At 45.9% G+C, this 72,089-nt stretch overlaps 1 protein-coding gene across 1 annotated transcript; it reads right to left on the reverse strand.

Annotated features, from left to right (window-relative positions):
- Positions 1-9,211: 9,211 nt before the first annotated feature.
- On the reverse strand, positions 9,212-39,974 carry LOC126534045 (protein obstructor-E-like). Its single transcript, XM_050181267.3, has 5 exons — positions 39,867-39,974; positions 25,110-25,325; positions 21,381-21,566; positions 17,950-18,151; positions 9,212-9,568 (listed from the first exon to the last, which is right to left on the reverse strand). Exons 1-5 carry the CDS (start codon positions 39,910-39,912, stop codon positions 9,541-9,543), a joined length of 678 nt encoding a protein of 225 aa, XP_050037224.1. The 5' UTR covers positions 39,913-39,974; the 3' UTR covers positions 9,212-9,540.
- Positions 39,975-72,089: the final 32,115 nt, after the last annotated feature.

Here is a 72,089-nt window from a genome sequence, read left to right on the forward strand (position 1 = left end):
TTGATCGACAAAATTCAGACCTATTATGGCTTGGCCATTAGAAGACATGTTGGCTGTTTGGATGACATGCGAAAGGCTGTGTGGGCCACATATTTCCACATGGCGTCCACTGATGCACATCCATCTCACGGTCTCTGTCCAAAGGGACCCGACACTTGGTGCCAGTTCAACAAGAACGAGATGAATGGCGAGCCCTACTTCCACAAGGAATACCTCCCACCAGCAGTCCTTGAGGCTGTGAAGCCAATCTTCCAGCAGCTTTCAAAACCTGAGCTTCTGAAAAAATGCCTACATGGGAAGGCTCAGAACGCCAATGAGTCTTTGAACAATGTCATCTAGGAGCGCGCCCCAAAGAATGTTTTCGTTGGCCTCGAGGTACTGAAAATAGCCACCATGGATGCTGTCCTAACGTTCAACGATGGTAACATTGCCAGAGCCGACATTTTTAGAGCGTTTGGTGTTTCCCCAGGATGCTTCACGGTACAATGGCTGCGGGACGCTGACCGGCAACGACTGTACTTTGCATACAGGGCTGCACAGCTGGTTACAAAAGAGGCTCGAAAAGCAAGACAGCAAACGGAGAAGAGAAAAATTGACTCTGGAGGTGACTACGAGGCTGGCGCTTATTGATCTGGTACTTCCTCATGCACTTATAGAGTGCAGGTTTGGAATAAAGTGGTTTTATTCACTTCAAAGCTACTTATCTCGAAATGTCAATTTTCGCAACGTTTGCCCCTTTTTCTCTGGAACCGCGACAGCTGGAAATATAATTTTTTGCCAACGTTATTGCAACGTAAGGGCAAATCTACTGAACTAGATTTATAAAAATTGGTTCAAGGGATTTTGTTTCACAAGCGATTCATTGGCCGTTTTGGCCTAAAAAATGAGTAGATTCACTAGAAACAACAACAATAAAAACCTCTCCTTATTACATAATACTTCTGGTTCAGTAAAGAGAAGTTGGAGAGCTAACTTCAACGATACCAATATGATTGTTCTAACCTTAACAGATCCTGAGGAAACGGGTCACAAACATAGGCTAAAATACATGGGAAGTATAGGGCCTACCCTGTTCCTTTAAGCGCAACAGATCATTCACGTCGTTCACACGGATTAAAGAGGCACCTTCCTCCTTCTTAGCAAAGACGTTTCCGTCCTTGGTCCAAACATACTTATATTTCTTTTCCTGCTCCTTTGTCCTGGCAAGCCAGAACAGTTCCCGGTTTGCTGCTCTAAGGTTCCCATTAAAATAACGTTTGTGGCCATTATCAGTTTTGCGTAATTCTCCAGTTCATGGCGACAAGCCATCCAAGTTTCCTTCACAGATACAGAAGCAAATTTAACCAGAATAACTGGAATTTTATCTTTCTTTGTGCTCGGTAAGCGATGGATCGCAAGAATGCCAGAGCTGTCGAAGTCTCTGATGGTAAATTTTTTGTGCAAGATTCGCCGCTACAGCGCGCAAGTCCTTGTTAGGTGCAGCAGGAAGGCCATGGAGTTCCAGGTAAAATAATAATAATAATAATAATAATAATAATAATAATAATAATAATAATAATAATAATAATAATAATAATAATATTATTATTATTATTATTATTATTATTATTATTATTATTATTATTATTATTATTATCAAAGCAGCACACGAATTCACTTGATAAGTTATTTCCAGCGATGTCCGTGCTCTTTTTCTAGGTTATGTGCTATACTTTGTAAAGTTAGGTTGTGTAATGCTATGGTATGTTACTTGATGTTGTCTATTTATGTCTTTTTATACAAAACTTAGTTTTTAGGAAATAGACATTTTTCACAGAAAACGTAATCGTAGCGAACGTGGCTTCATCGCAGATGAGTTCCTAAGCGAGGCAGCCATTGCCGCTGATAACGTGTGCTTGAGAAGAATAATTATCAAAAAATTATTAGTATTGTTTTCTTTTTAGTGCTTTAGAGGCAGTTGGTATGACGAATATAAAGGCACTCGCAATTTAATGCACGCCGATTCTTGAAAAAAATTATGTTGAAATAGCAAATAATTCGAGATATTTACCATCGAATTTGAACGTTCCAAACAGAGCACCGCGGAAGTGCAGAAAAGGAGGCTTCGTTACGGTATCAGACCAAAACTCCCCATGTGGTCGCTTCATGTGTTCGCACTTGTGTTCGCTTCAAGATGTGCGTCTGTCACCTGAGGCAGTCACTTACGTAGCATGAACCGCACAGCCACAAATTCCCGACGGTGAATATGTCCTTCGCCCCATCATCGACGTACTTTTGAACCGGAACGCTGCTCTCCTCATACGCTGGTAACGATTACTAATAACAATGTCGTCCTTCCGCTTCTCAATTTCAGCCTGTGCCCTCAAGTGCTTCCAACCGGCATGTTCTTTTCTAGCGTTTCTAGTGGTTCCGAATTTGACATTGAGAGTGTGAATGCCGAGAATGACTTATTAGCGCAAATTGCAGCTCAAAGCCCTGGTTCATTGACGGATCGCTTTGCAAAAATGATTGCGCGTGACCTCACCTCTGCACAGGCTGCGGACATACGTTACCTGCTTGAATCGTACAGTCACATCTTTGATTTTGGGGACCGGCCTTTAGGCCAAACATCTGTCGTTCACCAGCGTACAAACACTGGAGACACAAATCCTATTCATCGGCGTCCCTATCAGGTATCGCAAGCTGAACGTCGAGTCATGCAATCAGAAGTGGACAAAATGCCCCGGAAAGGGGTTATCGAGCCATCAGTCAGCCCTTGGGATTCACCTGTTGTCCTGTGAAAAAGAAAGATGGTACATGGCGTTTTTGCATCGATTATCGCCATTAAACAAGATCAAGCGAAAAGACATCTATCCACTACCACGCATCGATGACGCCTTGGACTGCTTGTACGGAGCTAAATACTTCTCGTCATCGATCTTCGATCCACCTACTGGCAGAATTCAGTTGATGAAATAAACCGCGAGAAGACGGCCTTCATCACGCCGGATGGCTTATATCAGTCCAAAGTCATGGCCTTTGGCCTATGCAATACTCCTGAGACATTTGAACGTATGATGGGCTCTCTTCTGCGATGCTACAAGCGGACCACCTGTCTTTGTTACCTTGACGACGTTATTGTTTTTTCTCCCACGTTCGGCAGCCACCTTGACCCACTCGCTGCAGTTAATGCGGTCTTCCGAAAAGCAGGCCTTCTACTTATCTCCAAGTAGTGTCAATTCCGGCGCCGTGTTGGGACACCTCGTTCACGCATCTGGTGTCCAACCAGATCCGGAAAAAGTTCGCGCCGTACGTAGTTTCCCTGTGCCACGTTCTGCCTCTGACGTGTGCTGCTTCATCGGCCTGTGTTCTCACTTTCACCGTTTCATGAAAACTTCGCCGACATTGCTCGGCCTTTGAAAGATCTCCTGCAGAAGAACATGTCATTTTTATTGAGCCCGGAGCAGGCTCACGCGTTCACCGCTCTCAACGAGTTTCTGACCACCCCTCTCATACTTGCACACTTTGGTTCATCTGCACCGACCGAAGTCCACATTGACGCAATCGGCTACGGTATAGGCGCTGTTCTTGCCCAACAACAGAATGGTACCGAGTGTGTGATAGCTTACGCCAGCCGCCTGCTCTCACCTGCCGCGAGAAATTACTCCATCACCGAGCGGGAGTGCTTGCCTTTAGTTTGGGCTGTGGCCAATTTCCGGCCATATTTGTACAGTCACGTTTTCGGTCGTCACAGACCATCACGCACTCTGTTGGCTGTCTTCCCTTGGGGATCCGACTGGACGGCTCTGTAGCTCGGCCTTGCGGCTACAAGAATTTTTATTTAGTGTCCATTGCAAGACTGGACGCCTCCACAAGAACGCTGACAGCCTGTCGCGTCACCCCGTGGATCGTCCCGATCCTGTTGCGCATGATCCGGTGATCTGCGTGGTGGCTTTGACTGACATGACCGACATGCGCGCTGCACAACAACGCGACGCATCCTTACAGTCCATCATCGTCTGAGTGAAATCTGGCAGCACTGACGCCACGCGTCGCATGTTCATGCTGCAAGACGGCATCCTCTACCGCCGCAATATCAACCCTGAAGGCCCTGAGTTGCTCCTTGTCCTTCCTCGTCATCTGCGATCCCTCCTTCTCGAACAACTTCGCGATGAGCTGACGGCGGGACACCTTGGAGTTTTGCGTACATGCGGCCGCGTACGAGGCCGGTTCTTCTGGCCGGGTCTCTGCCGCTCTGTGCGCCGTTATGTCAACTTGCGAATTGTGTCAGCGCCGGAAGAAACCTCCCCTGGCACCTGTCGGACGTCTCCGTCCAATTGAAGTTTCTTCTGAACCATTCTTTCGAGTAGGCCTTGACCTGCGGCCCTTTTCTGACGACTACTAGAGGAATAAGTGGATCGCCGTCGCTACTGATTGCGGGACACGCTACGCGATAACAAAGGCGTTGCCGAATAGTTGAACAACACACGCCGCCAATTTTCTCCTCCACGACGTCATTCTCCACCACGGTGTACCTCGACAGTTACTTAAGAACGCTTCCGCTCGTACTTATCTCGAGTTGTCGACGATCTCCTCCGCTCTTGCACCCCTGAGCACAAGCTGTCGACCGCCTACCACCCACAAACGAAGGGTCTTACGGAAGGTCTCACCCGAGTAATCACAGAGATGCTGTCTATGTACGTCTCCAACGATCACCACGACTGGGACGCCACGCTAGCTTGCGTCACGTCCGCGTATAACTCGTCCCGGCACGACACCGCAGGATATTCGCCCTTTTATCTCTTGTATGCTCGCGACCCCACATTGCCGTTTGACAGCATCCTTCCTTCTGTGGCACGTGTTGCAACTGAGTACGCTCGGGAAGTCATCGATTGTGCTATCATGGCACGTCAAGTCGCCCGATCTCGTTTATTAGCCTTGCAGCATATACAAAAAGAGCGTTACAACCACTGCAGTCACGATGTTGAGTTCGTGTCAGGTGCTTGCGTGCTCTTCTGGTCACCATGTCGGCGGGTTGGCCTCTCCCAGAAGCTTCTCTCTCGCTACACAGGGCCTCATGAAATCGTACGCCAAGTTAACGACGCAAATTACGATATTTCGCCGCTCCACTTTCATGCGTTCTCAAGTCAGACGCCTGTTGACGTCGTGCATGTTTCGCGGCTCAAGCCATACTTAGCTCACAATTCTTCGCCTACCATGCGCCGAGACACCGCTTCGCCACCAGCGGGTCCTGCTTCGGAAGGATGAAACAAGAGTGAGGACGAAGATCGGCGACGCTGGCTACTGCGTGTTGATGGTGGTCAGCCATCTTAACTACTGTGACTCATCCTCTTTACTTATTGTAAAAATAGTATTTCTATACTCGCAACATCCCCGTAACAATATTATGAATTATATATTGCCTAAACCCTAAGTGTAGAAAATGTGTGCGTTTAATTTCTGTTTGTTGAAACACGCACACACACACACACACACACACACCAATATATATATATATATATATATATATATATATATATATATATATTTTTTTTTTTTCTTTGTGCGATGGTACGCTCGAAATTCTTCACCTCCTCCAGTGCACAACATCTGCAGGCTAGAAGTGGCTCCTGTCACCGGCAAAAGATGGCGAGAGCGAGTGGGACTATACTGATCAAGCTACAACAAAATTAGGAAGGCCCACAAAGCTTCAACAAGACACTCTCTCACCAGAGCAGGAATTGCCCTCCCTGGTGCAGTATTCGACCACCCCATCCCCAAATGGCTCACTCAATTACCCAATGGCTCTCAGTCCCTAGCAGCTGCGGAGCATCTGACCAAGGCGGCGGTCGGACCTGTAACGCAGCTGATGGAGCTAAGAATCTCTGGGTCCGGACAGGTCGCCAATGGAAGCTGACCCTTCCAACGTTTAACACCCGAATCCTCTCGAGTGAGGCTAGCTTTGCAGGACTCTTTGGGAAACTGTCAGGAATTGTTTGGGATCTAATCACCCTTAGTTTACTAGAAGAACTGGTTAGGCTTATACATGCTGAATAACGGCCATGTCCTCTGCTATCGAGGTCTGCCACATATGAACCAATACGGAGTAGGATGCCAAATGCATAAGGATATAGCAGGCAATATCAGCATTAATGAGAGGGTAGCCGCAGTCGCAATCAAACTTAATAAGAGGTATAGATTAAATGTAGTACAAGCCTACGCTCCAACATCCAGTCACGATGATGAGAAAGTAGATCAGTTTTATAAATATGTTGACTTAGCGATGCGAAAAGTGCAAACTGAGTAACTGTAGTAATGGGCGACTTCAATGCAAAGGTGCGGAAAAGGAAGGTTAGTGAACAAGAAATTGGGAGCTACGCCGTCGATTTTAGGAACGCTGGAGGAGAGATGCTGGTAGAATTCGCAGAAAGGAATAAGCTTCTAATAATGAACACCTTTTTCAGAAAGCGGAGCCACAGAAAATGGAAATGGAAAAGACCTAATGGTGAAAGAAGAAATGAAATTGATTTCATACTTTCTGTTGATCCCAGCATAGTGGAGGATGTAGAAGTGGTAGGTAGGATAAAGTGCAGTGATCATAGGTTAGTGACGGTTAGTATTCACCTCAGTTTGAAGAGAGAAAGAGTAAAATTGGTCATGAAGCAACAGGACAACCTAGAGGCAGTACGGGTAAAAGCAGACAAACTCAGGCTGGTGCTGGTAAACGAATATGCCGCATTAGAACAGAGCGATGTTGATGACATAAAGCTAATGAATAAAACCGTAACTAGGATGGCTTCAGAGGCAGCACTTGCAGAGGGAGGCAAAGCACCAAGGCAACCAGTAGGCAAGCTCTCCCTAGTAACAAAAGTCCTAATAAAGAAACGACAAAAAATGAAAGTGTCCAACTCAAGAGATAAGACAGAATTCGCGGTATTGTCAAAACTGATCAACAAGGCGAAAATAAGCGATATTAGAAACAATAACGTAAATGACTGAAGAAGCCGTAAAAAATGGACGTAGCTTGAAATCAGTGAGAAAGAAACTTGGCATAGGACCAACCAAGACTTATGCACTGAAAGATAAGCAGGGTAATATCAGCAATCTCGGACATATAATAAAGACAGCGGAAAAATTTTATACTTACCTGTACAGTATCTCGAAGAGTCAGGATTCGGGAATTAGAAACAGTAATGAACAGCATACAGAAAGTACTCCTATAACTATCGATGAGGTTAGAACGGCCTTCCAAGACATGAAACGAGGAAGAGCGGCAGGTGAAAATGGAGGAACAGTCGATTTAATTAAATATGTAGGAGACCTAATGCTTGCAAAACTGGTGGCTCTTTATACGAAGTGTCTATCGACTGCAAAGGTCCCAGAAAACTGGAAGAATGAAAAGAATATACTAATCTACAAAAAAGAGACGTTAAATAATTCGAAAATTATACGCCCATTAGCTTACTCGCAGTAATATATAAAATATTTACCAAAATATTCTTCAATAGAATAATCAACGCTGGACTTTAATCAACCAAGGGAACAGGCTGGGTTCAGAAAGGAATACTCTACAATGGATGACATACATGTCATTAATCGGGTTATCGAGAAATCCGCAGAGTATTGAAAGCCTCTCTATATGGCTTTCGTAAATTACGAAAATGCATTTAATTCAGTAGAGATACCAACAGTCATAGGGGCATTATTTTATCAAGGAGTACAGAGCGCTTACGTAAATACCTTGGAAAATATCTACAGAGGTTCTACAGCTACCTTAATTCTACCTAAGGAAAGCACGAAGATACCTCTAAAGAAAGGGGTCAGGCAGGGAAACACAATATCTCCAGTACTATTTACTGCGTGCTTGGGAGAAGTATTCAAGCTATCAAACTGGGAAGGCTTAGGAGTAAAGATCGACGGCGAATATCTGAGCAACATTTGATTAGCCGATGACATTGTTCTATCAGCAGCAATGCAGGTGAGTTACAAAATATGACTGAGGACCTTGACAGAGAGAGTGTAAGCGTGGCGTTGAAGATTATTATGCAGAAGGCAACGATAATGATAAATAGACGCGCAAAGGAACAAGTTTACCATTATCATTGAAAAGGAAGGTGTAGAATAAGTGAATTTTTCTAGTACTGACATATGGGGCAGGGACTTGGAGGCTGACAAAGAAGATTGAGTGCAAGTTAATCGCTCTTTGCGGTTTGGACCGCAAAGAGCGATGGACTGAAGATTGCTAAGCATAACGTTGAGAGAGAGAAAGGGAGCGGTTTGGACCAGACAGCAAACGGTTATAGACGATAGTCTAATTAATATGAAGAGAAAAAAATGGAGCTGGGCAGGTAATGTAATGCGCCGGTTAGATTACCGTTAGATCATTTGGGATAAAGAATGGGTAACAAGATAAAGGAAACGCAATCGAGGACGACAGAAGACTAGACGGAGCGATGAAATTAGGAAATTCGCGTACGCTAGTTGGAATCGGTTGGCGCAGGGCAGGGGTAATTGCAGATCGCAAGGGACAGGCCTTCGTCCTGCAGTGGAGATACAACAGGCATATATATATATATATATATATATATATATATATATATATATATATATATATATATATATGGGTGTGTGTGCGTGTGTGTGTGCGTATGTGTGTATTTTTCTGTGGCTAGGCATGTTATACCCTTTCTCCCTTGTGCGAGTACCAAGACGACCAGGTTGTTTGTGGGCGCCTTAATAAAAGGGACTGATTCATTGACTGATCTTCTTGTGTGACTGATTGGTTGTCTTATTTATTTATTTATTTACTTATCTATTTATTTATTTGTTTATTTATTTATTTATTTATATATTTATTTATTTATCACTCGACGCACTGTAGCGGTTCTTTCTATGCAAGATGAATCAGATCGTCTGAACGGTCGCTCACTTGAGGCACTTCTTCCAGTTGAGTACAAATGCCGCCGTTGTTTTGTTTCTGTATAGGACGCGTAAGTGGCGAAGCGAGTGATGTACAAATTGGTGGGGCATCAAGGCTTTGGCTGAGTGCCTAATGCGCGTCAGGTAGCACTCAGGAAACAAAAAGGTCTCACTTCTATGAACTGCATGAACGCAGTAGCCGGAATCCCGCCTCAATATGAGGTGTGTAGACGAAGAGCATAAATATGCACGCAAAGAGGCACCGCACCATCTGTACGAAGTGCGGCGCACTTCTAGATCGATTTAGAGTGAATGTGGTCAACACAGTTCTTTTATTGGCAACTAGGCGCGGTAATATTTAAATAGGAAAGAATACTTCCTTACCAATTGTTCTAATCACAACATCAGATTAAGCTCGTTGTAATTAAACGGGGTAAAAAGGTGAAACAAACGAACTTTAGTGCGATCTATTGTTAACACCGCTGCCTATAGACTCTAATCCGGAAAGCAGTTTGTGCTTAAATCACGAACACTGCAGCATTTTGCACAGAAAGAAATAGACGATGTCATCCTTCTGCGGTAATTCTTTTAGCGAAGCACCCGTTGTATCCCGGTTGCAGTTGTTCCTTTGCAGGAGGGTTTTCACTTCTTCTGAAAGCGGACATGAGGGCTGTAAAAGAAGAAAAAAGAATGCCAGTTGTTAGCACCAAGTAGCCTAGTATTGAGTTCTCATATGATTCTTAGCTACTGATGTAAAAAAGTAATGAAATGCGTGTGCTCTCAATAACGCGGTGACTTTTGCGAAACTAGAATGCAAAGTTGGGGCGGCATTAAATTGGGCCAATACATGGCTTGTTCGACTCTATTCTGTCATCGCTCTTGCGAGCACGCGGGAACACTTGAGGCCATGTCTAAGAAAGCCAGTTTCTTACCCTATGCACGGTATTTGTGATAATCATTCTGTCCTTAAGGACTGTCTCTTCTCTGATGTGCTGCTGTGCGCATGACAATATTATAAGGCCATTACGGCTTCTTTTTATATTCCAAAGGAATATTGTGTGGGGATGTAGAGCTGAACCCTGGTTCTGCATGCAAATGTTGAACTGTTACGAAAACTATCTTATGTTCATCTACGGATTGTTTATTAACGTACGAAATCATGTAAACATAAATATGCCCATAATACAAGTGAAAAGCGCACAATATTTTAATCTTGCACCAACTAACACGAAACTTTGGACAAACAGTCTATAGTGTATTATTTAGGCAAATGTAACGTTTCGAATCATCCTTCAAAACGAGTTTTCACAAATTGCCGACAAGCCCTACGCCACATTAAGAATAACCCACGTCTCTTGCTTGACCAGGTGTTCATGGATCGGTCATTGTGGCCGATAATGTATCTTCACAGTCCCCAATCACCTCTCCATTTAAGGGTTCCTTTTCAATTTTTGTTAGTTGCGTGAACAATTCGCCTCCGCTAAATGCTGTGGTGATGACGCTGGTATGTTTAATCATCTTGGGACGGAGTTCTTTTTACTGCCTGACAGCGATCCCGCCAAAAACGCCTAAAATGTGAAACCACCTCACTTGTACGCTAAGGATAGATACAGCTATAAATAATTTAAAACGTATGGCTGAGCTTTTCATAAAGAGGAGATCGCCTTCTTTGAATTAAAGAAAATTCCAAATTCACTCTGTGATGTTGGAAAAACGGTCGATAACTTTTCCTTGAACGCTACTTTGCGCAGCTTTATCAAACAAGACGCCCGCACTAACTGGAACTATATCAAGGAGAGCATCGACTCGTTTAGTACAATTTGGCGCTTTTAAATATCCCAGATGATCTGAAGGTCACCGCTGGCCTCAATGTATAATTTCATATGGCGTTTTTTATTGCTGCTGACGATATGATCTGTAATTCAACTCGACATATTTTATATGTTAGGGGAATATCTTATAAATGAGCTTCGCACATCATCACCCTGTATATATATATTAGGTGAACTTGCGCCAAAAAAATCTAAGTGACCCTGAAGCCCATCAAGACTGGCAAGCATACTCTTTGGGCATCACTATCTGATCTCGGGGTCAGGCACGTCTTCTATTTGCGCATGACTCATCGTACAGTCTAGCTTAAGCGTTGCCGTGTGTACGTTCTACAATGTACGCCACTATTTGGGTCGCGCATGAAACCTGATCCCAAACGGTTTTCATTTTAATGCATGCAGGCGCGTCTTGCGCCCAACGATAACTTTATAACAGCTTTAGTCGGTTAAAAAGCGGTCACAAGGAAAATATCAACAACTATGCGTGGCAATGCCCCCCAAAAGCATGAAGAGAAAAGTACACGTAGGAAAAAAGAAAAATAACGAAACAATTTCAGTGTTTTTTCCTCATTGCCGCGGACACTGCAGAAAAATAAAACGTTTCAGTGGACGCGTTACGTCGCAGTATTCCAAAAACGACTGCATTAAAAAACTTCACTAGGCAGTTCTAGCGTTCATTTAGCGACATTTGAGAAAAAATTTGCTAGACAAAAGCTAAGTGTCAAAGGCTATGACACACGTACGTAATTATGTCTGGGGTATTAGCTGAATATAAAATGCACGGGTCGTGAGACTGCTGACAAAACCAGCATTCCAGCTGTAACGCCTAGATGACGGCAAGTCAACGTAGGAGGTCGACGCGCGTTCGAGGTATACCTGCAACGGCCGCATTCTGTGAAACTAGTAACGACAATCATGGCTTGACTCTGCTAATTGCAGATAAGAGTCAATTTCCGATTCAGATAACTTCATCGACTGCGGCTTTACGAATACGTCGTCACTGCAACATGTGTGACAGCGAAGTTGCAACATCAACAGCGGAGTCCGGCGTGGTATTTGTACTTCGTGGGCGGGATGCTGCAAACATTTGGACCATTCCGATGGGCCGATGATGACACGACATGTTTTGTTAGCGAGCGATCTTAGGAATACGCCAGGGTGTTTGAAACATATCTCCTCTACGTGGAGTGTCCCTCAGCCAGAATAATTCTCTTCCATGCAAATAAACCCACCGGTTCTGTTCTTCCTCGTACTTGCACTCAGAAAGAAGTTAGCAACTCTCACCACGAAATTTTGGATGACGACATGGGTCAGCTTATCTCGCGCGTAACGCCCGCCCCGGGGCCATACGCCAGCTGCCCCATTCAAGACGCACCCGCGGCATAGGCTTAAGAGCTACCCTCTGCGTTACACCGGACTCCGAGGCCGCTGTACCCAAGATATACTACGTGCGAACAATCCGCTTTGTCTTCATCAAGACATGGTGGATCATTGAGGAGAAAACGGTTGAAGCAAAATATACTTAAGGTGCAGTATAATCGGCCTAGGAAACGATAAAACCAGAAGAAACCTTCCACCAAGGGGCCAAATATTTTTTACGTAGTGGTTAATATTGCACCTAGAGAAGCACCTGCAAGGAAGCTGCAGTGTTGACGCTGCGGTTGCATCCCTAATTCCCACGCTGTGGTTCGGGGTTCGATTCTCCATCGCAGCCATTTCTCTTTTTCTTGGTGGTTCCCTTTTTTCTCTTTCTTGCGGCAGTTTCTGTGACGCGGTAATAACCATTTCCTCTCTTGTATCTGGCAATGGCAAATTACAGCAATCAGGGCGTCCTCAACCCGCTTGTAAGTCGCGTCTGTTGCACCTACGTGTCAGGCTATTAGTACAGTAACTGCACTGTTTCTGACCTACGTTTATGCCGCTATTTTTACTTGTGCTTTCATGCATATGCAGAAACTTACGTTTATTTCGTTGTATTTGCATGTGCTCTGCTGCGCATGTGGAAACATCGCAATTAAATGGGTTACAGACGTTACCCAATGATCCCATGTATATCGCTGTCCAGCACCAGTGAAGACGTATTGCTTGCTCTCCTCTTGCCTTGCCAGATGTAAGTGGTTAAAAGGTTTTCGGCATATCAGGCATACTGCCACAGCTCAAAAAGAAGCGAAAGAAAAAAAATTGTCCGAAGGGCGTGTCACTAACAACGGCAGTAAGCATGCGCTTGAATTTTTCGGCTGGTGTTTAACTACATACCTGCGTTCTCTTTATATTTACACACACAGATCCTAACTGACTTTCGGCTATGCCCTCTGGAACAACACAGTTTACAATAGCTTATAATTATATAGAATTCTCCAACTGGCACCAGTTGTGCCTTTGTTCCCTTTGTAAATCGATCAAGTCGCGTTCTAATTTTCCTTTCGTCTGCTGATCTCACCACCACGTTTGCGACAGCAGTCGTCCTTAGGGCTCCCAGGGGAGTGGGACTCAACTCCAGGATCTCTTGGTACTTCAGGATGTAGCTTACAATTTTAATTCTTCATCCTCCTACTACGACAGACGACGATGAATTACTTCAAGCCTTCACTCTCGCTAGGGACCTCGGCCGCTCCCGCATTTGCCACATTCTTCTGAGGGAAAGAGCGGACGAATTCTTCACTCACAGCGTGGACATTCTACATCCAAACTGACACCAAAGCGAACCTCGCCAAGATCTGTGTCAACGATGAGGACATTCCGTAAGACTCATGCTGCAACGTCTGACCACGGCTGCACATCTACGCAAAGAATTCTCAGCGCCCTTACCACAGAAGACCATGCGCCAGCCAGCCAAGAACAAGCCTAAGCGCAGTCCCTCACTGCTGAAGATACGATATCATACAAATCAGCAAAAGAGAATGTCTACCTTCAGGATACGAGCAGCATCCCTGATATAGTAGATGATGCCCCAGTTGTGAGCTTATATTTGCCCTCGCCTGCGGCTGTACAATCCGACCCGCCACACTCGCGCAACCCACTAGTGTTGACACTCCCGAGGCATTCACCGCGCAAGTGGGGCCCCAGCTAGCACCGTCGATGATGAAAAATACACAAGCAAGAGTGCTGCTATCAGCCCTATCTCAAATACCAAAGAGTGCTAGTACATCCACTTCAAAAGAAGACAGGTCGTCTCCAAATCCTACTCACGGAGACAGTCGCGGTTCGCCGGCTGCTGCAGATGACAGCACTTTATCCACAACCAGCGCTGTAAATATGCTACCACCGCAAGTTTTCAAAACTCGCGCCTAATACGCCCCCTCTCCGGCCGCCGGCGCACAAACCCCTCCGCTCTTCTCCTTCCCCCAGCAACTTTTGTGATGGAGGACAACTGTTCGCAGGCATCATAATAACACTCTAGTTGTAATGAACGCAATGTGTGGCGAAAAACTTCGTCTCATCGCCACCTCCTAAACTCATCAGGCGGCTCTTCGTGGAGCAAATAAATAAATAAAGGAGAAGATCTCACCGACGGCGTTGTCTCCTACTTACGGCACAGATCCACCCAAGAAACGCGGAAATGGAGGACGACGATGCGCGCGTGTGGCTCAACGCATGGCGCGCGGAGACTTCCTCTCCTCCTCGCTCCCGCACGGTGTGCAGCGGCTCACTGAGGAAAAAGTATGCTGCCAGCGAGGCGACGTCCGCTGCTGAAGAAGCGCTCGACTCCTCTTTACCGACGAGCCGCAAACGAGCATAAACAACTTCGTAAACAAAGCTGCGTCCTGTTGCGAAGTCAGGGTTCCGTGTGACCGACGAAGGTTCCATTAGTGGTACCATGCCAGGTGCCGCGAGAACAAGGGGTTCCGAGCGACGTCGAAGAGAATACAAAAAAAAGTACATGATCAAGTTTTTCAACATGGCCCCAACTACCATAGCATACTGTGGTAGGGTCTTTTGCATCTCAATGAATGTCCGAGTGTCTCCACCTTTTTATGCCCTTTTCTTACCTCCTTCCCTCGTTGAAAGAATTCACTCGCCAATCAGAACGCCGAATCGTTCACCACCTCCATCGCCCCTCACTGGTCGCCAGCGTGCTCCTCGGGTCCTGACCTCAACGTGCTGGTCGCGGTGATCATGTATTCCACTTGATGCTCGCGGTGCTCATGCCTTAAATGAGCAACTCGTGTACCTGGTGCACCTGTCTCCAATGCGTCACAATTAGAGGCCAGCACCTGTCGTCGATGCTTTTCCCCAGGATGGACATTTTCATCAATAATGGGCCCCTTCGTAATGGTCAGGAGGGCAACGTTACTTTCTTGAAGCGAAGTGAATGATGAGGCGTGAACATGAACCGTGACAACTGCATGTCGTGGCCTCTTCGGGACGGTCAAGAAGGTGTCGCCGCTGTCTTGAAGCGAAGTGAATGATGAGGCGTGAACATCAACCGGGACAAATACATGTCGTGGCCTCTTCGGTATGTTCAGGAGGGCGTCGTTGCTGTCTTGAAGTGAAATGAAGGATGAGGCGTGAAGGTCAACCGTGACAACTGCATGTCGTTGGCGGGGCAACCCCCACTCTGAAGGACCGCGAGTCACAACCGTCCTCTGGCCACTACAGCCCGTCATTGAATGTGCACTCCTGGAGTCTACGTATCAGTCTTTCACAGAGTTGGGCGTTTTATCGTTTCACATCAGTGACCAGCTACCCATGTTAAAGAAACTGAATCCACTGGCTTGCGCAAACACGACACCATTATCAGCGGTCGTCTAATGTGTGGCGCAGTATTTTTGATTGCGACATAATCGGACCCATCGTTTCGATAACACACTAACAACGCAATGCTACCTCGACGACATCCTCAAGGTCCCTGTGAACGACGTCTGTTGCAACGTTACACTTGCGCACCTTCGGAACATCTGGTTTGAGCACGATGGTAATCCTGCGCGTGGTAGTAGCTAGTCTCGAGCGTGGCTCGACAACCTTTTTCCTGGAAAGTGTATTGTCCGACACGGACCTGTATTTCGTTCGTCTCGTACTTACTACAGTACCAGTAACTGTGAACTCTCCTCGTGCACAGACCACCCGTAGGCCGATCATTCCCATCCACCTGGCTGGTCCCATGCATCGCCGTTTCGGTGCACAATTTTTTCCATGGTTGTGTATGTAAGTAACATTAAGTACACCGGAGCGGAGTGCGTTGTTGTCTCCATCTACAGCCTGCCTATTGATAAATATATGCGGAACTTCACGGTGCCGGTAAAAATTCATCTTGACTGATGAAATAATAATTATAGCAATAAAAAGATTTTGTAATTTGGTATCCAACCCAAGTACCTAAGACGCAGGAATTGGAGATTTTTCCGCAAGGCTATCAAAACGATGGTTTTTGTATTGGTTTCGGCTATAGTTTCGGTACTGTAATATTAACCAGTGAGTGAGAACAGTTCACGTTTCTGTAGCATATTCTTTGTTGCTTTCGGCGTTTCAAAATACCAATTATCTTGCGCTTTACGTAGGATCGGCTATAGCCTTTAATTTGTTTCACTAGAAAAGCGAGCCCTCAGTTTCGTCGGCACTGAAGGAAGTTAACAATAACATTAGCGGGAAACCAGCCGGTATACAATTCGCTAATTTAGGTAGACGAATCATCATCAAAGCATGAGTGTGTAATGAAAGGCCCGACCGAAAAGGCTCTTAAGCGTATGCAATATCGTGACGTAGTGTACGACGCCGTAACTCCCCCGGTCAATGTTTGAGTCTTTATTAGTGATTTGCACAGCCGCATGACTAAAGCAGCTTACCAAAAATAAATAGCTGCTTTGAGCGACAAAATAAACGGTACAAGTGTCACTCGCGCCAGTCAGTGAACAAAAGCTGAAAGTTACTTGACGAGTGGTCAGCGGAGTTCGCTGTTCGGAGAACAGTTGAGGTTTATATGCGACAGTGACTTCAAATAAAGTAGTGTAGAAATTTAGTCTTGCGCTGGCAGAATGCGTTCACTGCTTCAGTTAGATAACATCTCTGTTAATTTGTGGATTGCAGTTCAGACTTAGACGTAGTCGTGATCGCGAAATGCGGCTACACGGGTACATTTCCACCAATTACTTAGTAGCAAAGCGGGATTGCGGTGTTGCTATATTTGCGACAAGCACACGTTATCAGATCATTACGCTGAGGGGCACTCAATGGTACGCGTTTTCCTTCGTGAGAAGACGTGCGTCCAGGCTGTGGGAGCACAAGCGGTAGCTGTCGCTGCAGTGATGGCCACGCCGATGTGTGCCCACACAGACACGATGCACCGCTAAACGCACCGCGTTGACACGAGGGAAGCGTGTCGCAAACACTGCGATGTCGCCGTCGGGTGCGGCTTCGCGAAAAGTCATTGTTGAACCACCACCACACTGGCCGTCCGCGTGGCGCAGACTCCTTACTGAACTAAGGAGGGAGCTCCTCAAAGTATGTCAGAAAAATCGTACACTACAACCTAAACACAACCAACGGAAGTGATAGCATCGGAGTTTAATTTGAATATACCAGAAAAGATAATTATCTTATGCAAGAACTCAAACACCAACGCCCCTCCCAAGCGACGCGGCGGCTCGGTTCCTTGAAACAACACAATCGCGCAACCCCAGGAAAGCTGCAGTTGCTGGGAAGCGTAACAAGCAGCAAGAGATTTTTGAAATCTATCGCGCTGCACTCTTGATGGCGAAGCTTAAGAGTCCTCCAAGTTTTGAACGACTCGGCTTGCTTACGCTCTACGTACCTTAAACTGAAACACGCCACGACAATCGAGATATGTCAGACGTACTTCCATAACACAACTGCTAAATCCATATAACTTACCTGTAAAGGAAAGTTGAAGGAAGACTTCACACATACCTTTAGCCGAAGCAAAACTTTGGCAACTTCTAAGCCTGACTTTACATTTAAAAAAATTAGTGAGTTTTGCGTGCAAAATCACGATATGATCATGAGGCACGCCGTAGTGGGGCACTACGTAAATATGAACCCACTGGGGTTTTTGAACGTGCACCCAAATCTATGTACACGAGTGTTTTCGCATTTCGCCCCCTTCAAAGTACGGCCGCCGTGGCAGGGATTCGATTCCGTGACCTCGTGCTTACCAGCCCAACACCATAGCCGCTAATCCACCACGGCGAGTCAAGTCCCAGCTTAGTTCGAAAAGAAAAAAAAAAGTTGTACAGTGATTGCAGCACACACAAGACAAAGAACCTACCAGTCGGGTACGTTGGCGGCGTCTTCACAAGTGTAGCTGTATTGACTGAAGGCCTGGCCGTATCCGCAGCTGATGAGGCGTGGCTTGTCGTTGACACAGGTGATGAGTCGCGTGCAGTCAGCCGGATGAGGATAACGTGGATACGGGTAGAACTTCGCACCAGGGCCCGTCACTTTGTCCGGGCACCGGAATCCCACGATCGCTGCATCAATTCACTCTCGAAAATGAGAAGGCTCCCTCAACACGCTCTCCACTCGCGTGGCTGGAGAAACACAAAAACTGTAACTTTCATAATTGATCACGGCTTAGTACTCTTAGAACTCGCATTTTTCCTGGGTAAACTGTCCCTAATCGTTTTCCTACCAAATTTGGCCCCCTGGGTATCCATAGTTTAAATTGTAGCCCTGCTGCGACGACAAAAAAAAAGTTCGAAGCCCACCGGTTGACCAACTTGGGTAACTGGATACGTAACACTGTGTACGGGCCGCTGATCAATTCATGCTAACTTGGGTCCCTGCGAAAGTCTCACTCGGTGTTCCCCATTTCAATGAACCCCTTTGGTGCAAACTTGTTTAAATGGGTATGTGCCGCTCATAAATAAACTTTTTCGACACCGACTTATGTCATGCAGTACGTACGCTTGGGTATGTGACGCTATTCGGTGAAATAAAGATCCGTTAAAATTTGTGCCATTGTGTGGGACATGAGATTTGCACATGCAGTTCTAAGGGAAACGGAGTGCGAATGTTGGGAGAAGGCCAGGCAAGAAAAACCATTCTTGCAGATTAAATCAAAAGACAACTAATTGTAGTTTTTTTTTCTCCTGTGGCAACCAATTGTTTCAGCATGGGCAAGTTGACTTGAAAGTGATGTTGCTTGATACACATCTGGGGTGCACACTAATAGCACCGGGATTCGGGACTTGTGGCAACACATCAACCATGCATCGAAAAAATAATTATTAAGGTTACATATTATCACGACATGGAAACAAAGACTTAGTAGGAGGGAGCAGGAGACAGCATAGTGAGTGCTTTACTTCCGCCAGGAATTCGTCACAAGAATTCAACTCTTCCGTATGCATGCAGCAGTCACGCTAAACAACGTCACCGCATTGTGTAAAACATGTGGAACTTGTTTCTAATTATTTTGTTCTAGCATTGCCTTATTGAGTATGCAAAAACACCTTCATACTGACATCTAACGCTGTCATGCATGGGCTCCATGATAACTAAGCATAGCCGCTGTTGAGTTTGTCAAGTTATTTTGTGATGAAACGCCACCAGTGCTCTATAGATGGTACTCGAATGCACGCCCGAGCAACAGTCCCCTCTTGGTAACAAATACAAATAGGAAAGGCTATGCTTTTGCTGGCAGCATGCGGTGGAAGCGACTAGGTGAGCCGGAAACTCGTCAGGGATGTCCGGTTTCGGACACCCCCCATAGAACATCTATGTTGCCTTAGCTTAATTTTCCCTAGCTGATCCCTCCAGTTAGTATGGCACATCTTTCCTCCTTATTCAAGAACCAAATCAGTGACAAATACTTCACATCAGCGTATTGTCATTCCTTATATCCTTATGAAGTGGTTTTGAGAATACCAGAGCTGTATCACCTGATTTCGCCTTAGGCGGAACGCATCACGTGCGCTGTAAATGAAACTTGTTGGTTCATATGTGTGGTAATATTTGGGAACGTCGTGAAAGCGATTCAATGAATGCAAGAGATTCAACGAAGAGCATTACATCCTCATGCCACATACCAAATCCCGCGACCTCTTTGAGCAATGTAGTGATCAAAAAGGTTAGTTGAAGAGCGGCGTATTGGTACATAGTGCCACATGATCAACGACCCAAGTTTGTCGTACGGTGCGTTTTTAACCCGGTTCTCCCGCACAACAGACCGACGCGCTACGGATTCAACCATGGACTACCCTGCCACACGTTAGCAGGAAAACGGTTAGAGCCAGACAATAGATAGATAGATAGATAGATAGATAGATAGATAGATAGATAGATAGATAGATAGATAGATAGATAGATAGATAGATAGATAGACAGCTAGTGACGGCATCGCTGACAGCCTAGGCAGGGATAACATCAAGAAAAAAAAAGCGAGCTTCATAGAATAAATTGTCGGTTCCATGGTACTTCCTGCGGAATAATATTCCCCGCGTACACTGGGTTGTCTTCAAATCGGGTATATATATATATATATATATATATATATATATATATATATATATTTGACTGGCTGTCGGTCTGTTTGTCTATCTATCTATCTATCCACCTATATATATATATATATATATATATATATATATATATATATATATATATATATATATATATATATATATATATATATATATATATATATATATATATACATATATATATATATACACACATACATATATATGGATAGATAGATAGATAGACAGACAGACAGACAGACCCCGGGAAGTGCGCGAAGTACACTACGAATGTTATTCGCATTATACTTATTTGCAGCGCGCTTAAACATGAAGTGTGAGTTTTACGTGCCAAAACCACGATCTGATTATGAGGGGCACTGTAATGGGGGACTATATATTGGGGGACTATAAATTGAATTTAACCGCCTGGGGTTCATTCACGCGCGCCTAAGTGTGAGTACACGGTTGTTTTTGCATTTCGCCAACATCGAAATGCTGCCGCAGTGGCCCAGATTGGATCCCGCGCCCTCGTGCTCAGCATCAAAGCCACTAAGCAACCACGGAGATTTACAACATGCTAACAGGGCCCCGCCGTCATCTTGTTTCACGCTCTCTACACATCAGAATACGTAGATGAGGTGTGAAAATATAAATGTAAAAAAATATTTAAAAAATCTTATTGGAAGCAACCTATATATAGACATCGCTTATTAGCTGCAGCTGTTAGATAACGAATTTCTCACGCTCTATTTTCATGTCTGTTTCATAAAACCACGTGTACTTTCGACATTGTTGTGCATATGTTGTTGTGACTATGTTGTTCATTTTTCGCATGCACAAGCTGTAGTATACATGCACAAGCTGGATTTCTGTCTGGATTTCTTTTATGTGCCTCGTATGTCACGTCGCTATGCACTGGGGGTAAATTTGAAAAGCAAGTCATCGCCCCCGCCACGCCCTCTCATGACGGCATCACTGAGAGCCTAGGCAGGGATAGCATCAAGAAAAAAAGCGAGCGTCATATAATAAATTATCGGTTCCATGCTATGTCCTGCGGAATAATATTCCCCTCGTACACAGGGTTGTCTTCGCATCGGGTACATTTTCGCATCATGTTCAAAAAATGTTGCAGTCGCCTTTCAAGTTTGGTTCGAAACACTGAACAGTGAGACATTTCGTTGCGCCAGGTCTATCTTGAGTCGGCGAAGGTGAGCGATACGAAAAATGATCGAACCTTCAGAGTCACATCCGTCGACTAGGTCTGGCCAGTTGCAGGAGTGGGTGACGTCGTCATACGCCAGTCCCGGTTCACAGTTGGTCAAGTTGGCAAGCCCGAACTCGCATTTGAAGTACTGCAGGCAACTGCCACTGGGGAAGATTCCAAACTGCCATGGACAGTCAGGAGAAGGAATGGGACCGGCTGGAAACAGAGAAAGACGGTGTTCATTCGCTTGGTTCACAAATCCTTAACTGCCGATGACAGGATAGCTTGTCATCCCCGCGAACGCCCTGTGGTGCCCATAATGATCAAACGCGCGGTGAGCTTTCTGCCGTTTTCGCACATATGTGCAAGTGTAGTTCTTGTAATTTTCACTAATCAATGTTACACAATAATTTTCGCAATATTTTTCGACAAGACCCGTAAAAATGTAGTAGGCTTTTCTGGTGTCTTATTTTTTAGAAGATATTGACATAAGATTTGCATGCCTGAAAAATACTGCACTCAAAATGTTTTGCATGAAATTTGTCCTGCCAATTAAGGACTCAATATGGGATGACACGTTACAAAGTAAGTAGAAAGTCCCTATATAATTATATTGAGTTATATAGGAACGCAGAGGTTTTAACTTAGGATACTGCGAGAGAATTACGGATAGAGAGCATATGGGACTATTTCAATAGGAGCGAGAACAAAAAAGTTTGATATTGCCTTCACAAAAGTAATACACCTAGACATATACAGGTAGATTACCATAAATCAAACTGCTCAGAATTTTTTAGGCCCATGTTCTGTTTTATTGTTTTCCCAACTCGTTATCGATCTTATGCTATTGTCTGGCAATGTAGCAAATACACTTGATTTAATTTTAAATTCTCATCCTTACCTGATACGTTCAATCACACATTTACCTGGCATAAGTGATCATTGTCTTCTTCATTTCGCTTTCAGTTGAACTAGTCCCAAAACCTATAACAACGGAACATTATACAGGAATACGAAAAGGCCAACTTCGCCGCAATTAACAGAGAATTAACCTCATTTGTAGATGACTTCCTCCCTGATTTTGGCAACCGTTCAGTCCAACCTAACTGGAACTTGTTTGTTGCTAAAGTAAACGAGCTAAACAACAAGCATATACGACTCAGAAAATTGCTCTAAATCCAGAAGCGCCCGGGTATGGTACCCGTATCGAGCCGCTTGATTTTGAAAGAAACGTTTTTTTTTTGTTGCTTGGCTAAAGGCTCCCCCACCGAATTGAGGTGGGCTACTTACAAATTAGCATTTGATATAACATGACTGCATTAAAGGCTGCTAAGCATAAGCTTTTATCTACTACTCGTCTATCAATGTTAACAAATAACGTTTAAAAATTTTGGAGAACTATCAATCCCCCATCTATTGACCACATCGTCTTGGACGACTCTTCGGTTTCCCGTCTTCTACACGAGCAATGTGATACTCCTAAACGATACTTTCGTCAAAAACTTTTCCACTAAGTGTAAAAGTTTTCTACCTGTAACGCGTGAATATGGCTATATACAAATGCCTCCAATTATTGCTTAAACGTTTGATGTCCTAAAGCAAATTAATCATCTCGACATTAACTATTCTCCTGGCTATGACTCAATTAACACAAAATTCCTGAAAAGCACTAATGTTGTTTGTTCACTTATTCTTACAAAGCTTTTTCAGCCGTCCCTAGATACGTCCACTTGACCTAAAGAATGAAGGATCGAGAAGGTGATTGCCCTACGTAAGTCGGGTAAAAAAATCACAAATAACTACCGTTCCATTTCTTTGGCTAGTACATGTTGTAAACTATTTGAACATTTAATTTTTTCTAACCTTATTAAATTCCTCGAGTATAATTACTTTTTCACCCCAGCTCAGCACAACTTTCGCAAAATTTTCTCATTTGAAACACTACTAATTTCATTCACTCACGTGCTACATCAAATTTAGGATCGTTCTTCTTTTTCCGACTGTATATTCTTAGATTTTCTTAAGCGTTTAACAAGGTTTGCCACAGACTTATCTTGTAAAAATTAACCAAACTAAATCTAGATGCTAACATTGACACGTGCATTAAGGTCTTTCTAAAAACTGCACTCAGTTTGTTACAGTTACTGGTTTTAATTCTTCTTTCAGCAATGTGCATTCCGCTGGACCCCAAGGTCCAGTTCTTACCTCTCTCCTTTTTCTCATTTATATTAACGACCTTCCTGCTACACTGTCTTCTATCGTACATTTGTTCGCTGATGACTGCGTTATTTTTCGAGTGATAACCAACGAAATTGACGTTAGCAGGTTGCAACTCGACCGCGGCGCAATATCTAACTAATGTAAGTCGTGGTTGATGGATATAAATATTAACAAATGTAAAGTACCACATGAATCGTGTGTTTTCCGCCAACGTGCCACTTACCACCTAATCAGCGTTCCTTCAGAACCCTTACAACCCTTACAAGTATGTAGGTGTCCATGTAACTACAAACCTGTCTTGGTCCATTTACACCGAATACATTATTACCAAAGCTAACCGTATGTTACGCTACTTGCGCCGTAGCTTCACTAGCTCACCTCATAACCTAAAATACCTACTCTGCAAGAGTCTGTTGCGTCCTCAATTTGAATACGCTACTTCTCTATGGGATCCTGGCCAAGATAACCTGAAAACGGATTTAGAACTTGTGCAGGACAACTCACTTTGATTTATCTTTTCTAATTATAATAGAACTTCTAACATGTCTTCCATGAAACACAATCTTAGTCCTTCTTTACTGTCTCCTCGACGTAGCATTGCACGTCTAGCACTCTTTCATATGATTTATCATCATCCTACACTGCACACGCCTTTCTTTACAAGACCCCATTATGTATCAGAGCGTGTCGACCACTGTCATAAAGTGGGGACCTATCCATGCCACACAAAGCATTTCTCGCCGTCTCTTTTCTCTCAAACATGTATAGATTAAAACCGCCTTCCGACTCATATCGTAAATTCTACTGATAACTGCCTTTTCAGTTTTTCATGAAACTTTAGCTAACATTTTTATAACCAGGATCTTCTTTTTTGTGACACAGCAGCTAACACTGTATAGAAAGAAACCTCTTATATTCTAGCATTGCGTTTTGTTCATATTGATCTCTGCGTTTTGCTTACTTTCTATGTTCCACATTTTCTTTTGTACCACTCCCCTCTATAATGTCCCTGGATCTGAGGGTATGATAAATAAATAAATAAAATAAATAAGTGTTGTGGCAGAGGGTCGTGTTGTAAACATTAGAAATCTATATAAAATGAACTAATCCACAATAACAAGAAGTAATATTAAAAAAAGCACGGAGAACATTCTAGCACACTTAGCGGACACATTAGGTGAACATATAAATAGAGTATACAAATATTTAGTGAATGTCTACGCATAAGTAAATGTTAAGCTAAAAAAGCACCCTAAGAAATCATAACAGGCATACAGCATGCTGTTGTAGCTGCAGCGCATGCCCGTTCCGTGCAGAAATGAAATAAGTGTTGTACAGGTATACTCGGAACATCTTGTTGAAGGCAATTGCATAGTTAAGTACACTGAAACATAGATGAAAATTTGCCATTGTTTGCAAGTGTCGGCAAGACATATAGTTGGATGGATGTCGATGTAAAACAACATTTAGCGAAACTCGATTATCAAGCTGACACTAGCTATTTTGTGAATGTGCGGCCCCGACGATTAAAATACGTACGCTTGTTGAGGCGCTCGCCGCAGTCTATGCGCCAGTTGTAGTTGCAGAAGTCGTAAATGCCTCCATTGGGGTCAAACAGGAGCCCGTTTGGGCAGACCTCCTCAGTGACGGTGCCATTCTCGCAGCGGGTGTAGCGGTCGCAATCTGTCGGGTGCGGCCAGGCCAACAGACCAGGGTCAGGGCAGTGCCGCGGTTCCACCACGAATGGCACAGCGCCTGCATCGTTAGCAATTCGTTAGAGTCAGTCGCGGCTTTTTTGTTGTTGCCACAGAAAGACACCGTCCCCCTTCATCACACACCCACCCCCACCCACACTCTTTAACGTTCCCAGTAAAGCAACAGTACTCGGATCCCACAAACAGAATCAATTTCTGTCTAAGCGATGTGTACTAGCAGGACGTATAAAAAGACTTAATATTATTCAAAGTTAACTCTGTATCATTACATGTTAATGAATGATCTCATTATGAAGCAAGCCGTAGTGGGACCCATTACTCAGACAGCCTGGCGTTATTTAAAGTGCACCCAATACATGGCACAAGAAGGCCGCAAATGAGGAGTAGGCAGGTGTTGTGCCCCTCTGTGGCACTTGCCAGCCTGCTCCTCGCTTTCCCTTTCCTGTTAATTGCGTATAAGTGTTCAAAACAAATAATAATAATTATTATTATAATAATAAATGAACATATGAAGACTAAATTAGTTTATCAGACTTGCAAAGCATTCTTTAAATACTTCATGTTCTTTAATTTCACCATGATTAGTATTGAAAGAAATGAAGTACGATGTAAGTAATTTCACGCTCAACCCTTGTGCCAGTACGTCAGTATGAGGGCCCTAAATTCGCGGGTCGTGGCTTCCTACAAGAACGTGGCCGTCTCCTCTAGTCTTTTCTGTGTGCCGCTAAAATGACCTCAGCATCCAAGGGGTATTAAGAGAGCAAGACAGGTCCTTTAGGTGTTGTAGAAACGTAATTCAGTACTATAAGAGCTCAAGTCTATTGTGCACCTTAGTGTCCTGGTTAATCAAGTGCTGTTCGTGCACGGCGACCTTGTCTGCTAAGCGTAATACAATCGTGCTCTTCGACAACTTAGTGCCTGTAGCGTAGGAGTAATTCCCGTAAATTCATTACACTGCCGAAAGTCGCGTCCGTGTTTTTCAATGTGTTGAACTTGATTTCAAGTTAAGGTTTTATGTTAGGATTAATAGTATATGACTTTCGGTTAACAAGTAGATTTGCTCAACTTTTATAATTATTTCTTTATTGCAACTTACAGGCATATTAAGATACGTGCCTCTGTGGTCAATGTTATCCGGTGCAAATCCCCTAACTCTTGCGTTTGTTCTATTCGAGGCACTTTGGAGTGTATGTACTAAAAGACGCTGTACACTCTTACGACTCGCGCAGGCAGTGATAAAAGGAGCTCTTGAAAACCCAAGTCTGCAGAGGTAAGCGTAGCCTAGCTGCTGGCAGACTGCCTAATGGTAATGCGAGTACATTACTTCCATAATGGACAGTGCCTGTTGCCGGACGGAGCACCACGGATTCGAGCCTTTCTCTAATCCACATAAATGTAACGTGAAACACAAGCTCGTCATCAGAGTGCCGTTATTTGCCAACAGCACCACGTTTTCTGCCAGCGCGTTCTGAGGCACGCAAAGCCGGCACTGATGGTTCCATATGTGCGGAAACGTATATTTTAATTATTTGTTACCAATTTGTGCTTGATAATGTTCACTTCTCATTTCTTCCATAAAAGCGGCTTTAGTCTATCTTTATCGCACTCCAGACAACTTTCACTACTGTATTCGCGGAATACGATGCAAGAAAATGGTGAAAATACTGTTTGCAGGCATTACAGATTCATTTTTTTTGCTATGTCCGAGCCACTAGTTCATCCATAAATAATTGTTAGCTGCTCGTTTAAACAAATATATTAGTGGATTCTAGCGGGTGATGAATCAAGCTTCAGCTGAAAGCTGATAAGAAGGCGACACAGTCTGAAAACGGCGGCCGCACGGCTCCGAAGCTCCGATAAAGTGGGGTAAATTTTCACCAGTTGGGGTTGTTTTAAGCACATCTAATGAGGGGAACCCAATCACTTTTGCATTCTGCCCGCACCACAAGGCAGCCGGCGCCGACGGTATCGAACCCTCGACCTCGATGCGGTAACAAGGGGCGTGCTCAATTCCGAGGGTTGTCGAGCGCGGCATTACTGGCGTGCCGCTGGCCTCGAGCCATGTCCTTGCCCGGAGAAAGAAAGGGTGTGCGGGACATACTTATTCGCGAGGCCTCGCTCTCAAGGAGTGAGCGGCGACATCTGGGTCAGCGGCCTGTGCGCCTAAGATCTCGGGGCGTGTCACGAGTCGATTTTTTTTTATTCCACAAAGCACGACCGACGCTTTCTGCTTTTTCTGATTGTGTCGCATAAGCGCCTACCAGCAGGGTATACGACAACTTGATGCTGCTTGGCTTCCCGTAGGGGTGTGTTCCAATTCGTTCCAATAGGCGAGGATGTCTAGCCTGACGTCTTAAGAAACAGCTTCGTCTCTGCAGCTGTCTGCATACGAGAACAAGAGCGCACCTTGACAACGTTCTAGAAGTTACTAGGACTAAATAAAGTCAGTTATTTCACACTTTTTATTTCATATTGTGGTGCTCCCTACTGAGTCATGATAAGTAAAACAACACACGCCATGTGTACACTGACTACTCGCGCAAATATTATTTCCTAAGTATGTTACCTCACTCTGGCCTAAACAGCAATACCGCATATGCTTTCACCCTCTGCAGTCACGAGTTATGATATTATGCAGACAAAAAAATTAAAACCTGAAGCTATTGTGGGTTTAGGTGCCCAAAGTGGGAAGTAAAACATTCACCTGGCAAATATTATGTAAAGTCGGTCGCGTCCGCATGTGGAGAAATCATGACTCAACAGTAAATCTTTTTCGGAAGTAAGCTTTGCTAGTTTAAACAAAGGAGGGACATTATTTATTCAAGGTTCTGCGAGTGGTGCATCAACGGGTTCACAGGTCGCGTTAACGGAAGAAACAGTCCTCAGATGCAATGCAAGGAAACATCGTATTTCCGGCAGCGGAGCCTCATTTTCGCCACGCGCTTCTCGTTCTCGCACAGCCACCTCCCCCCCCCCCCCTGCTGCTTCCCCCTTCGCCGATGCCTTGCAGCGTTGGTTGAAAGACGGCACGCTCCCTCCCCGCTTTCCACCCTTTCGCGCGGGTGAGGTTGAGCGAGGCGCGTGGCACGGTCGTTATCGCCCTCGGGCTTTGTACGCAACATCAACGTCACAGCGGCGCCAGCCGCTGGAATGCGCCTGGAGTGGCCATATAGTTTCTATCGCAATAAAAGGAGGTAAGAAGCTTGGCATGCGACTCGCTTTCATTTAAAAGCATGGTCTGAAGAGACAGACCGATGGAAGCTATTTGACTGCAGTGGCGTTATACGCATGATTTAAATAAGATTAAATATTTACCTCTGCTTCGCATACACTAAGAGCTGTGTGCACAAATTTAAAACGAAGGCTTAATTGGCTTAATAAGATCTTACTGCTTTCTGCCTTTGGTTTTCCCCCTACTACTTAAAATTGATGCTGAAAATGGTTTTCTTTTCATTCCTTACGCGTATTCTCGATGTGATCTGCACATTTAGATTTAAAATAAGCGCTTTTCTGAGTATTCCTATGTGCATCTAATAAGGGGTTGAAGGTTTCATGTAGTACGACATTGTATTAACGTACGGCTAAGAGCACAATGTGCGTGCGGAAAATTGCAGCTTCCGCCAATTTAGCCTTGGACTGTCGATGGTGTGATAGTTTAGGTAGTACTTATACGTTAATATAAGACTTCCCAAGGAGAGGTCGAAGAACAACACATACGGATAGAAAATGAAATCTGTGTTAGACGATCTTCAATCGGTATCCATGAGCAAGAAACGACCTTTCTGTAGAAGATGTTTACATGGTGGTAACTAAATCAGACGGGTGCCCGTACTCGTATCACGTGTACTTTACGTTCGTGCTTGACCATATATGTGTAAGTGTGTCACTAAACTTTACAGCTTGCGACTCAGCCTTGGCGGCATTTGTCTTTCTATCCATTAATTCTAGTTTTCATGTACGCTGTTTTATGTTAAAATGAAGCATTCCCAACTTGTGCAAGCCACTGCTTTATTGAGACGACATAGCTTGGAAACGGCGCCGTTACACGGGATCACCGGCGCAGCGCCAATTGTTGAGCGGTTGCTATTTGACCACGAAGTAATCTTACCGAGTCCCCAAACCATAAGTTGCGCTTAAGAAGCGCAGTAGTCATCCTCGGTTAATCATGTCGGGTTAACATCGCCCGTGCATGTTGCTACGCTGCTGCGTAAGCCAACTATCAGACTATTCAATAAAACGACTGTATGACGTTACGGAAAAATAACGAATCACGTCAATACGAGATCACCGTTCACAGTAACTGTGGCCTCATGCTAGTGCTTGCTGTTTCTGACACGAACAAGGCCATTTTGTAGCGTTTAAATAGCCCTTCTAGTCGTGATATAGCGTTTATAGTCTAAAGAAGCACCAGAGAAAACAAATTTAGCGATATTGGTATATATGATAAGAAGTGGTTCGAGGAGAAGGAAGCCGCTGCTAAGCAGGGGTTCATAATATTATATCTAGCCCACTAGGTACTAGTTTGCTGTTGCTTATTCTTTTTTAGCCGATCGACTTTTATCTATGCAACGTCCCTTTATTTAGAGCCGAAGGGCCTTGCTTTAAATGCACTGTTTTCCTGGTGTATTATCACGTGCCCATGGTACTTTCTTTAGAGTCACCGTTGGCTTGTAAAATAAATAAAAGGCTGCTACTGTCCTAATCGTGTTTACAGAAATCCTATACACCAGCATATACACAGCTTCAGGAACATCACCATACTTTCTTAGAGTATTTCAAGAAGCAGACAACATCTAAGGAGAGTTTCTTTGCAAAATATCCCCACCAATTAGTACGAAGCCCTAAGCTCTGAGTCATCATCATATCACCATCATAATCAGTCTGGTTACGCCCACTGCAGGGCCAAGGCCTCTCCCATACTTCTCCAAGTACCCCGGTAATGTAGTAATTGTGGCCATGTCGTCCCTGCAAACTTCTTAATCTCATCCGCCGACCTAACTATCTGCCGCCCCCTGCTATGAGCCCAGTCCTTTGGAATCCAGTCGTAACCCTTAATGACCATCGGTTATATTCCTTCCTCATTACATGTCCGCCCATGCCAATTTCTTTTTCTTGATTTGAACTAAGATGTCATTAACTCGCCTTTGTCCCGTCACCCAATCTGCTCTTTTCTTATTCCTAAACGTTACACCCATCATTCTTCTTTCCATGGATCGTTGCGTCCTCCTCAATTTAATTAGAACATTTTCCGTAAGCATCCAGGTTTCTGCCCCGTACGTGAGTACTGGTAAGACACAGCTGATATACACCTTTCTCTCGAGGGATAATGGCAACCTGCTGTTCATGATCAGAGAATGCCTGTCAAACCCCTTCTTATTCTTCTTATTATTTCATTCTCATGATCGGGATCCGCGGTGACTACCTGCCCTACGTAGATGTATTCCCTTACTACTTACAGTGCCTCACTACCTATCGTAAACTGCTGTTCTCTTCCGAGACTGTTAAACATTAGTTTTCTGCAGATTGATTTTTAAACCCACCATTCTGCTTTGCCCCTCCAGGTCAGTGAGCATGCATTGCAATTGGTCCCCTGAGTTACTAAGCAAGGCAATGTCATCAGCGAATCGCAAGTTACTAAGGTATTCTCACTTAACTATTATCCCCAATTCTTTCCAATCCAAGTCTCTGAACACCTCCTGTAAACACGCTATGAATAGCACTGGAGAGATCATATCTCCCTGCCTGACGCCTTTCTTTATTGGGATTTTGTTGCTTTCTTTATGGAGGACTACGGTGGTTGTGGAGCCGCTATAGATATCATCCAGTATTTTTACACATGGCTCGTCTACGCCATGATTCCGTAATGCATCCATGACTGCTCAGGTTTCGGCTGAATCAAGCGCTTTGTCGTAATCAATGGAAGCTATATATAAGGATTGGTTATATACTACATAATTCTCTACCACCTGATTGATAGTGTGAATATGGTATATTGTTGAGTAGCCTTTACGGAATCCTGCCTGGTCCTTTGGTTGAGAAAAGTCTAAGGTGTTCCTGATTCTATTTGCGATTACGTTAGTAAATACTTTGTAGGCAACCGACACTAAGCTGATCGGCCTGTAAGTTTTGAAGTCTTTGGCATCCCCTTTCTTGTGGATTAGGATTATGTTAGCGTTCTTCCAACATCCGGTACGCTCGAGGTCATGAGGCATTGCGTATAGAGGGTGGCCAGTTTCTCTAAAACAATCTGCCCACCATCCCTCAACAAATCTGCTGTTACCTGATCCTCCCCAGCTGCCTTCCCCCTTTGCATAGCTCCCAAGGTTTTCCTTTCTTCTTCCGGCGTTACTTGTGGGATTTCCAATTCCTCTAGACTATTCTCTCTTCCATTATCATCGTGGGTGCCACTCATGCTGTATAAATCTCTATAGAACTCCTCAGCCACTTGAACTATCTCATCCATATTCCTAATGATATCGCCGGCTTTCTCTTAAGGCATACATTTGATTCTTGCCAATTCATCGTTTCTTCTTCACTGATTTTAGACTTCCTCCGTTCCTGAAAGCATGTTATATTCTATCCACAGTATACTTCCTTATGTCAGCTGTCTTACGCTTGTTTATTATCTTGGAAAGTGCTGCCATTTCTATTCTAACTGTAGGGTCAGAGATTTTCATACATTGGCGTTTCTTGATGAGTTCTTTCATCTCCTGCGATAGCTTACTCGTATCCTGTCTAACGGAATTACCACCGACTTCTATTGCACACTCCTTAATGATGCCCATAAGACTGTCGTTCATTGCTTCAACACTAAGTTCCTCTTCCTGAGTTAAAGCCGAATACCTGTCCTGTAGCTTGATCCGGAATTCCTCTATTTTCCCTCTTACCGCTAACTCATTGATTGGATTCTTCTGTACGAGTTTCTTCCGTTCCCTCCTCAAGTCTAGGCTAATTCGAGCTCTTAGCATCCTATGGTCACTGCAGCGCACCTTTCCGAGCACGTCCACATCTTGTATGATGCCAGGGTTAGCGCAGAGTATAAGGTCTATTTCATTTATAGCCTCGCCATTCGGGCTCCTCCACGTTCACTTTCGGCTATCCTGCATGCGGAAGAAGGTATTCATTATCCGCATATTATTCTGTTCTGCAAACTCTACTGATAACTCTCCCCTGCTATTTCAAGGGCGTGTGCCATATTCCCCCACTGACTTGTCTCCAGCCTGCTTCTTTCCTACCATGGCATCGTAGTCGCCATCAGTATAGTGTGTTTTGTTTTGACTTTACCTATCGCCGATTCCGCGTCTTCATGCAAGATTTCGACTTGCTGGTCATCATGACTGGATTTAGGGGCGTATACCTGTACGACCTTCAATTTGTACCTTTTATTAAGCTTTACAATAAGACCTGCCACCCTCTCGTTAATGCTATAGGGTTCCTGTATGTTACCAGCTATATCCTTATTACTCAGGCATCCGACTCCTATTTCTCGTTCTCCGCTAAGCCCCGGTAGCAGAGGACATGCCCGTTTTTTAGTACTGTATCTGCTTCTTTTGTCTTCCTTACTTCACTCAGCCTTTTTATATCCAATTTACTGCCCTCTAATTGCTCCAATAAGACTGCTAGACTCGCGTCACTACATAACGTTCCAGCGTAAACGTCGCCAGGTTTAGAATCCAATGGCGGGTTGTCCGGACCCAGGAATTCTTAGCACGATCTGCTGCGTGACAGGTCTGCCCACCGCAATGGTTAGTTGCTTCCCAGCTGCTGGGGACTGAGAGCCAGGGTTTCATTGTTGTATTCATAGAGGAGGTTGTGGCCAAGTACTGCACCAGGATGGCCAACCCTGCTTTGTTGAGGGAGTGCGTTACAGGTTCTGGTCACCGGGATCAGGCCGCACCTATGCCTGTTTATGCAATTTTATCAACATGCGGATTTTTTTCTTTGTTTAATCCGGTGGGAAATTTTGCGGCACCGGGATTCGAACCACGGTCTTCTTGCACGCGAGGCGGATGCTCTACCTCGGCGCCACCGCTGTCCCTGAGCTCTAAGTAATGGTGGTCAAAAACTGAAACTTATCTGCAACAACATAATAAATGAGAACCATTTACACGGCCGCGGTAAACAAAGCAGGGCGTTCACGAAGTCCACCTTAGTGCCATTAAAAGATATGTAGCAGGAAGCGTGGTGCAGAAACTGAAGAGCGCAATCAATATGTATTTGATGTTCGAATACCAGGGATTCTAACATCACTAGGGCACGAATTATTTAAAATACAGGTGCATTTTCTTGCAGGTAACAGAACTTGAAAAATCTCCTGCGGCGTAGATCCTGTATGTATTCATTTAGTAGGATTACTGAAAGAAGTGGACATTGCTTACACCGAAAATCCATATCACGGTCTAACTAGATGACAACGCTTCACTAAACACCTACTTTGCGCCAGGTAATATGTTTATGCTTCTTTCTACTAAACACCACCTAAAATCAGCGCTTTTCATTGTCACTTCTTGCTGTGTTCTGCGTCTAGTTTCGTGCTGGTTAGATCACTATTTCCAGTTGTCACCTTGCATACATGTAACAAATGACTGATTCAGTTGCCTGGCTACGCACACCACGACCCGCTGTGTCGAAGATGATGCAATGTTTTGCAAGTATTGCAATGAACTTTTGCAGTTAGCTTATTCATAAACCTAATTAGTCGGAAATATTTTCTTTAACATTAGTTACTATTCAGAATGATAATTAATTTTACTGTATTCTAATTAGCCTTGCTATTCTTATGTACCATCAAATTATTGTGATTGTGCTTAATTAATTTCATCATGTGCACTACTTCGCAGGATGTTCATACTTCTGGTATTTAATATACTGCTTATTAAGAAGCAGTGGCAAGTTTGCAACCTTGTAATAATGTCGCTGGCTTTCCCTAATTCTGCGATTTTTTACTCACGTTTGCTCGGAGAAGTGCCGTTGCTGGACATCTAAAGCTCCCATGAAAGGCCTCTCCTAAGCCAACAATTTAAGCAGGAGATTACCCTTCATTACTTAACAGAGTCCCGGTTAGGCTTACATATTTCATCCTTATAAATCATAATTAGGCTTAAGTCATGCTAATTAACCTAACTAATCGGGATTAGCATTAACCAATTTAACGCTAATCGATCGCATTTAGGCTTGAATATTCCTAAATGCCTATAATAATAAGTGTTTATGCCTGGTTAATGCACCCAAACTGCTCTTTCTCAGAATAATCAATCCAACCTAAGTAACTTTATTAGCCTCGCAGTTATTCATTACGAATAGTATTGTTGAGCACCCAAATATACTATATTACGCTACGTTACGCTTCATTACTGTCAAGTAGTCTTATTTAGCACTAATTAAATTCATCCTAATTAATCTTAATAGCCTGGTATTAACACCAAATAACCTCAGTGCCTCTTCAGTACAGGCTGTATACGGTCATAATAAAAAATTTCAGTAATAATTTCAGTAGTAATGCGTATTCATGAGGCAGTCTCTTATATACTCCTACAGGACCCCAAGTATATCTATGTAGGCAGAGCGACGGACGGACGGGCCGAGTTCTGAGGAAGGTAGCCCTGGAATGCATACGCACGAAGAACAGCCGGAGATGCCTTTTTAAAGTGGCAACTAGCTTCGGCATCGCGTTCCAGCGCGTGGCGCGCGGCCGTGCATCGCACCATCACAAGGAAGCTGTCGCGCGTGAGTGGAATACCGATTGAGGCGGGCGTCCTTCCTAGGTCTGCCTTGTGCAGCCGAAGAATGCTTGCGGGCCGCCAACCCGCATGCGGCTGCAGCTGCCCTCAGCCAGCCAGATCCAAGGGCGCACTACTTGGTGCTGATCGCTACCGCACAGCTGCCGGCCACGCTCGATTCCCTTGGAGGCTTCAGCATTACCTAGTTAACGATGACGTCATAGCAACGCACTAATAGGCTCAACAGGGGCGCACCCCATTTCAGTGGGCTTGCCAACATGTCAAACTCATTCGCCCGCCGTCATGCGGTCAGCGCGTTTTGCACAGATAAAGATTTACTACGGCCGCTTAAGCCACCGTGTAGCGTATACATGGTACTGGTGGTGCTGCTGAGCGAGTGGTGTTACACTGCTGTAATTTTATTTCTACTCGTGTCATGCTTAAAGTAAACACTCAAGCCAAATGTTAACTCCAGAAAAAAGCCATAGATAAGTACTTGAGAATCTTTAAGACGTCAGTGTTATGGCTAACAGAGTCTTAGTAATGGAGAAATTGAGGCAAATTCTGGACACCATTAGACACTCCCCCGGGACAATCAAATACTTGCCCGAAGACGAAGGCACTCCTCATTTAAATTCTTTCGGTGGTAATTAACCACTCACATTAAAAAAATAATTCAATTGCACTAGAGGCTCAAAGAAAATGCTAGTTGTTCAATCCTATGTAATTTTTTGGAAGAAAGACCTCATTGACCTAACCGTCGATAACAACACAGGCAGTCGAAAGGTATCGTTTTTGCTCAACTCACAGCCATCCGCGCTTCGGCGTTTCAGCAGTTTAATTTTCGCGTAGTGCTGCGCTGGTGTGGCTGGCTCGTGAAACTCGCACAAACTGCAAGTAGAAGAGAATGCTACGTCCATGTGACGTCGCACCCCGCCATGGTTGTTTAGTGACTATGGTGTTGGGCTGCTAAGTAGGAGATCGCGGGATCGAATCCCAACCAGCCACGGCGGCCGCGTTTCAATGGGGGCTAAACGCGAAAACACCCATGTACTTAGATTTAGGTGCATATTAAAGAACCTCAGGTGGTCCAAATTTACAGAGGTTTCTACCCCCCCCCCCCCCCCCCACGGCATGCCTCATAATCAGAAATTGGTTTTGGGCACGTAAAACACCATAATTAAAAGGTAAATAGGACGTGATGTCGTGCACTGTCCGAAAGATCAAGGCCACTTGACGAAAACCAGCGGCAACGGTGAATCCGCCGCTTTGTCTTGGCTCGGTTTCTCCATGGTCACGCGTTTTAATTTTGGGCAGTAAACTGTCGCGCTGTCTGTCGGGCACCGTTTTGTTCGACGACGGCAGGAAAGGGCGATGATGGCGCATGCAACGTCACTGCTTCCCGATTGGGTATCGGGAGAATTGAATTGCCATAAAGGTATCTGGACCCTTCAGAAGCACTTTTCTCGTAAACTAAGTATTGTCTTTGCACAAAACAAGCGCTACTGGGTTTCTAGAACGGCATTTAAGAAGTTCACGTCGACTAAGTAATTGGCCTTATTATGCCTTTAAAGTACTACTGCAATGAGGTGGCGCTCAAGAAAACCCCGGCCCCATTACCCGATACACAACCCAGGCGTTCTGCTACAATATATACACTACTATATCAATAAATTTATTGCTTCCAAAAACTTTATGACAGTCAGCAGACACGGAATAGTTCTGGCAGTGAACTTTTTATAGCAGCCAAACTTTCATGTCACGGACGCAACTGGGCCGGTCGCAGATGTCGCTACTATCGCATCATCGTACTCGTTTCACCATCTCTGTCCAGTCGTTTATGCGGTATCAAGTTCTTCCTTTCTTTCCTTGTTTTTTTGTAGCTTTTTTGTATTGTTTTTCATTGACCGGATACACTAAGCAGCGTGTGTGGCTTAGCGGCGGCGCTCACTGAAAATGTATACAGGAGACTGCCGTGGCGTGTGTCACCAGCGAAAAAAGTTTTCGTAAAGGGTCCTTCAGCACAAAGTAGAGGCGTTTATTTCAGAAAGCTATAGTTTGCCTCTGTCTCATCGAGCATAGCCCACCCATTATGAGTGAAGTGTCATCAGCCGCCCACCTATGTCTCTTTCAATACAAAGTTCCATGATGCACTTGACTCTATGGCCACTACCTATCATACCACTCTCTAATCTAGTCTTAATCCTGTCCTTCGCCTGCATAGCATGGTGTGATGCAGTACAGATAGCCTGAAGGCTTATAACAGGAAATTATTTTCTAAACTCTTGCATACAATATGCAGTGCTGTAGATAATCTCTCAGCCCACCATTCTTCCAGCATTCTTGAACTTTTACTGAAGGTTTTCGTATTTAACTTCTTTTTTGTTCTACGCATTTATTTACTATGAGAAACCACACGGCTATTCATGCTGCTATACACTGCTGTCTAACCTGCTAAAAAGTAAAATAATAGCGCAATATGACAAAGAGAAATAAATTGCCGCAAATGATCACTTTATTTCTAGGAATTGTGTCTAACTAATTCTACTCAACGCCCTGTCGGTTCTAATTAGCAGCCTTTTCAAGATAAGCTGCAGCAACTCTTTCGAGACTTTGTACCTATAATGCCAATCATAATGCTATCCGCCTCTTCGTGGTTACATTGAAGTACCATAAAATGTGGCAGACGCCTCCTCAAGCTGAACGCCGACGTCAACACGATTAGCGTCGAAATAAAGTCGTGAAACACCATTTGTGTAGCCAACTTGTCCAGGTTCTTGTTTTTGACATTTCCTCTTTTCTGTAACCCCCATCAACGCTCATCGCTCAATGCCCACTCTAGTCTCATTGCGTTCACTATGCTCATTTCTCCATACTCGGCTGCTTTTGATGCCGACTTTTAAAATTCTCTGTAGCCGACTTGCTAGATTTTATGTTGCCGACTTCATCGCAGTTGTCCCACTCGTCTACTGGTCGTATGTAGGATTGACCAGGACTGTTCAATTACGTAGTGTACCATACCTAGTTGCACAAGCCCAATTGCGTACGACCAATGTCCGAAGTTCTCACTTCTGGCACATGTCTAGTGGGACACTGTCAGTTGCAGATATCCAGTGGCCCAAGTTGGCGTGTAAAGAGGTACACGAGGGCGGACACACTAATTGTGATAAGAATATTCGGAATGCTAATCGGAATAAACAATCGCCAGTTCTGATCCTAAATATGATCATAAACCAGGGTGATGATGATAATGATGGCTTCTAAAACTATCACTCATTGAACTTGACCATTTTGCTGTTGATGGACTCGTCACATCCCTGCAAACCAGCACCAACCTGTTTGTCCTACGAGTATGTATTCTTTTTTAGACCGTGTATTGCAGCAAAGCTTTCTTTGCCTACTTTCCCTGGTTTGGCGCTACTTTCCTAGTGTTCTTCGGTCGGTTTCTCTATCGGCAGAAATATTTGAGGATATTTATAGGATGGCTTTTACACAACTTACACCAAGCTTCGAACAATATGTCATGTGGCCGCACAGAACCCAGGTAATGTTGTCTGCTGTCGCTTGGACGAAGTCAGTCTGTTCCTTGAATTTATACTAATTACGCAGTTTGTTCTTAATAATTGACCATCTTCAATAAACATTTTTCAGTGAACAGATGTTGTAAAGGAAAAAAATTGTAGACCTTCTTGCGAAATTGCCAAGCCAACGTTTTCATGTCCAATACGTGCTTGCCGCATCAGGATTTTTTTTTTTTTTTGCGAGCCTAAAAAAGAAGCCTACAAAAGACACAAATTGCTGCGCGACAAATGGCGTGCCGTGGTCTAGGAGCTCGCAACTGTTTGCCTAAATTAAAAAAAAAAGGAAATTCAGTGCCGTTAATTTTTATAGCGTAGATAATTCCCGCCACAGTCACACAATAAAGAAGAGAAAGGACACTGAACACGGAAGTAGCGCAACTGTCACTTCTTTAGTAGATGCTCATCTATGAGTGACGCCAGTGCCAGTGCCTCAATGTCGGGCTACAACAAAGAGAACATGTGTATCAAACCGGCCTTGCGCTAGCATTGTGCTCGGCGAGGTGCTTCCCTCTTATATGGGCGTCTATTAAGGTATCTGTTCTCTAGGACACTTAGTCGCCCTTAGTTAGTGCGGAGTTTTCCTTTAAAGAAGGAGCGTTACATGTGTGTGGTTCATAGTCGGTTGGTACGCCGAGTGATCGAAATGGGTGATTAGAATTCTTAATTACATATATTTTTGTCCATTTAGACTTCGTACATTAAAACTATGAGCTTAATCATAGTATGTTAAGTATCTCATTTGGTTGGTATGGTAAATTTGTTGTCTTAGCAAGTACCAGCAGCCATTGTAATTACGACATGTTTTTCGGTACATTTTCTCGGCTTTGTAATTGTAGAGGGAACGTCGCCTGCTGTCAATGTTAGGGTTCTCAGGGACGCACTCAAGCTGCCTAGAGCAGCTTTTAGCCGTGAAGAACTTTAAGATTTTCTCGGAGAAATAAATATTGGTTGATTGATTGATTTTACAAACACGGGTTGCAGATGTTTTCATGTGATGTCACGGACACCGATTTCCTTAAAACTAGTACCCAAACATGCCGGCAGCGATAGCGTCAGTTCCCCTTATCATCACGCGTACAACGTTCACTGTGTTCACACTGAACATTTTTCCCGGGTTATCACTGCGACCAATTTATCACTCGGCACAAGACGCACCTGTCGTGTTATAGCGCAGTCCCGTTTCCAGTCTACGCCGCTTCTCGACCTGCGAGTACCCGAACATGGCTACCACGATGACGTCACGTGAAAACTATCTATACTCTGTATAGAATAACCACTCACCGGCGAATGACGCGAGGGCCACGAAGACCACGACAGGGCTGATCATCGTCGTTTGGTCTCAGTTATCGACGGTCTCCGTAGGGCGACTACCACGACGCAGTTGCTCCGTTTTTTTCTCCTCCCCGAGGAGGAGGAGAAAGTGGCGCGGCGCGAGGACCGGTTCACCTGGTTGTCGCCGCGCTAACCCCCATTCTCGAAACCGCTATGCTGCTGCTCGCTGACTCGGTTCCCCCCCCCCCCCCCCCCCCCATTCGAGTGCTCTTTCCATTTACACTTGCCCTTCGACAGACCCAGCCCACTCGCATTGAGTTTATATCCTGAAACCTCGTAGTATGTTATCAGGATAAGAGCAGAGCTCGAGTAATGCAGCAACGTGAGGCATTTAGGTAGGCAGGAACTATGAAATACTAAGTAATCTGAACGCCCACATATTATTCCCGCGCCCGTTGATAGTTTGGCCTACCGCTCAGAGCATTTATTCAGTCCATTAACTGTGCACAATTATTGCATTCGTGCCCCAAACAATAGTTTCGAATGACATACGGGTCACATGGCTGCAGCATGGAGACAAGCGATGATATTCAGAGATTACGGTATTAGCCAAAGAAACGAAAACATTTTCCACGTGGTTAGTCCTTTCTATGCGACGTGAGCGCTTTTTTGTTGCTTCAACTTACGTTTTACCCGCCTTGGTGGCTTAGTGTGTACGGAGTTGCGTTCCTGAGCGCAAGATCGCGGGATCACGGGGGCTGTATTTTTATGAGAGCGAAAGGGGAAAATGATCCTAAGCATTGATTTAGGTTCACGCTAAAGAATTTAGGGTGGTCCTAATCATACCGAGGTCCGCAAAATCGCATCTTGCTTGCGTAAATAACAGATTGATAATTTTTATAGATCCGTTGTCCCAGTGTTTAAACAATATTCTAGCTTTTGCACACCAGGCGCAGATAGAAACAAAATTCCACTGCCCCGATCGTACAGCCTTGAGGGACTCGCTTTGAACTTTTTTTCCCCCACTGACCATCAGCACTCTACTATGAGCATGCTGTAATTAAACCGCACTTGAAGTTGTTTGTGATGCTATCATTTTTTATGCGTGGAATGGTTTTTACATTTCACAGTAAAAAAAAAAAAACGCTGTTAGGCTACCGAAGCTGGCGTTCTTGCAAAAGATTCCTTGCGAGTCGGGCATAGCTTGGCGCTAATAACGAGCTTTAGAAGAGCAATCAACACGATTTCGTTAATTAGATTGCCTGGTCCGTTGCACAGAAGTTGTTTAGTTAGCGAACTCGGAGACATTTGCATTTCAGTGAATCCACATTTTTGTTAAATCTTGAAAGTGGGACCCAATTTAGAGCACTAATGATTACATTTTTACGCTTAATCCGGGCAACTTGGAAACCGAGTACGCTGAGAGCGCAGTAAAGTATGATATGCTATCATATCAGATTCAAATCTCCTGACACAAAAAACGCGACGAAGTTTGAAAGTGAATATCGCGGCCAGTCGCCGCAGAAACGGCCAGTCGCCGCAACCACAAATTTAAAAAACCGTTTCGCTACATCATTCTTTGTTAAACTGGTTCAAATTCTGGCCTTTTCATTCTAACGTCTGACAGGACCGAATGCAGCGGTGTTGAAAGTGTGAGAAATACAACACGTTTTGTAAGTCTTTTGCTTTTCCGCGGAAATATAAAAAAAAAAGTTGGGCACTTAGTTAAAAGCGGTTATGTAGTTTGTTGCTACATTCCTTCCTCCACGAATATGCAGAGCCTTGCTGTTTCTTGCGTCGAAGTCGCAAATGTCTCCTTTTTTGATATGCCTCGGTTTATATGAGATTTTTCCCTTGAACAAAGGGTCAAATAATTCGTCTAGAATTGCTAAGCCAGCACCGTCGCACGTGACTCTAAATATGCTAACTTTGCTTCCACTTTTTGTTTATAAAATATGCGTTACGTAAAAACAAAGGACAGCTGTCAGCCAACCAGCAGATATTACAACGCACGTTCCCAACTGGACAATAAGTGAAATCACTTCTGAGTATTTATCACATTTTGTTTTTCTGAATTTTCTCGTAACGTCCTTTTTGCTGAAGAAAAAATAATCAAAGTACTTTTTTTTCTGCAGCAGATGAAAATTTTTTTTTCAGCTGAGATATGTTATGATGCGATAAAAAACAAATTTGCTCAATTTGTTAACTCCTCGTCCCCAGCTTGAATGAATAAGTGTATATTAGTGAAAATGCAGGCATTGCTCGGATGCACAATTGTTTCCAAGAAAAAAAATGAATTCTTTTTGAACCTGCACGTCGAAAATATTTTATAGTTCAGTGCGGCTATCGGTGTCAGTTGCATTCAATTTTATAGGAATGTTTCAAAGAGACAGCACACTGCAGTAGACATGTAAAAATATCTTTTACATGTAGAACTGTAGGAAAACTCCGTCGAATACAACGGCCGGATTAATGCGAAAACTTCTAACTGGCATCTTAAAAACATCGGGGCGAGAAATTTCAATCATACTACAGGTTGCATTTCTTGCGCTGATGCCGCTCTCAGATATATCGCCGATTCTTCTCGCAACTAAAGTGTCCACGGCCCACAAGCTACTCAAGCCGTGATTCTGACTTTCCGACGCCGCTGTGTTTTTCTCGTTGCGCCATATATTGTGCTTTCGAAGGAGAAGTTTCGGAATCCCACTCTGCGTTGACTTAAGGCGACACGCATACGCAGACGGGCGGAGAGCAGCGATACTTTTGTTTGTATTATGTTGCTTCCTTGCTCCCTTGTTGGACATGAATCTATGCTTGAGACGGGCAAAAGAATTAGGCAAGACAACACAAAATCTCAAACGAAACTGGAAATCTTCATTCTTATTTAAAATGGCGTGCCGACCTCGCCCACAAGAAACATTGGCGGCGGCAGCGGCGGCGGCGGCGGCGCGCCGACGTCTCGGCGCAAACCTCTGGCATCGAGTTTTGCTACTTTATGTACAGATGGCGACACTGCAAGTTTCCCGGCAGAAGCTTTACAATCACTAGTAAATACAGTGGGGCGTTGGACTTCTGGAGGCGCTGGACGTTTGTGCGCAGCCGTGGATAAGAGAGGATGTGGGAGAGAAAATGTGCGAGCATTTGCTCCTTGAATATCTGACTTTGTCGAGGCCATAGGGGAGGGAAACTGAGGAGAGACCCTACCCCCTCCGCGCGCTAGGAGAAAAGTGTGGAGGAAATGACGTGGTAGGTTCTACTTTTTTTGCCGTTTTTTTATTTCTTTGCTGTAGCGGCCACGCCTTTCGGACCACAATGGCGGCTTTGTTATAGTTCTGCGAGCTCACACGTGTTGCTCCGTAAGTTTCGTACCGTGGCAAAGGCGTCGTGCGGGCAGGTTTAGCGTTGGTCTCCGTGTTTTGCTGCGCTGTGTTATCTGTACCGTGCTCTCCCGGATGTTGCTGTGGCCAGGTGGGACAGGAGGAACTAAAGTTCGTGAAATGAACGCGCATGCAGTGCAGTACGCAATGTACCGCGCCACTGCAGTGGCAACGGACGAATGAATATCCACGGGAAATTTCGCCCTCTCTCGGAATCATGCTAACGTGCCATCGCAGGCCGAAACCGACGCCTTTCAGGATCTGTAGAATGAATGCCTTGCAGGTCAATGATTCCTGCTTTTAACACCGCATAGTGCATTTTCGGCATGTAGAACGTACGTTATGAATGCATAGTTCGTGTTCAGTAACTTGCTTTTGTGCATATTAACACACATGTTGCTTAAGTGTTGCTTGTTCCTCGCAGTACTCGCGACAGCATGAAGTGTTTTAAGCAGAGCGCCTTCGAGGTTCATGCAAACCTGCACAGGTGTACCTCAGTACACGTGCTGATAGAGCGTTACGCAGAATATGTGCATTTAATTTGCTGCCCTCGCCACCGTGCGCTGGCGAGCCCACGCTTCATCCTGGAAGATGGGAAAGAAGCGGCTGCTTTGACTAAAGGAACGAATCCTCCCTACCGCAGGCGTATCTTATCTATGCGCGTGAGAAGCGCAGGGAATTGAAGGTTAGCGGATGCGTTGCAAGAGTGATCAAGACTCCACAGAACGTAGGCCCATGAACACGTCAAACGGCTGTTCCATGGTCGCACGTAGGCCGGTTCTACGCGCCTACTGTTCTGCACCGTGCGCCGGGTATCGCAAAACTTTGTTTCCGTGAAGCTTCACTTACCGTGGGAAGGCACCTCAGGCCGCACTCAATGAATCTAAACGCGGAGTCAGAAATGACATTCTGCCTCCTCGCCGGCCCGCTGTCGTAGTGATGCGCGGCCACCCGAAGTTTGTTCCATAAGGCACGACGATTCCTCAAGCCACCGACAGAATATGTCTTTGTGCTCATAAACTCCAAATGGATCGCAAATGGGTCGGTGTGTCGTACGTGTCTCCATTGCGTTCTTGCAGTGCAGTGAGAATGCGCACATTTTTTTTTCGTATGGCCAGACGTCAAGCTCGCAAGACCGTCTGAGAGCCCCAGGAATTCCAAACATAGAAAAGCAAGTAGAAGGCAGTGATAAAGGTGGCCATTTAAAAAAAAAAAAAACGCAAGAAATGGGCAGCGGTCGGTACCTGTGGTTGTGAGAACAGTTCAGCTGGCTGGCCTTATAAGGCATGCTTGTTTTCATAAAAGCCGGTAAAAGCAGCCAATTCGACCACACGGCCCAATTTGCGAAGTTCATTACGAACCATCAACATCAGCAACGGTAATGCAATGAGACCTCGTAGTTGCACCCTTTTGTTTAGTACTGCTGCTGAACGCGCGCAGCCCGGTTGCGCGCAGCGCGGCGTGGTTTCGCGAGAAATGTAAACAAGAGCGGTGAGCTGGCCCGATAAGCGGAGCAACGCCAACTTCCGGCTTCATTTTAGCTTCACAAAGAGTGACGTCAGGGCGTCTCCTGCGTTTCCTTCCTCCATGGTCTAGGTACTGCGGATAAGTTTCTCTGCTCATGTTTTATGCACGTGTCCCTAGGCGTGCCGGAATTGCGGAGTGCGGTACAGTTGGTTCACGCTCGGACTGTGGCTGCCGGTGCGTTGAACCTGCCGAAGCAGTGGACGCGAATGCCCCATTTGGTAATCGCTTTGTCTAAAGGTACGTTGGACGTACGCGAATCCCCGAAGCTAAAGGTATGTCCTCCAGACTTTATCACACCTGCCACTCCGGAATAGACCATTATATCGCCTTACGACGCTCGAACTTCAAAATAAACACTAATTTTTCTGAAGGAGCAGTAGGGGCCGCAGTAGAGCCCGGGCGCGTTTTTAGAATAGCTAGTAGGTATGGTGGGGCATGGGACTTTTGACGGAGCTCGATGTTTCTGCGCAGGCGCGAGTAAGAGCGGGCGCGAGAGAGAAAATCTGGGGGCTTTTGCTCCTTGAATACATGACTCGGCCTAGGCACTACGGAGGAGGTTTCTTAGCGCGCGTTGTATTCGTTTGTCCCTAGACATGCCGGCATTGCAGAGTGCGGTCGAGTTGGTTTATACGCTCCGCCGCTGGCTGTCCGCACGGTGAGGCAGTGGGCGCGGACGCCGCTTGGTGATCGCTGAGTCTGAAGAGACAATGTTCTGACTGGTGTTGTATAAGTCGCGGGTCGGTTTTTTCGTCGCGGCGATAGATCGGATTTTTTACAAGCACTGCTCCAGGAGGACGCATGTAACCGGCAAACGGAGGCCTCAGGAGAGCACCTGAGGTTATATTACAGCAGGTGGCGCAGGGTGTCCGGGGCACCCAAGCTGTAGCGGGGGGATCAAAGCTGGAAGCAGGGCGGCCCGTTGGTTGGGGCCGCAGAGGCCGATGCGTGCCAGGGGGTGTTCGCATAAAAAATTGGCTGTACGCGATAGCGGACAGCCGATCTTATACTCCCCTGGCACGCGCAGGCCTCTGCGAGCCCCAACCCATGGACCTGTCCGGCTTCTAGCTTTGATGTCCCCGTTGCCGCTTTGGTGTCCTGCAGGCGCCGCCAATAATGCGAAATAATGACACGTTGTTTTCATTAGTAAAAACATGATCGAATAAATATAATTGCCTCGAGCCGCCAACTTGCGCCAATATACCGCGCCCCGCGACTTCTGCCGGCACGCCTAGGGACAAATGCATACAACGTGCGCCAAGAAACTCCTCCGTAGTACCGAGGCAGAGTCGTATTTTCAAGGAGAAAAACTCCCGACGTTTCTTCTCTCGCACCCGCTCTTACTCGCGCGTGCGCGCAAACGTCCGTCGTCTCCGCAAATGCCGAGCCCCGCTGTACCTACAAGCAGTTGGAAATACGCAGCCCGGGCAGGCACTCATGGAGCAGTATGTTCGCTCTTGGCAGGCTTTTCGTTCGCTGCCATCCGCGACTTTTCAGGAGCATATTTGAGTGGTCCCCTTTGAATGAAATAAACGCACAGCGCCTTAGGAACCGCGCTCCAACGCGATTGGTTGAAACGCTGCAGGCGACGCCTTAATTTCACGCCGTGACGATTATTGGCTTAGCGTCTCGCCCATGTTAGGTTAGGTCAGCGTTGAAAGGCATTACGTCGGCGCGGGGCACTCTCACAGAAGTTGCAAGGCCGTCGGCCGTCACCGGCGGACTTTTTTTCAGTCGCGGTCAACCGCGGTTGCTAAGGCGATGTGCTGTTACTTCTAGATGTTAAATATATGCGTCCCGGCCTCTACTACAGTCACTGCTGCTCCCGCAGGAAAATCAGTGATGCTATATTAAAGGTAGAGCGCCGTAAGTCGCGAGAAAGGTATAATCCGGCAGAACTGACTGTGCATGAGCGTCGCAGAATGAGTCTGTCCAACACAGCGATCACGAAATGGGTCGTCAGGGCACACTGCTTCGCTTGTTTCACCGCACCGGTAGCCGGCGTCCGAGCGTAAGCAAGCTCAACCGCACTCCGCGAATTCCACCACGCCTAGGGACCAACCGATACAACATGAGCAGAGAAACGTCCCCTCCGTAGTGCCTAGGCAGATTTAGATATTGAAGAAGCAAATTAATCTGCAGAAAACTAAAGTAATGTTTAACAGTCTCGGAACAGAACAGCAATTTACAATAGGTAGCGAGGCACTGGAAGTGGTAAGGGAATACATCTACTTAGGGCAGGTAGTGACGGCGGATCCGGATCATGAGACGGAAATAATCAGAAGAATAAGAATGGGCTGGGGTGCGTTTGGCGGGCATTCTCAGATCATGAACAGCAGGTTGCCAGTATCCCTCAAGAGAAAAGTGTATAATAGCTGTGTCTTACCAGTACTCAGCTACGGGGCAGAAACCTGGAGGCTTACCAAAAGGGTTCTACTCAAATTGAGGACGACGCAACGAGCTATGAAAAAAAGAATGATGGGTGTAACGTTAAAGGGAAGCTGAAACACTTTTTGAAAAAAATGAGTTCTCTGCGGCATTCTACAGTTCTGAGTCCCCTGAACACGAATATCTGGTTCAAAAAGGGCGGAAACAAACGCAAGCGGCTGTTTTTTTTTCAAGAAAACGCGCACCAGCGCCTCAGGGCATCGCGCGAACGCCGCTGTTGCCCGTGATTGGTCGGGGCCGCTGTGACGTCATTCGCGGCAGTCGCCGGTCGGCGCCGCCGTTTCAGAGCGTAGCATGCTGTTCTGTTCTGGCTTCATAGCTGAGTTGTAAGCATTATGAAACGTTCTCGCTGTCTAGGACAGCTTGTATTTTCGCCGTACATGTTCGAACCGACAGCCGATACGGGAAACGATGGCGGCAACGGTGGCTACGACGATGTTGAGTGTGCCAACAGCGAGAGCGATTTGTGCACCTTCTCGCGCGTTGGAAATCTTAGCTGGTACGTATGTCTTTTTTTTCATGTAGCTGCACGTTCCAATGACGGGAGAAAAGATGTGCTAAAGTGTCACTGGGAACTTGCTGCTGGAAGAATGCCGAAGCACTAACTTCTCATTAGATTGTAAACACGGGTGCAATTCCGCGATGTCAAGCACCTTGCCGCTGCTTGTCTAAAGTCCCGTGGTTTTTTTAGTGTTGATACACGATGGCGAACATGAGTGCCGCGTTTCAAAGCGCGCACATGCAGTGCTGCGAGGTGCAGTCATGGAAGTTGCTTATCATGCACATCCATGATGGCCAGAGGTATTATATGTGCAATATTCATACTATGGTTCGACGACTTTTCTATTGTGGCTCGATCAAGAATCGGTATGCGTGCTCCATGCTAGTGTTGACATAAAGATATTAGGAAGCTTTAGCACCGCCGTTTGGTAAACACGATAACTGCGACCGTACGTCGAATGTCACTAGGCAAGCCTATACTCCATTTCATACCTCAGGTGCAACGCTGTGGAAGCTACGCACGAAGTCCGGTCACCAAAATTCATTACTGTGCGCGTTTCCGTCTATGCTTCGCAGCGTGCCAGCGGCGTTTGCTCGCGCGAGCATGCACGTGAAGTTGCCGCGACGGGCAGCTTCACGAAAGAACAGTATACGAAAATCGCCAAAGATAACAAACGTGAGCGGCGATGGCGGCAGATCTCTCGTAGCGTCGTTCAGTAAAGCGCAGGACGGAAAGAGGCATGCCAGCACGCCGGTCCGGCAGCTCGTTCCCCGCGAATGACGTCACTCTCGCCGGTTCTCTCCTCTGGCAACCACCTCACCCGGCGCTCCGGCAAGTGATGGGGGCGTGTCCGCGGGGGTGATTTAGAAAGCGATTTCCGCCCCTTATATTAACAAAACGAAGAAAAAAAATTCGGAATCGTAAATTATTAGGTCTGTTCTTGCCAATCCCAGCTTTTCATGGAAATTGAAAACCGTTTCAGCTTCCCTTTAAGGGATAAGAAAATAGCAGATTGGGTTAGGGAACAAACGTGAGTTAATGACATCTTAGTTGAATTCAAGAAAAAGAAATGGGCATGGGCAGGACACGTAATGAGGAGGGAAGATAACCGATGATCACTAAGGGCTACGAACTGGATTCGAAGGGAAGGGAAGCGTAGCAGGGGGCGGCAGAAAGTTAAGTGGGCGGATAAGATTAAGAAGTTTGCAGGGACGACATGGCCACAATTAGTACATGACCGGGGTTGTTGGAGAAGTATGGGAGAGGCCTTTGCCCTGCAGTGGGCGTGACCAGGCTGATGATGATGATGATGATGATGATGAAGCAAAGGCATTGGCGAAATCCCCCGACATCTTTTTTCTCACACCCGCCCTTACTCGCGCATGCGCAAAAATGTTCAGCACCTCCGGTAATTGCACGCCCACCTCAAAGCAGCCGGAAGTGCGCCCTCCTCTGTCGCTTGCGAGACGCGGAGATGAGGTAAGGGAGGCTGCTGCGGCTGCTTCTTATGGGGCGGCCGTGCGGCAGGTGTATCATGAAAGCAATCTGCCACGTGGCCAATGTGCGCGCCCGCGTGGGCCTTGTGTTGAAAGCGATCTGCGATGTTTGCAGAGTGCGCGTAGTGCCGGTAGATTCGTAAGCGCTGTACTTTCCTTGTTAGGTTCGCGTTGAAGCGAGAGACGCACCAGCATCTCTCGCCGCTGCTGCCGCGAGTGACCAATCGCACCTGCTGCCGTAATTCGTCACTGCAGCAGTTTCACAGCTACTTTACGCGCTCATCGAGCTTCGTTCGTTCATGCTTACCTGTGCGCATATGACACCATGCTTGTTAATTTAGTTAAAACACGTTGGCAGGCTCGATGGTTTGAATCCATGATAGATTGTGTATGTGCGACGGAACGAGGACCTTGGAAAGAACAGACACACAGGGACAGCGCTTGTGCCTGTTTCTTTCTACGTCCTCGTTCAGTCGCCCTTACTGATTATATGATTGTTAATTTAGTTAGCGAATGTTTCCAAGTGTACAGGGACGCTAAAACTGCCGTCCTTACTTCGCATGGCCATCATACCATTGTCTATCGCAATCGGTACTTCTCCTTTCGGGCAAAATGGCGACATTTTTTTTCCATGACGTAACGTCATTCGATTATAATATAGCTCGTGCCCTCGCTAATCCGCCGTCGAAACAGCTCAGCAACCTAAAAGCTTGACATCAGTGATGAAACAGAGGCAAAGCAATGAGCCCCATCTGAAGCTTTAAATCCCGACTGGAACGTTACAGCGTAGCGCGAGAATTGCTTAACACCACAAGAACTCCAGAAACCTCAACACGATATCAAAGCTGTTCAGATTCAGTTTGCGACAATTATTAAGCAACCGGGTCATGCATTGCGCAGTTTTGCAATGAGACATGACACGCACGATCATTCTTTCGTTCCCATCTGCTATGCGTTTCCCTACAGCCATGTAGGTTCCACTTCTCAAACTGATGTTTAAGATCGAATTGCGAAGTTATGTCACGCGTTACCTTTCCGCTAGCAACCTGTGGAAGAGGAGGAGAGGATGAACACTAGGAAACGCTTGTTCTGGAGAGGGTGAGCCCCAGAACGAGTGTACGATGGTGCGCTCATGCTGGAGGTGGGAGGCTTCGTGGCATCGTTAAGGGAGGGGTCTGAGATTTTCCCGCGCTAGCAGGTTTTGCACGAGCCACACCATTCGCACGGAGGGAGCGTAAGCTCAGTGGTGGGCGTGCCTGGCTCCTCCTGCGCATAGCACAAGGGCTTTTCATGCGTCAAGGAGGCTTTCACGCGCTTCTTTACTGTTGCTGAGGCTTGGCTGTGCAGCGAAAACAGGATTTTACAAAGCAGTATGATCCCTTACTGATTTGCATACGACGGCTGAAGGTGTACAGGGGGCAAGGAGCTTGCTGGGGGCTATTTATTCTCAAATGCGGTAATGTTACTGTGCACACATATTCCCACTACATTTATGTGGGCATGTAGAAGTGGTACATCCCTGCAACATTTCGTCACGAGGCGGGTGGAAAGTATTAACAGCCACCAACTAGCGCCTTTTATTGATTTTTTGATCTACGTATCGAGTGCTCGCGAACAAATGAACAACCCTAACTAGCAGGACCAAGTGTGCCAGTTCAAAGACAAGAATTCAAGGTGCACTCTCGCTAAAAGTGCAAATACACAATAAATGTTAAAGGAAGGCGCAGCAAGGTCCAAGAAACGTTTCATTGCGAATAAAAAAATACGTGTTTTCTGCTGCAATGACGCTGTCTTAAGGCTGGATGGAGCGAGAAGATAAGCTCGAATAGTGAATTAATACATTGCGCTTTAATTTACTTGTCTATATATATGTTGTACTTTCCGCGCAAGCACGCATCATCATAATTATGAACAGTATTAGCAAAATGGTAATTAAACCGTACACAATAATTCTCGTCTCTCAATTATATCAACTGATGAGTACCTTACAGCCTCTCAGAAAGGCATTCGGTGAGCCGAAAACAGCGGTTACATCCATGAAAAGAAGCGTTATACAACAAGCTAAAAAATGTCAACGTATCAGAAGCTTTATACGCACAAAATAACAGTGTGTAAGATCAATACAGTGAATACAAAAAGTATAATCGTAATGAAAACTAAAGACAACAGAAAGTACGTGCAGTAAGATTCGAGCAAACATGGCAGACTATTCTAGGAGAGCGTTACCCTCTCTCACGCAAGCACTATCTCCTTAGCAGAGTGGAATACCGTACATACAAGGCGCACAAGACTGCACCGACTAAACCCGTCACTTCAACTCAGACCTCCAGCCGGTGTGCACCGGCGTGAAGCGTCTCTTCTGTGTCGGTTATGGCTTGGAGTGGCCTTCACAAATGCCTACTCAGCACTAATTGGAATGGCTGATAATCCTGCATGTGATGTTTGCGCATGCGAGGAGAACATTGACCACATATTGTGCCATTGTCCTCAATTTCAAGCACAAAGACAGTATTTGTCCGACACATTGAGGAAACTAGACGATCGTCCTCTGAGTGAACAGACAATATTAGAGCACCGTCCCGACCGATCATCGGCTCAGAAGGCAGTGAAGGCACTTTTGTGTTTTCTCAGAACATCTGGTTTGATCGAGCGACTTTAACTGAAGTGCTATCCGTACACGTACCTACACCTTCTCTCTCCCTTCTTTCTCTTCCCCTTCTCCCTTCTCCCAGTGTAGGGTAGCCAACCAGACTATTGACTGGTTAACATCCCTGCCTTCCTGTATTCTTATCTCTCTCTCTCTCTCTCTCACGACAGCGCATGCGCGGCGTTTACTGGAACGCTCCGCAGTACACCACGTTTGCGCAACAACATTGCCGAATCTCATGCCGCCGGCTTCGATACTACTTCTTCCTTGATGCTTGCTCAACTTCGTGACAGCACCCGCCTTGGTTGCTCAGTGGCTATGGTGTTGGGCTGCTGAGCACGAGGTCGCGGGATCTAATCCCGGCCATGGCGGCCGCATTTCGACGGGGACGAAAACACCCGTGTACTTAGATTTATGTGCACGTTGAAGGACCGCAGGTGGTCGAAATATCCGGAGTCCTCGTAATCACAAAGTTGTTTCGGCACGTGAAACCCCATAATTTAAGTTCGTGAGAGCAATAAATATATTACAAAATCGGTCATCGCTTAGTCTCATATCACGCTGATGACGTGGTACAAGCACTCTTTTGTCGTTAATATTGAGATCGGTTGCTTGTTTCGACACTGCTAGGCTTAAAAAGTACAGCCACCAAGCGCCCCTAATTACGGCATGGTGGGCATGGCGTGTTCAATCCCTCCTGATTGTAAAAAAGCCAGCCTGTTCCAGAGCCTTGCAGCGTGAAACCAGCACATTTTTCACACTGGGGACGCAGGCCCTCGCTCGGAGTCACTGAGATGCCGATGTGCCGTAAAGGGCCCCAAAGCGACCCAGCAGTCGAAATTTAGTTGTGGTGTTGCAGTTGGGCATGAGTCTGCAACGAACACGTAGGGCCGAATATTTTTCCAAATGGTGCCGGAATTGCGGAGTGACAAGCGTTTGATGTCGGAAACGCGGGCCTCGCTCGTTTCGCTCTTTCCTTCGCTACTCTCCCTTCATCGGCTGGTATACTTCTCGCCGAGTATTTTTAAACGTCACGTGACCTAAGTCATTCCCAACGCGCTTTTCCAACACACTGTCCACTTCTCGGCTACCCGCTGCTGCGGCCGTGCCGACCTGTGCTCCTGCGAAGCCTGCCGCTATGGACCCGGTGTCGCGGGCACGTCTACAAAGGTTCGCCAATATTGTCACGTGGTGGTGACGTAGAAGAACACAGTAGCAATACTGTGAACGAGAAAAGTAACTTTTATTGGGCGAACTTGTGCCCACAAAACAGGCTACACTTATAGCACAACGAAAGCGGCGAACACAGTCGGCGATCGTCGGAAATCTGATCAGCGGGTCAAGCGCGTTGGCTTTTATACAGAATCATCGAATGTTCCAGACTAATCGTTAGGACCCGCGTGCCTTCCACAAAGTTCTACAGCATTCGCGTTAGGCGAATAAATCAGATAACACAAGGTTGGGCGACAACAGACTGCGGATAGAAGCACCGATAACTTTCCAGAAACTTCGGATACATGCAAGCGCGTCCCGCGCTGTGCGATAAGATTTGTTAGGCGGCGAAACGTGGTCGCCCGATAAAGATAAGTACACGTGTCAATATAATGAATACGTACTGTAACACGCCTTGCGGAAGTACCTCCGCTGGAGATGAACAGCCGCCGTCGCCGCCTTCCCCACACTGTAAAGAGGTTGGACCCATTTAGAGAGTTTTGACCTCGTTGCATACCCCACGCCCTAACGGGAGGACACTATACTCCATTTGAACGGAGTGTTTATTCGCAGCCTTGTGTTTAGTGGTTTTATGGGGAACTATGGAAGTTTTTTTTTATTTCTCCTTTGAACACCAACCACTGAGCGGTTACAGGAGTCTTTATGAGGAACGTTGGAAGGTTTTTTTATTCCCATTTTGAACAACAGTACTAGGGAAGTTTTTATGAAGAGCTTTGGGAGCTTTTACAAGTTGACTTGGGTATTTTATTTTGCTTCTTTTGGGAATTTATTGGAGAAGCGATGAGAGTTGTTACGCACATATTTTCGGAAACGTTTGGCTTCTTAAGGAAGTTGTGAAGGAGACTTTTGGGAAATTACTTTGCCTCTTTGTGGGAGCGTTTAGATGCGAACGTGGCTGTAACTGCTCCCATATTGTGGGAGCTTTGGTTTAGGGAGCTCTTATTGATTGTTTTGGGAAGTGAATTTTTGTTTTTTATGGGAATATATAGAAGAACGTTTGGGATTTAATTTTGCCGCCTTTAGAGAGCTTTGTTTTATTAAGTAGGTTTTAACAGATGTTTAGGGAGCGCATTTTAGCTCATTATTAGAGCTTTTACTGGTAAGTCTGGGAGTTTATTACGCTGCTTTTGTGAATCTTACGAGGTTGAACGTAATTTTTTTAGAGAGAAAGCAATAAAATGTCTGGAAATTTATTGCAGTTCCACAATCGAATGTACCAGCGTGACAGTACAATCAATCACTAATAGAATAATCAATGTGAAATAATTCAATAAATTGGATAGAAACAAGCAAATCAGTTTGACAGGAAATTCAAGCATTTGGCAAGCTTCAGTACTCTTGGAAATCCACAAGGGCAGCCAAGACTGAAATTGAGTGGCTCAAAACATAACCATGAACTATTGGACAGTCCTCGCATGAATTAGAACAGGGCACGTTTGATTTTGCATGTAAACGACCATGCTACAAAGAATGATGCAAAGTAGGCCATACAGTACCAGTGACTTCGAAGAAAACCTAATGAAAATACTTTTGTATACCTATGCTACTTCTGATCTACATCTAAATACAACTTACTGCCACATGTCGTGCTCTCATGTAACACGCAGCTGCAAAGAAAAAAATTACCGACGATTACGTTACTTCCTAATGCGAAATTTGAGCGCAGCAAATAAGCTGTTTCACCTTTTCGATAGATTGAGGCAAAGAAATCGAGCAACACATGTATGCGCTATCACAGAATTTTTTTTTTTTATTTTTCACACGTATTCCTTTAACAAAGACTCCACTAACAGTTCTTGACAGTCATGAAGGAAGCTTTGTGGTCGGAGAAATAGACTGATATATGTTCGACTTGGTACACCAATGCTTGATTCTCAAAGACGAGATCTATACAAGTGCCTCGCGAGGTTGTCACAGCCGTGGGACGCGTTACGAGCGAGAGGAACGGGATGTTCTCCCGCATAAGTGTTAGGAAATTGCTGTTTGTCTTTATGTCAACATTAAAGTCCCCCACTACTAACATCGGTGTGGATCGATGGACAGATCCGCCGCCACCGATCTGGCTCTCTGATTGCCACCGCACAGGGGTTGCATTGGAGGAGGAGCGAAGAAAGGAATTAAGTTCGAGCCGGCGCTTTGACAACCGGAGACTCGCAGGAAGAGGGGGGAGGGCGCGGCGTGTACACCCAGCGGCAAACGATAGGGGCAGAAGCGCGCGCAGCAAGCGGACAACACGGTAAAGGGAGGAGGGAAGAGATAGCAGCGACTGACTGATGCCGCTGACGCCGATAGTGAGTCAACCCCAGCTGCGGAGTTGGTTTCAGGGACAACGCCGCCGATGCCGACACAAACAATATGATACCCTCGCTTCCGCAGCGCTAAGAACCAGGTCTAGTCGTGGGAAGGTGGTCACGTATTCGTCGACGTGCCGGGGCCTACGTGAAATAACCGGCGCGTCGGCAACTGAAGAGCACCCTATCCGCCACACAAGAACAGGGGGGGGGGGACCTTTCCTCCTCTTTCTGCATGGCGGCGACGGTGTTCTATGCAGTCACGTTATCTTGACTCTCTAGCGGCGTCAGCGGCATCCAGCGGTATCAGTCGGTCGCTGCTAGCGCTGGGGGGATGAAAGGGGGGCGGAGCTGGTTACGAGGCCGACGACAACGCCGACGACGACGCGAAACCCAGGAACGTACGCCAAAGAGCTGCGCTCTAAAAGAAGCCAGAGTAGTACCACCAGCTCCGAATCAATTTCCGTAGCACTGTGCAGTACCTGAAATTCAAGCTTGTCAGCTAGAGAACATGACACGTTCGCAGCAAAATGGGCATAATGGGATAAAAGTAGTCAAACAGTGACGTATGGTCCAACGCGTTGCACACACGGCATGGACACGTGCCATCTACATCAGCAGCAGCCTATTTTTTATGTACAGTGGATGACGAAGGCCTCTCGCTGCCATTCCTAATTACCCCCATGTTGCACTAGCTGCTTCCAACTTGCGCCTGGAAGCATCCTAATTTCATCATGCCACCTCGTTTTCCGCCTTCCTCGACGGCGCTTCTCTTCGCACCCATTCTGAAACTCTAATGGTACACCGGTTATCCATCCTATGCATTGCATGGCCTGCCAACTGTACTTTTTCTCCTAATGTCAATTAGACTATCGGCGATCTCCCTTTGCTTTATGATCCACGCTGCTCTCTTCCTCTCTAAGGTTACGCGTAAAACTTGTTTTTCGTTCCATCGCTTCTTGTGCGCTCCTTAACGTGTTCAGCAGCTCCTTTGTGAGCCTCCAAATTTCTGCCCCGTGTTAGCAACGGTATGGTTGGATACTTCCGTACTATTTTTGTTTTCAACGACAGTGGTTAGGTCTCATTCAGTATTTGGCAATTTTGTGCCGGAGTTTAGGGGGGAGGCGTACTTATCCAGGTGATTAAGCAGCTATCCTGCTTCATAACTGACGTATGACCTGAACTAGAAATTTCATGGCTAAAACTGAATGTTAATCCCGAGCTGCTACTTCTTCGTGTTTGCTATCTCCCTCCACCAGTCCTGCTAATTTTCCTCTCAAGTTTAACAAAAATCTTAGCTGGACGACCACAAAGTACTCTAACGCATGTATCCTACTCATCAAAGATCTAATTTATATAACCCTGCTCAATTGCGCAATAATCTTCGCAATTACGTTCAAAAGAAGTAGGTGCTAAAGAATTCCTTGACGTTTGCCTTTACTTTAAGGAATTGGTAAAAAACCGACACGCATACCGCGGGCTCCGGAGGACATTGTAGAACTTGTATTAGCAACACATGCCGAAAGCTTGTCAACCATTAACTACGTCCGCAAAATTATTGATCTCAAAGTAATCCATGCTGCCTCCACCTTTACTCCAGTATTCACGCGGTTCATCATGAGAGCGCATATGCCTCAGCAACAAGGGCAACTACGCGGCAACAAATGAAGAGTTACATAAGTTGGCACAACCTCGCTCTGGTCACCATGGTAGGGGTCCTCCACGCAAGGGTTTGCGTTAAAATATGCGCAAAAATACCATGTGCTGTAAAAGCCACCGGGGAAAATGCAGTCTTACATCTTTCAGCTTCCATTGTTGGCGTGGCATCGGGAGTGATGCCACGCCAACAATGGAGCGGGTTCACGTGAAATGCATTGTAAGTACCACTTCCGCATTGTGTTATTTTACGATACTTAGATGTCTACTATAGTTTAATATGCGACTTTTTTGCGATACCGGTAGATAGACACTCCAACTAAACTTTCTGGTGGCGTCGTCGTGGTGCTCCGCATATATTTATGTATATGTATGCCAAACCATTACATATGCCATAAATTCGTGTTATATTGCTCCACTATTAAATCAGTAATGTTCCTCAGGACAGGTCCTTGTTTCTTCTTTAAATTACACCTCAGTGTTTTGATAATCGCTGCCCCCACCAAAAAAATTTGACATTCCTCCCTACTTTCATTACCACTGAAAAAATATTGAGAAGATGGGGAGTTGAAGTGCTTCTTTAAGTAAGTCATCTGCAGCCCTTCCCACGTTATCTTCCCAAGCATAGCTTTCGAAATGCTGTGAATACATCTGTGAATACACTTGTGAACACATGTTTAGCGAAAGTGAAAAGTCACTCGATGCTCGCAATGGAGAGTAACGCTGCGTAGTAGCACACGTTGCTCAAAAGATTGCTGTTGCCCAATGGCGCGATGCTTGGGAATTGGCTATCGATGAAACTCAGCCTCTAAGTGTAGAATAATTCTTAATATATAAACGACCTACCAACGCATGTCTTGTGTGACATCTGTATCTTTGCCAATGAATGTGTCCTGTATCGCACAGTCAGTAAACGCTCTGACAAACTAACTCTCTAAAGTGATTGAAATTGCGTCTAGGACTGGTGTGACCAAATGTGCACGGATCTAAACCCGATAAATGAAAACTCGTGTCATTTAATCGAAAACATAATCCTGTCCTGCTCCCCTACACAATCTTTCACGGCAGGATAGAATTACCACGCTTATAAATACTTCGGCATAACGTTGTCAATGATCTAACCTGCAGCGCACATGTCACTAATGTCATATCTGCTGACAGAAGCATTGAGTTCTTAAAAGGACATCTACGTCACGCGCAACCATACGTAAAATTACTTGCCTGCAAGTCACTCGTACGCTCTAAACTGGAATATTCCGCTGCGATCTGGAGCCCTTACCAAAATATTTCTAAAAATATCCTGTAGTTCACTACATCATCCACCCTACATCAATCCTCCGGCATGCATTTAAATTCGCATTGGTCATCCCCTACAAGTCGCGACCGTGTGCGTGTACTAGTAGTTTTGCCTCGTAATTTTTTTCCACGCACAGCCTCGGACTGGAACGGCCTTCCACACGATATCGCTGCAATCACCGGCCCACCCACCTTTCTGAACTGTATAGCGGCTATGTTTCACAGCGAGCGAACGTGAACCTAAAGGTATTTTTCTTGTGTATTTATTTGTTTATATTTGTTACACGCCCCTTATGTAATACCAGCGATCCTGCGGGCCTGTGTGTTAATAAAGTTAACTGAAATGAAAGAAGGCGCTGTAACGGGGTTAGTAAAAAATTTAAATCTTATTGGGTAATTTTTTGGTATCGACATTCCAAGTGGCCATTGCTATCAAACCATAGAAGCGGCGTTTATTTCGTAGGACGACATCTGCTGGACCCCCTATCGATGCCCTTCACTGGCTAGCTATTTAGACTTAAAAGTCGAATTGAAACGAAGACCGAAAAACGTTCGGCTTCCTCAAAAAGGCGACCATATTTTTAATGCAATTTATTATAAAGCTGTATATTTTTCAGCCCTGGAACTACTATTCATGTACAATATTCGCAATGAAAGGTGTATATGAGCCACGCAAGGAAAACATGTAGAATCAGTTTTTAATGGCCAAACATCCATCAATGCCCAAGAAGCCAAGAATTAAGCAGTAGCTCTTTTCGCCTGAGAAAGCCGCCTGTAAGTGCGTCCTCGAATGCAAGAGAGAAACTTTTCAATAGAAAAACTTGTACGTTGGACTTGCAAGATGTGCATGCTAACCTGCAAGCTTGCCATGTTTAGGGGCAAGCTTGCATCAAGCTACAGCTGCAAGATGCCGATTGCGGGTAGAAGGTGACCCGCCAACATAATTTGAGCTCTTGGCCTCGCTAGTTCCAGCCAATTTGCGTGTTGCAAGCTTCGTCGTCTGTCAGAGCTTGTTTTGCTAAGACTGTATCTGGTCACATGTAGTTGGTCAATAAATACATTTGAATTATAGCGAAAAGTGCGGTGTAACCAAAGTAATTGTTAAAAACAAAATTACCAGCCAACGTAATTTACTATAAATAATTATTTACATGAAAATATTAACGTACAAATCTGTCTGACAAGAATTCTCACAGGACGTCACATTCGGCATTTACTTTCTGAGTCCAGCAGTACGTAGTCGACGACCTGAATTTGAAGTCTATAGTGTCATCTACAGACAAAGCGATACTGCCTGATGGAATATCAAGTCCCCACGCTTTAGGTTTACTTGAAGATGAAGCGACTATCCAGCCACACATCGACATCATGATTTCCGTCAGCGCGGAGGCGACCTGAGACTTGCAAGGCCTCGTCGAAAGTGATCGACGGTTGCTGATCGCTTAATAAATTCGTGTCGCATCACGAATCGTGCAATTACACCTAGGAAAAACGTATGTAATTAGGACAAAGGTATGCCCTGAATATGCACTCTTGAACAAGGGTACGGAGATCGCAGAGATGAAAGAAAAACAGTAATGAGTCACAAGTTTCTCCTCTCCAATTCTACCAAAACTGGAAAAACGGTAAGTGTACCTGAACGCGCTTTCGATATTGCTCCGAGTCTCCCAAGGCATACACAACAAGAGCTCGGAGGTATCCTGCAGCAATAAAAAGGACTGCTTCTTGTTGTCATCAACAATTCAACGAACACTAACTTTTAAGCGCATCACAATCTAGAAATAATGCGTTATAATACTCCCCCTCAGCCTCTAAGGCGTTTTGACTCGATAATGAAAAGCCGACGGAATGCTGCGCGACTAAATCGTGCAGCCGTCAAAAAGCCCTCAGGCGTGTCCAGTTGTCTTCGAAAAGAAGGTATGAAGGCAACTTCGACGGATTCGGCCCACCGGGCCGAATCTGCAATTTTTTTTTTTTCAATATATCTCAAGACTGGCTACAGGAAACTTGAAATCAATGAACTAAATCGCAGGAAGACCATGTTTATCACATCACACGTCCTCTTTGAGCTCATGTTCATGCCATTCGGGATTTACTCAACACCTGCAACTTTTCAGTGCACCATGCACACCGGTCGGCTCGAACTGACAGACGTACCTTGTCTACTTGGATAAGGTGTTTATTTTTTCCTTAAGTTTTCACGAGAAGCTAAGGCGCCTTCGGACAATTATCAATAACTCAGGTGTCCTACCCAACCTGCCGAAGGCAGCTGCCATTCCCAAATTTTCCCAGTCCGCCTAGGGGAACTTGTGTGCAAACTTCTGTGTCTGTATGCTCACTAGCTTTCTGTATGCTGTAGCTTTCTTGTGCATCACAGATCGCCTACTGTGAGTGGATGAAGCGGGCGGAACGGGTGGAAAACATTTAATTGGGCAGATTTACAAAGCACGGTCACATTGTACAAGGCTGAAAAACCCCGGCTCCCCGCTCTTCTTCGGAAAAACGTCCAACGGCTCTCACGGTTGCTTGACCTCGTTTCTGAATACAGCTATGTTTAGAGCTGAAGCTCACATCCCACCCCACCTAGAAGTCCAAGTCCACTTGGAAAAGAAAAACATTCGAGTTCCTTTGAAAGTACCCTAGTGCGTGATGAATGTGGTTTTCTCTTGGTCTTCCTCTTTCACTCTGATTTGCCAATATGGACAACACAAATCCAAGACCGCAAAGAGGGAGTTTCCAGCAAGGTCATCAAAAATGTCATCAGCCCGGGGAAGTGGCTGCAAGGCATTCACTGTCATTTGGTTCAGAAGTATATAATTCACACACAGCCTCTTTTTGTCATTTTGCGTCACTACCACTGCTGGGAAGCCTCATGGGCCATAGTATGGTCGGATGATGTCACTCTCAAGCAGAATCGCTGTCTGACGCTCGCGAAATTGTCTATCACTGGCTGTGTAACGGTACGGCTGTCGACCGCAGGGTTTGGCGTAAGGCAGCAGCTTGATCTCGTGTTCGATGCCTCCATAGAGACCGATGTCTTCAGGGCTGGTGCTGAACATACCAGCATGTCGTTGTACAATGTGCTTCACGGCTGCTTGTTCTTCGGGATTGAGCTGAGCTCCGAGGCAGATGTCAGTCAGGGGATTGTCAGGGACGTTATCAAGTGGGTCGGAAGGCAACGGGCTGGAGGAGCTTGTCTGGAGTGGGCTTGTGGGGCATGTGGTTTCCAGTTGAACTAGGGCTGCCTTGTTGAGCTGGCTCCACAAGGGTTATATCTCGTCCGGCTCATGCTCGAATTGAAGTGGCTCTGCCGTGGGCTGCGAGGGATCAAAACATGACAATGCAGATGTCAAAATTACTGCATTCGCCATTCTTGGCAATAGTTCCTCTTTGCACTGTACGACAACGTTGGTAGATGGTTGGCAGATCACAGGAAGCTTTGGAGGTTTGAAGTGGAGTTCAGCTTCAGCTACGTAAATCCAATCCTCTCCTAGAAAGAAGGGAAGGGCGTTCCGGTCAAGGACGGCTGCTTCGACAACTCCAGATAGAGGTGCAATGGTGATCCTCAAAAAGACAGAGCCTTCCGGCATGACGGAACTTCCACCAACGACAAGCAAAGGTGGCTTGGTCCACGGTTAGATGTTGACGTTTGATGCTAAGCTTGCTGCAAGAGTGGTGACATTTGAGCCGCTGTCTGGGAAAAAACTGATCTCTCCCAGTCCCTTGACTTGAGTGGTAGCGACGACTCATCTGAACTTGGATCCATACAGGGTGTCATCGACACAGCCAACACAGGCTGTTGGTGCTTTGGGGACTGTCGGCTTGTTGTCAGCAGAAGGTTGCTTTGGTGAAGTACATTTACTTGCAAGGTGACCCTTCTCTTGTAGCACACCGCATATCCCAAGTCTTTTCCTCTTCTGCATGCTGGGGAACCATACTTAGCTGAAGCGGCTTCGTACCTCGACTCTTGGTCCGCAGGTGGTAGGCTGTTAATACGAGGAGGCTGCGTCATGCCTGTGGTGTACTGAAACGTAGATGGTCGAGCAGTCTGCGAGGAATTCACCGTGCTGTCGATTTTGGCAGTAGCACTCTGGAGCTGGGGGCGTCCCGGCTGTCTTGCGAATTGCTCTGCTGACTGCTGAGATCGGATCAGGCGGGCGCGGTCCAATGCTCTGTCCACTTCGGACACAATGTTGAGGAAGTCGTCCAGGGCACGAGGTCGCTGAACAGCGATAGATGTGGCTCCCTGGTCGTCACGAATACCTTGAACGAGGTATTCGGTGCGTTCCTTGTCAGTAATGAGAACTGGACAGCGTGACAAGATCTTGAGCTTTGCAAAGGTGTACTGCTGCAGGCTCTCTCCGGCTTTGTGTGTGAGGGCTGTGACCTTCTGTTGCCACTGTATGAACGAAAGTTGCTCGCCGAATTGTTCTTGGAGTCCGGCCTTCCAGATGGACCATGTGGTAAGCTATCGCCCTGTTGAAGCATGTCAGTCTGCTGCGACTCCACGTAGCTTTTCTTGTGCTATAGCGAGGAGAGTTGGGTCTTCCTATTGTGCAAGTTGTTGGATGCACTCGAGCTCTTCTATCCAGTGCTCGAAAGTAGGGGTACCACTTCCATTGAAGGTAGGTAGCGAAGCTGAGAGGTCTGGTAGCGTTGTCACGTGCACTGGGTTCGCGTGAGTAGCTATCGTGGTCATCATAATGGCCATGTTTTGGTGAAGAAAAGCTGCCATGCGCTGCATGTTCTCTGCTGGGTCTGACGTGAAGGTTGGCATGGCTGGGAATGGCGTCGTAGGCGCTGGCATGGTCGGGAACGACGCTGGCACGCATGGCGCGGTTTCGTGGTTTGGCGGTGGGTCTTGCGCGGTATCAACCAGAAGTCGGTCGATTAGTTCCTCCTTGTTGCCGGTTGTGGAGACGTTTCGGCGTTGCAGCTCCGTTTTAATCAACTGTACATTCAGGTGGCGAAGTCTTCTGCGGTGGCAACATGCCAGTTGATGAAAGACATCGTTGTTGACACGCCGGGCTGGGTAGGCTTAGGCTTAGGGTAGGCTACGTAGGCTTAGGTTTGGCGTTCAGCAGCGCTCAGTCGAGGGCACGACGACTTACTTGGCGGCGAAGTGGCTGTGGCAGGTTGCGGATGTCGACTGCGCCATGTGTGAGCGGAGGAAGCGGGCGGAAAGGGTGGAAAACGTTTAATTGGGCAGATTTACAAAGCACGGTCACATTGTACAAGGCTGAAAAACACCGGCTCCCCGCTCTTCTTTGTAAAAACGTCCAGCGGCTCTCAGGGTTGCTTGACAACGTTTCTGAATACAGCTATGTTTAGAGGTGAAGCTCACACTACCTAATCTCGAGAACTGAGATGTTCAATCAAAATGCAAACAGCCCCCCAAAACACCATTTAAAGGCGGAAACGACAAGTGCTGTCACTTCTGGTACCTGCAATTGTCTACGAAGAGGCGGATAATGCAGCTCACAGCGATGAAAGTAGCATAGGCTTCGGCGTCGTGATAGCTAAAGGAAAGGTGAATTTGAAAAAGTTATGCAGTATGCTAGGCGGTCGCTATCGAAAGCCAATTATCTTACTTCGGAAAAACTGTCTGCCTCCGACGATATTTCGTATTTTATGACAGATCCATCAAAGTCGTAAGTTACCATCATGGATTGTGTTGGCTCCTAATTATATATGACCCTCTAGGACATATATTACAGTGGAGCCTGAGACAGCAAGAAGTTGACGTAACAATGACTTGCTTGTATGGACGGAAGCACTGATGCCAACCGCTGGTCTTGCACCCTCATCAACACGCCTTGACCAGATGACCAAGAAGAGCACGCTTCCTTAGAAACTATTGGAGTAGACTACTGTGCAGCTTCGAGCATACCCGAAGCTAAATTGCCTTGCTGAGTACTTGCAAGGTAAAAATGACTTTGTACTAGTTGCCCATGTCGTGCATAACGATCCGAGTGCATGGGTCCTCTGGTTTTTTCGCGCACTTTGAAGGATACAGGATAAATATTACTGGCTGTGCCTGACCGCCGACGTCACTCACTATGTCGACACCTGCCGAGACTGCCAACGACGCAAGACACTACCAACTAAACCAGCGGGATCGCAACAGTCCATTGACGCTCCTTGCCGACCGTTCCAGGAAATTATCATGGATATATTATTATGCCTTCTACGATGTCAGCATCTGAGAATAATTCAATCGTTGTGGCCACCTTCCGCCATACCTTACCTGCTATGCTGAAACAAAAGCTCTGGTAAAAGGTAGAGCGCGATAGCAGCGAAATTCTTTGTAGAGGATATCCTGCTGCCACAAATTATCCCAGAAGTCCTCATCATCCAGTGAGCAACAGCTTTTAAAGAGCTACATACGCAAATGGTCCTGCAGTACATCCCAGACAAATCACCAAAGGACAACTCCCTTACACAAGCGGAAGAATGGTCTTAGAAAACGCCTAAACATGGCTCTCGCGCACAAGCTGGCAGTGAAGGTTGACTTTGAGCACAAGACACGGAATGCCGTCCTCCGGTACACAACATTAGCATGCAACTTGGCGGCACAGGAAACGACGCAGATGGCATCGTTCAGTGCTGGCTTATTCAATTAGCCTGCCTACGACGCTTGTAGCCATGCTACCCCACCAGCGACGAAGACAAGCTCCACGTCACTGCGTACCTCGAGTATGCTGAAGAAGCCCAGCAACTTGTCCACCTGTGCATCATGGGACTGCAGAACACAGTGAGCTCACACTACCATGTTCGACGAGGCTGCGTGGCATACAAGCCCGGTGACCATCTTCTCGTCTGGACACCAATACACCAGCGTGGACTTGGGGAAGATCAACAACGACCTTTTTTTAGGCAGCGCAAGATCCCCTGACGTATTGTTGCACTGGACTCGGTGGTTGTAATGCAAGACACAACGCTCGGACTGCAGATATTGATGTCGTGTGCTTTCTGCTGTTCTGCGAGTTGTAGTAAAGACAAAATCTTCAATATTTACTTCCTCCGTCAGCTTACTTATTACTATCGTATCATATTACTATCTATCACATGTACATTGTTTTTCGTTCTTTTGTGTTGACCGTTCTTGACCAGCTAACAAAATGGGCTTATCATAGGGTGCAAGGCTCGCCCGCGATCATCACAACGATCTCGATTGTGGTACCCGATTACATCTGTTCTCGCACATTTTATGCGAAGCATATTACTAGAGCTCAACCCAGCTCCTCAGGCGCGGCGGTGTCGCCTTCAATGACCTTTAGTGACCCCATGCCATACCACGTGACACCGTGACGTCACGACAGAGGAGAAACGGGGCTCCAACTCGCGCCGTCGCTCGCGGCGTCGCCTTCAAGGCTGACCACGTGACACCGTGACGTCACGACAGAGGAGAAACGGGGATCCAACTCGCGCCGTCGCTCGCGGCGTCGCGGCGGTATATAAGCAGCTGCGCTTGTTTCTAGGTGGCTTTGGCTCAACTCTTGCAAGATGGGCTGGGTGGGAATCGAACCAGGGTCTCCGGAGTGTGAGACGGAGACGCTACCACTGAGCCACGAGTTTTTTTTTTTTCTTTATTGCCGGTCTTCGACATACACATACGGCATAAACAGATACACTTCATAATGGTAAAAGCAATGACCGTCTTGGGCCGTTGCGAATAGTTAAAAACACTTGATTACCGCTAGTTCATCCAATATATGCATCCATTCGGGTGGTTCTGTTCTCGTTTTATAAGCTTCACGCAGATATAGCACGCTTTCAATGAAATGCTCTCTCGCAGGATGAATAACAAGCCTCTCATGACGCTCATCCATTCTTGTTTTCCACAGGCTATGTAAACATATTGCCATAAACATGTCACATGGCATATCTGCGTTCTCAGTTGGCAAGAAGCGGATGCCGTACGGTGTTATCGGTAATTCCTTTTTCAACGTTCTTTGTAGGATGTCCCACAAGAACATTGCATCTGAACAATCAAGAAAGATATGCTCAATCGTCTCTGGTTGCTTGCATCTTGAGCAGTTTACGGACCACGGCACAAAGATTCCCCTTTCTCTTTGCCATGGCTTCACTGGGAGCGTTCCACTGTGTAAATGGAAGAAAAAGGTTTTTGTGGATGACCGTATCGGCATCCGCTTCACTCGCTTGAGCACGTTTCTTCCTCTGGATTCAACGCGGTACATAGAACGATAGACAGGCACAGGCAATGATACATCAAGTAAATCTTTGTACAGTCTTTTGCGTTTAACAGATGCAAGGTAATTCAATGAAAAGCGCGTATGTAGGAAGTCAAAGGCCAATACGACTTCTCGCAGGAAGCCTCTGAGCCTAGGTCCTGTGCTGTAATCGGAGGACACAACGAATTGAGGCAACGCGTTGCTCAAACGTCTTTGAAGGACTGTGCACAAGAATGTATCTTTCTGATCACGTAGGAACAAAAATCTCGACACGACTTGTCTTAAAAAGAGATGAACCAACCCTAGGCCTCCACTTTTCACTGTTCTGAACAAATTAGTGCGACTAGAGCGCTCCCAAACGGAACCCCAAATGAAGATGGCAAACTGCCGGTGTATTCTTTGTATGCTGACTCTTGATGCGCACAATGCTTGTAAAACATACCAAATTTTGGCCACTAAAAACACATTACACACTGTTGCTTTTGTGAATATTGATAGTTCTCTCCCACCCATCCTTGCCGTTTTCGCCTTAATTTCTGCGACCTCTCCTTGCCAATAATCTTTGGTGTCCTGGTGGTGTTGCAGAGGTACCCCAAGGTACTTGGTAGGCATATTCGTCCACTGCATTTTTTCAAAAAGTGAAGGCGTGTCTTCCCATTGTCCATACCATGTCCCAATCGACTTGCCCCAATTAATCGCACTCCCCGTCATTTTACAATACTTTGTCACAACATTAACGGTATTGCTTACACTTTGCTTGTCATCACAAAAAACAGCGACGTCATCCGCGTATGCTAACAATTTTACCTCACTGTCACCGACCCTGAAACCCCGGACATGGCTCTCTTTTATTATCTTTAGACACAGTGGCTCGAGATATAGGGCAAACAGTAGAGGCGATAAACCACATCCCTGTCTTACGGAAGACCTGACGGCAATGCTGGGAGAGAGTGTTCTACCAACTATTACCTTTGTGGAAACGCCTGCGTAGCACATTCTGATCCCTTCTGTTAAGATTGTTCCCACATTCACGTGCTCCAAAACATTGAAAAGAATTGTGTGTGTCACTCTATCGAAAGCTTTTTCTAGGTCCAATTGTAACATGGCCACCCTACCAGAAAAGTCGTCACAATGCTCAAGTACTGTTCTTGCTACGTGTACGTTTGTAGTTATTGACCTCCCCTTAATGCCACATGTTTGATGTGGCCCTATCAATCGTGTTATTATACTCTGTAGCCTTCTGCCCAAAACTTTAGTGTATATCTTATAGTCTGAGTTTGTTAAGCTGATTGGTCGGTAGGCTCGCACGGATAGGAGTGATGAGGGATCAGTAGTTTTGGGTATCAGGACAATATGACTCTCGCGAAACGACGGTGGCAGTACCCGCTTTTCATAGGCTTCTGTGATAACGTAATAAAGAGCTGCAGCTATATCTGTTTTGAAAGCTTTATAGAATGATCCACCCAGTCCATCAGGTCCTGGCGTTTTCCCAGGGCTCAGGTCATCTATAGCCTGCTCTATTTCCTTGATGCTTATTGGCATTTCTAATCTATTTCGTTGTTCATCATCTAGACTTGGCAAAAGGTGTAAGAATTCATTTTCGAACCCCTGTTCGCATTGCGTTTCATGTCCTAAGAGTTCGCTGTAATATTCTACAAAGGCAAGTTGGATGGTTTTCTTATCACGTACTATTTCATTACGGTATGTTATCGCATTTATCTCCTTTCGACTGAGCCACGAGTACGATGCTTCAAAGCGGTACAAAAGCGCCTCTAGTGAATGCGGTGTTGCCTTAGAAACGAGCTGTTTCTAAGGCTCAGGCGTGCATCGCTTGCTCAGGCGCACATTTCGTTGCCGCGCCGAACGCTGCGTTGCTCAACGCTCACCGCGTCCAATGCGGGGCGCGTAGTCGCTGCGCCGTAGCCCATTGTCTTACACCCCTTGGCGGGTCGACGGGAACGCTGTCGCGTTCGACTCTTGAAGGCGAAGCAGAGTAACGCATGAGTTGTTTCTTCGTCTAGCCGAACCAAATATAGCCAAGCAACAGCAGTTCACCAGGCTAAACAGTGGTTCAACAACTAAAATAAAGGCTAGTGTGCTTCGCATCCTGGGCTTAACCTTAGCTAAGCCACAGCCATTTTTTGTAATCAGACTGTGTGCGCGTCGCCATTCGTGGTGCGTAGCTGCGGCCACTGCTAAATGTATAACGGCAGCCCACGGTATCGCTCCGTGGGGGGTGCCACAATGGGCGCCACATGTATTCTTTCGGCGCAGGTGCAATGAAAGTGATTGGCAAAAAGCCGGGCCCCTTGTCTGCTGTGCCCCCAACCCGCCCCTAGCTCCGCGTCTATCTGTATGCATGGCGCACTCTTGGCTTTGAGTTATCAGCGTAGCATTCAGGCACACAAAATTTGAGAGGAACTGCAGCAGACTATGCACCAGGCGCTCTACCTACCTCTCAGGTTGAGCCTGCATGTCACCTGGAGGATTGCGCGCACTGGCAGGTCTTGCTGCGGCCGTGCCATTTGGTGCGATCTCCAGTAAACAAATTTAATATGGCTCACACCCAGCGACACAGAGGTGGCTTTGCTGGCTCAAGGCTCAGAAGGGAATCCGCTGCAGCCTAGGTAGCAGTACGAGTTAGAGAACTTTTGATGAAAATATAAAGGCTTGAAGATATGCATACAAAAATGGTAGAATGAAAATCCTCTATAGCATACCTGATTAAACCAAGCAGGCTAGGTGGCTGTTTGTCCCAGCCCCATTTCAAATGCGACGGATATAAATCATCACCATCATCATAAGCTAGCGCCCCGTAGAGGCAGCCTTAAAAGGCAAACTATGCGAGATTTTTACGTGTGTATTGCCTCTATTTTCAATTTTGCGGGTTATTTGCCCGTGTGATTTTTGCTGTGGGAGGATACATCCTATGCTGTGAGAGTGAAATGAAGAACTGGGGTTCCACAATGGAAAGTTTGTAGTCCTGGAAACAATGGTGCATCGACTTTTAGAACTTTAACGCGGCTCTTCGGGATCTGAAGGGCATAACGGGTTCTGACGCACTTACCGCAAGATTCGTCAGTGTTTCCAGTGAAATCACATGTCCAGACTATGTTCAGGCGATATGTCCAGTCTGGCTGTCACTGTCAAGTTCACAAAGCCAAGTACGTTCATAGAACAAACAGGATGGTGCTACCTCAACATTCAGACATACCGTTTGAAGTCATTCATGTGTATGTTGCAATGCTCAAGAAAAGGCTACTGTGGTAAGAAAATCAGTCTTTCCTAGTGGCAGTAGATCAGTGCCCTAACATAGTAGGTGCACGACCGCGAAGGGAAGACTCAAATAGTGTGATTGCCTTTTTGAGCTGAGGAATATTTAAAACAACTAAAGTAGTAATACCAGAAAATGCGCCAGCATTTGTAAGCCAGCGTCTGCAAGAGTGAGCGAAGGAACGAAGAAGTCGCTTATGCAATATGGCGTGACTGAAAAAAACATACGAGACTTGAAATATTTTATTTTAAAATGTCCAAGTTTCAAAGGCATTTGGAAGTGTTGCTAGGAGGCCGCTGTTCATCACAATTGCCGGCACAGAGTGAGGATCGGCTGTAGCCCCAATTTCGTAGAATTTGGAAAAACAGAGGCGTTCCCCGCTGACAAACAGCTCGGTATTGCTGACCGCCTATATTTCTGCAAGAAAAGAAAAATTGCGGAAACATACCAGCGATACCGCGAAGATATTGGCGCGACAACTTCGCCATATTTAAGTAGCGCGCCCATCGCCCATCGTATTGGACACTGCACGACGTATCATGCTGTAGTTCGGTGACAACAGGCAGCAATCATCGTGGCACGAGTAGCCGGTTGGGCCCGGCACGCATGCGCCACGCGCCAGAGGGATGACGCTAGGAGAAAGTAGAAGACAGTTCAAGTCCAGATTTTGAACATGACCGACAAGCGTTTTCACGATAGTAGGTCTTAAGTTATGGGCACAGATGCGCCCTTAATAAATATACTTGTTTTATTAACCTTTGCCCTTCAACGTCACTACATTACTGGTAGATGTGCTGGGTATGAGTGGAAGCCCTATGAACGCAATTCACCGTAGCCCCGACCACCAACGAGTCGATCCCATGGAACTGACGCCCGTGCATCCGCGGGCCAGCCGATGTCTTCGAGGTGACTTGCCTGAATTCGGCACTTCCCTCTTCACGCCAAGGGAAACTCAGAGAACGGATGCCACCACTATGACCATCCAGGTAACATCGGCACAACTGGTCGTAAGACAACCTCGCGAACCGCAAACATTCCATGGCGATTCGTTGGCGGTTGGCAATTCCATGGCGGTACGAGATGAAATATTGCCGTATATGACCTTTGCATATTACACGACAATTCAAGAAACAACACGAATCAACCCTACCTGTCTGTCTACCCGCCTTGGTTGCCCAGTGGCTATGGTGTTGGGCTGCTGAGCACGAGGCCGCGGGATCGAATCCCGGCCATGGCGGCCGCATGTCGATGGAGGGGAAATGCGAAAACGCCCTTGTACTAAGATTTAGGTGTACGTTAAAGAACCCCAGGTGGTCGAAATTTCCGGAGTCCACCACTACGGCGTGCCTCATAATCAGAAAGAGGTTTTGGCAGGTAAAGCCTCATAATTTAATTTTTTACCTGTCTGTCTGTCTATTCGTTGTCACACCGACGACGGTATGACAACGTGTGCGTGATAAGTTGTGTGACAACGACGCAATGACGACAATGGAAAGAAAGCACTGAAATATACCTGATTGAATCATGAGAGCATGATTTCGGTAAAATGAAGAACATGGAATTAGTTCCAGAACCTTTGAACGTCTAATGACAGCGACGCTATGACAATAACATGGCGTCTTGGTCATCGCTGAATTGCCGTCTTGGTCATGCCGTCATTGTAACTTGCGTATCTTCATCTGGTTGGCGTCTTGCAGACGTTGTTTTGCACCTTTGAAGTTCAATCAATGCCATTCCATGTCATTCAATCGTCCATGGTCATGGTCATGGTCTTTCCATCGCATCGGCGCCATATAGTCGTCGTCGTACCTCCACTCTCATGGGCGACCGTGGCACGCCATTGCCATAACAAAGCTTACGATATCGGAATGTGTGGCAAAAACCCGAATCGATGAAACTCTTAGAATTAGCACTATGCGCGTTAAAAACGTGACATCAGGACTATCGTATGTCACCACATTTCTTGACTGCTATTTGCATTGCCGTCGGCAGTCATCGTGAGGGCAGCTGCGCCGCATTTCTCTCTGGCAATACCCGACAAAGAAAAATCCCTCTGCGTAATATCGAACACGTAGCCTAACACAGCACTACAATTTTCGGTGAGGGATTTATAAATAAAACTGTCTTCGGTAATAAACAACTCAAGAATATGCAAGTCAAGTTTAAAGTTGCTGACACAAGATTGTTTGTCTAAAACTTAGTATTTACTACGAGAGAAGCGTGCATGAACACTTCGTGCAGTGGCTTTCGTACATATGCTACCACACGGTATAAAATAGCTGCGCGGATACCT

This window comes from Dermacentor andersoni, chromosome 7 (genome assembly GCF_023375885.2).
Source record: "Dermacentor andersoni chromosome 7, qqDerAnde1_hic_scaffold, whole genome shotgun sequence".
NCBI lineage: Eukaryota > Metazoa > Arthropoda > Arachnida > Ixodida > Ixodidae > Dermacentor > Dermacentor andersoni.

Bases quoted from the DNA above. Each gene is read 5' to 3' on its own strand.
- LOC126534045 (XM_050181267.3), bottom strand. From the start codon at position 39,912: ATGATCAGCCCTGTCGTGGTCTTCGTGGCCCTCGCGTCATTCGCCG. The intron at 25,326-39,866 runs GTGAGTGGTTAT...CTAACGATGCAG, and splicing joins GGCCCTCGCGTCATTCGCCG to GCGCTGTGCCATTCGTGGTG. The intron at 18,152-21,380 runs GTTCGATCATTT...GAATTGATGCAG, and splicing joins CGACGGATGTGACTCTGAAG to CGATCGTGGGATTCCGGTGC.